This window comes from Cupressus sempervirens, chromosome 3, assembly GCF_028749045.1.
Source record: "Cupressus sempervirens isolate cs-2001-9-10 chromosome 3, ASM2874904v1, whole genome shotgun sequence".
NCBI lineage: Eukaryota > Viridiplantae > Streptophyta > Pinopsida > Cupressales > Cupressaceae > Cupressus > Cupressus sempervirens.
In genome coordinates this window covers 378910556-378982644 of record NC_143120.1, presented here as the reverse complement: position 1 = coordinate 378982644, position 72089 = coordinate 378910556, and the positions used below count along the sequence as shown (strand labels likewise).

Here is a 72089-nt window from a genome sequence, read left to right as displayed (position 1 = left end):
GTATTTGCAGTGTCTTACAAACACATGCTTTTTTCTTCGAGCAAATCAAGCACATACAAAAATGATAAGAAACTATCAGTAAACAGTCCCATCATCTAGGATAGATGAAGTCCATACTTTTATTAACAAAAGATGATCAATCCATTGCTTCAAGGATAGATTTCATGAAACTCATCTATACAATTATGAAACAAGATGTTTTGGAAGCTGGTCAAATGGATAACCATGCTAGACAATCAAGAGGTAAATTAAAAAATGAATAAAATGCATTGTAAGCATGTAACTATGAAAATAAGTTTTCTATGAAGCTAACTTCATTTGTGAGTGAGCTATCTGAATTCAGAACCTCCACAAAAGAGTTTTTTGCATGCTTCCATTTGGCTTACTTAAACATTGTACATAGTTTGTTTCTTAGTCATGTAAATTGCTTAATTCATGAACAACCTAGGAAACCTTCCTTTACAATTTATAAGAAAACTTACTAAAAAGATATAAAACAAAAATTAGAAACTTGCCCCCAAATAAAAATTGAGATTGCTAAGAATTAAGTTTGATTTTTAGAAAATTTTAGTATTAGATTTTTTTATAAATGGATCATCAAAAAATCAATACGAAAATTAAAAATCGATGAGGTCTTACAACATTTCCATCAAAAGAACAATTTCTAAGAGCAAAACTCCCACAATAAGCCTATCGACTTAATCGGAAGATATGTTTACAAGCATTGTAAATTTTTAACAAATGTAGAGGATAAGAATTGCTAAGGTGCAAGATATTATAAAGGTTTTAATTTTATACATTTTGGAAATCGCCTATTTAGCTTTTCTTTGTACAAAAATATTAGGCTAATTAAATAAATATTATAATAATTTTTTATTTTAAATTATTTATCTTACAATTTTACATATATTAAAATAAAAAATAATTTTTCAAGTAGACTTAAATAAAGATATATGAATTCATAACATTAACTATAATAATCTCAAAATTAATGATTTTAGAAAACATTTTAAATGTTATGCAATTGCAAAGCCTTGATTTCAAGTTATTTGAAGAAAAATGCAAAAAAAAGTTTACATAGCTATGTTATCAATTATTCACGGAGATTCATAAAGTAACTTAAACAACTTATCATCAAATCAAAATTGATAAATACATCAAAATGAGAAAACTAATTAAGTAAAAGCAACCAAATGTAGATTATTTAGTTTCTTAAACTAAAACTAACTGATTTTATGCTTTGAAAATAAGGCAACCAAGCACCAAAGAAATTTAAAATTCTTATCTTTTGCTTGATTATCAGAATCTTCAAAACTCTTTATTTATCTCTCTTCGATTGCAAAATATTCTTATAATCCACTATAGGTTGGGGAGTCTATAATAACATGATCAAAGATCTATGACATCAAATTAGAGCCTATATTTTATTACATCACAATTTAATTCTATTTTTTTGGAATAAGTTATTGATTTGCTACCATAGATCCATCCCCCACACCAACTTTGAGGATTTCAATGAACTAGTTTGTTAGGATGTATAATTTCAATAGTTATTTAAACAAATATATCAATTGATGGAACTTATCTATTCTAAGAAGATTTCATAAAAATGTTAGTATTAATTATATATTTTCTTTTAAATAACCAATTGGATTAAAGGTACATAGAATACTTGCATTAGTTATAGGTTGCAGTTTCAACATTTGAAGTTGTAGTTGGTTTTGTTGCTACAAACATATACACAAATCTTGTAATTAATACTATCTACTTTCACTTTTGTGGTTAAAAAAATATTGATCTTTGGGATTGTTGTAAATTCGTCTAATTTATTTTTCTATTTTTCTCTACTTCAAGTTTGTCAATAACCAGTATGAAAAAAATGATGAGAAAAAAGATTTTTTAAGGAATTTGTTTTTAAACTTTAATTTTTGTTAATAAAAAATGATTCTATGAATAGCATGCTCCATTCCAAAACTCCTACATTTAGACATATGGGAAAAATGTTAGATAATGTTTCAAGCCTGAATTTGCATCTGTTATATGCTACCGCACATCATAGATACCAATGTATCTAGCTTCAATTGCCCCTTAAAATGTTTTTTAAAAAAATCATTGAGGGGGTGTAGTCACTAAAAAGTTTAATAATTATTAAATCAATCCTTGAATTTAGCTTAATGTAATAGAGGTATAAAAACTTTTTATCAAATTGTTTTTTAAAAATGTGAAAAAAAACTTCAAGAAAATTTGGCTGTAGCCAATGAGAAAAATAAAAATTATTTTATTAAATAAATGAGTTAAAATTTTAGGTTAAAATTTTATGTCACAAATTTCAAGATACAAATAGGCAAGAGCCTACAACACACCGGTAACTTGTGAGCCTCTCATGTGGGAGGTCTTGGGTTCAAATTTACTTAACACATAAAAATAATTAATTGCAACAAATAACAATAATTAATCTAGGCTTCAGTCATTTACCGATTAAAAAAATAAAAATAAAATATTTCAAGATGCAAATTAATTGAATAGAGGCATGTGAAAGCATTAGTCTTTAGTTATTAAGTTAGGAACTAGCAAGTTGAGTTTTCTTTTCAAATATTTCATAAATATCTCAATTATAAAAGTTGAAGATTTTCCTTAGACATATGCTTGTTTACTTAAACCCTCCATTACTCTTTACTCAAATAACTTAAAATTTTAACAAAAAAATCAACAAATTATATGTTTTAATTTATTACAAAGATTAAGATATTTGATCGCTTAAAAAATTGCCTGAACAATGACAATGCCACAAGAAAAGATTATCCAGTTCTTCATAAAGGCATCTATTGATGAGAGTCTATTTCTCTCCCCACTTCTCGAGGATTGAATAGATAAATCTTAGAAAATTAATATTCTTTGCATGTAACAATCTAGCTTTTCTATCTCCTTGGAACATATTATTAGTCATTACTTGTTATTTGGATTTGTGTGGATATTGATATATTTTAATGGTTGATGTGAATTTATTCTAATTTTTCAAAATCACTTATTTATTTAAATCTTATATTAGATAAGCTATTAAATTAATCACTTCTTGTTTAATCCTCTAATTGATTATAATTTGAAAGTTTCTTATCTACATGAAAACATATCTATCCTTAAAAAGTATTATTTAAGGTTGACCAAAAATAGATTTTTCCAAATAAAATTTGTCATGAGATTATGCAAATTAGAATGATGTCTTTTTATTGGGAACTTAATAAAGAGAAAATAAATAGGATTCCTATCATAGAAAAGTGAGAGATTAAACTGGAAAATAATTCTTTTTTAAAAATGGAAAATACGCTTATTGAATGAGAAAAGGTGGATTATACTAGAAAGAAACCATAAACAAAAAAATATCTCTTCTCTACTGAGAAAGCCCATTAGGAAATTGAAAAAAAGGTGTATGACGAAGAGAAAGGGACACAAGGTTTTCAAAGATTTTTGCAAAGGATTGTAGAATTTTATTATGAAATCTTTTTTAGCACGCACATACTTTTCAATCAATTTTTGGCTCACACCAAGTTTCTTTCTATTCTTATAAAACGATGGATTTGTGATAATATTTTCCCAAAAATTACAAACAAAGGCTACAATTGTAATGAGAAGTGCAATATTTTCCCAGGAATTACAAGCATAAGTTACCTTGTAATGAGAAGTCCACGATACTATACAAAACCACTCTATGGTAATGTAATTTGGACAACTAGAAATAATCTCCATTACACTGTGTCTCTACAACTTTAATTCTCTTACTTTTATTTAGCCAAACTTTTGATTGGATTGATATTTTTTTATCATAAGAAGTTGATCTATTCTTGTAGTTTCGGGCCCATTTTTCTTGAAAAACATTACCATTCTAGAAAAAATCACAAGCAAACAAATCACCAAAAAATAATATACAAAATTTCAAATCATTTTACTTACTATTAAAGCAATAAGAAATCATTTTAACTAACAAAGGAATATAGATACAAGATAATCTCACTACAAGCCATATCAACCAATTGTGGTCAATTGCCACATTTCATAGATATACACTCTAATAATTTGAGCTAGTAACCAAAGGTTAGCAGGGTATGTACCTTTATAGAAAATGGATTACACTTTTTGAGAGACTTGTGTCAAGATTACATGAGTGAAGGCTACATTAAGGCATCAAAACCCGAAAACATGCTTGGTCAAGACTTTAATTAAAAGGATTGGTTCAACACATAAATGCAAATTGATTCCATTATCTTAAAGAACTGTTAAATCTATTGGATTTCAATTCTTATACCCGCACTCTCAAGCCTGATAAAGGATACCAAATAATTTGCAAATTGTTTGAATAATCAAAATAATCTTATGATGTGCTCTTAAGTGACAAAGCAACTGAGAAACATAGTGTGGGCGTTCTTAAACAACTAGCCAATTTATTCATGTCCCCTTAATCTTAGGGGTTTGCTCACACTAAAATGGCTATAAATATAAGAGACCATTTATACCACATTCAAAAATAGATTTAATTAGGGCACTGTAGAATCTCATTATCTAAATTTACTATGAAACTATGAAAATAACATTTATATCATTAATCTCTTCTCAAGATAGGTTGAGCTAACAAAAGAAAAAAATATAAATTTAAAATATGTAGATCTTGCAATGAAAGAAATATAGAAGTGTAGTAAATGACAAGGATTTCTTGCCTCTGAATTCTTGGAATCACTCCCTTCTATATTAATCTCTCACACCTTTTGGCTAGGAGGGTTTGTACTGCGGCTTCTTCTAGTGTAGTAGTTTTTACTGTGGGTTACAACTTTAGGGTTTGAAAATTTGCATTGAAGAGACCACAATCATCATGGCTTAATTAAAATTTATGAGCCAACATTGAAGATGAGTTTAGAAACTTTATTTTCTAAAAATGTGATGAACAAAAACTAACATCTATGCAATTCAACCTATTCACAATAAGCAAAAAGTAAATGAGAGCTTTACTACAAACAAATGAACATTGTGGCATGATCTAGGAATATGCCATTGGTTTATGAAGTTGTTGCCTAGTTATAAACAAATGCAAATATGTGTCCTACGAAAAATCCTCCAATGAATATGCATCCTATGGAAAATCCTCCAATCAAAAATGTCGTAAATCATGATTACACGTTAAAGAATCTCCACTAGAAAAGTTCTAGTATTCCTTAAAAAACAAATAGAAAAGAGTACCACAAAAAATTGAAACAACCAATGACAAATTAGAAATTTGTTGATAAAAAAATCACTTTAATACAAATATTGTATTTAAGACTATAGTTTTAATATGTTTTGCACAACTTTCGAGAACAAACTAATACTAAAATGACAACCTAAAACTATTGTCTCCTAAGGATGGAGACGAATAAAAACAAATGAATGTGTAAGTTTAACATGTGCTACAATATAAACTTAGTTCAATTCTATAAAATATAATTTAAAAACTTCATTCTACCAATCATCTTAAAGAATCTTTAAAGGTTTTTAATTATTTATGAAGTTAAAATTTTTGATATATTTATTAAAATTGAAAATGTCTATTTATTTAGAATGTTATTGGTCATTGTAGAAAATTGCAAGGAAAAAAATATTTTTTAAATTAATAACAGTGTACTAATGTTCTAACACACAATCTAAAAAATCTACACTAGTCCATTCTCATTAATCAATCATTTCTATATTATTTATTTAATTACAAGTTTAAGATTTCAACTATTTTTCAAAAATTTAATAAATTATAATGTATTTTAGTTATGTATTTTGTATAAATATAAATTATTGTTTTTAATAAATGAATTAATATTTTAAAATTAATAATAATATCAAATTATTTATATAATTATATTTTATACCACATTATATGAAAAAGATAATTGATAATTATGTTTTTAGTATATTCATATTTAAAATATAATTTATTTAAGATACTATATGTTATAGATTTTAAACATATTTAATTCTAAGTAAATAGGAACTAAATATTTTAATTAATGGTAAAAAACAATCTTTCAATTATCTAATACTTTTTCAATTTCTGTTTGCAAATTATATGCATTTTTTTATCATTAAAAATAGCAAGAGGTCGTTGGCCCAAATTATATATGTTACTTTTAGCTAACAAATATTGTAATAAATAGAGAGATCAATTTTCACAATCCATTGAAATTATTGGTATGATTTCTAGATTAGATTGTGTTTAATTTTTAATCAAGAATAAATCATACCAGTAAATATTGCGATTTTTTTTGAATAAAAGGGGTAAAATTTTTATTGAAGATCAGAAAACAACATTACAAAAATAGCAAGGGACTGAGGTCCCAAGTCAAAGCTAAAGCAATAGACCATCAACATCAACTGTCGCCATTCTCAGCCTTATCATCATCAAGAATATTCATTAAATCAAGGCAGATCTCCTCGGGAACCAATTCCCACTCCTCAATTCTCCAACCCTCAGCATGCTCTAAAGCCCATTTTGCTAAACAATCAGCTGCCCTATTCCATTCTCTTGGGATATGGACAAATGTCACCATTTCCATCAAAGAGCTTACCCGTAAAATTTGTTGCACCACCCTATCCAACTACCAACTAATATTAGCCACTTTTCGCTCAATAAGCAAATTGATCAAAACCTACAAATTAGATTCACAAACTATTCTCTGCCACCCCAAAGCATGAGCTCTCTCAAGAGCAACCAAAATAGCCAACCCTTCCACCAGGTTGATGGTCTGTATTCCTTCATATATCGAAAAGAGGAAGATCACTAAGCCTAGGGAATCCCTACCTATCCCACTAGTACCAACCGAACCTAGATCACCCTTTGAAGAACCATCAATATTGATCTTCAAAACGCCATAAGGAGGAAGTTGCCATTTGCCATTTCTATCAATTCTTTATTTCTCCCAACACCTTCTCTTAGCACTAGACAAGGCCAACGAAGAGCCCATAATCCCCAATCTCTCCACCAACTCGATATCCCTTTTCCCCAAAGGGAATTCCACTTCGCATTTGGCTCCCACTATCTCTTGAACCATACCCAAAAACCTCTGCCAAATTTGTTGCACTGGTCTCTTTTCTCCTCAAAAAATCCTTCGATTACATTCTAGCCAAATCTGCCACAATAAGAAGATAGGTCCCACAAACCATACCTCCTGCAAAAAGGGTGCCTCAAAAGGAGGTCAACCCATCCCCTGCCAAAACTCAATCAAAGAAGAAGCATGAACATAAGGCGTTGACCAGACATCCCACCAAAAATGCCAAAGTTGTAGGGCAAAGGAGCAATGAAAGAACAAATGGGAAGGATCCTTCTCACTAGCCCCACACATAACACAAATAGAAGAACTGAGGAAACCTCTCTTCCGAAAATTATCCCAAGTCAAACACTTACTCCAGGCCAACATCCAAGCAAAACAATTACATTTTGACCAAGAAAGCTTGTTCCATACCTTCTTCCACCACTAAGTTTTAGGCCCAACCAACTTCTGAAACAATAACCTATTATAGCCCGAGGCTACAGTATAGATCCCCTTAGGATTGGAGGACCAGGCAAGCACATCATCTTCCCGAAGAGAGCAACATCTTCTACTAGAAAGGATGTTCTACAACATAGCACATTCCTCCTGCAAACCTACAACTGGCCACTCATCTGGGGTCTTCCAACTAGCCAACACCAACTGACCACAAGGGACAAAAGATTTAAAGTTGCTCACCTATGACCAACCAGCCTCTAGGAATCTCTGACAGAGAGTCACTAAGTTGGGAAACTAAGAGATAATAGGAGGAAAACCATCCCAAGAATCAGAGCAGAATTGGACCTCCGACCCCCTCTTATATATCTAGAATAATCCATCCTTAATAAGCACAACCCCTTTCTTAAGAGTATCCCATATTGCATATCCCTTACCAACAAGGGGATACGTAGAAATTTCAAGTTGAGGAATCCCTAGAAAATACTTCTGGGAGAGAACCTTGGCCCAGCTCTTACCCCGCTCATTACACCACCTCTAGTATAGTTTAGCAGCCAAAGCCTCCCTAGTCACAACCGACTGCCTCAGTCCTAATCCACCATATTGTTTTGGGCTACAGACCACATCCCATCTTACCAAACTCCATTTGGAAGACTCCAAGCAACCCATCCATAAAAATTATCTCACTACAGAATCAAGATCTTTAAGGAAGCCCAAAGGGGCAACCTGGAGCATGCATCTATAAATGGACAAAGCCTACACAACTGACTTAATCAACTAGACCCGACCAACAAAAGAAAGCCAACGATGAGTCCAATGATTAAATTTAACCCAAAACTTATCCAAAATTATCTACCAAGACTCCTTGGGAGGTCTCCTCATTGAGATGGGAATACCAAGATAAGTCAAAGGGAGGTTGCTAATTTGAAATCTTAGAGTACAAGCAATCCTTTGCTGAATACGGCTTGGAGTGTTAAAAAAGATGGAAGATTTTCCTTCATTAATCTGCTGCCCAGAAGCAACCAGGTAAGCATCCAAGACCCTTTGCAAATTAGAGGCCTCTCTCATTGTAGCCATCCCCATCAAAGCAGTATCATCCACAAATTACAAATGAGTCTGCGCAGGTAAGGTGCCACCCCATCTCCAACCTTGAATGAAACCATCCTCCACATTCCATTTAATCCATCTCCCCAAGCCTTCGGCCAAAAGAATAAACAAATAAGGGGAAAGAGGATCTCCCTGACAAAGCCCCCTTGAAGCTCCAAAGAGCTCATAATGGCTCCCATTAATAAGCACCGAAAAGGAAACTAAAGTTACACAGCTCCAAACCCACTGAATCCATTCTTCCGCAAAGCCAACAACAATTAAAATCTGCCAAAGGAAGGACCATCTCACTCTATCATAAGCCTTGGCCATGTCTAGCTTGATAAACATCGCTTTTTCATTTGAGTTAGCCATAGAATGGATGACCTCAATTGCAATTACAATCTCATCCAAAATTTTCCTACCCACAACAAAACCACTTTGCTCTTCAGAGATCAAATCTACAAGCCCCTTCTTCAACCTGTCCACAATAATTTTAGCAATAATTTTATAGATAACATTGTATAAAGAGATGGGCCAAAATTGGCTTAACTTATCAGCCCCCTCATTCTTGGGAATAAGAGCAAGAAATGTAGCATTTAGAGCCCTTAACATCTGCCTATTATGTTGAGACGCATGAACCACTGCCAGAAGATTAAGTTTGATGATATCCCAAAATTCTTGAAAAACCTCAATTAGGAAGCCATTTAGACCTAGTGCTTTTCCTTTCTTCATATTAAACACAACCCCTTCAAGCTCTTCAAGCATGACATCCCTCATGAGCCATTGATTCAAATCTCTAGACACAAGAGAAGGGATACAAGAAAGAATTTGCGCTTCCTCAAGAGAACCCCCTTGCGAGTCCTCTCAAAAGAGAGATTCAAAGTACTGCACCGCCTCCCTAGACATTTTTGAAAAGGAAGAAAGATGGTCTCCCCTATCATTCACTAGTCTAGAGATAGAGTTATCATGGCACCTAGCTTTCATAGAGTTGAAGAAGAAAGTTGTGCTTTTGTACCCTTCCTGAAGCCACTCAATTCATGCCTTTTGTTTCCAATACAATTCCTCTCGTAGTTCCCACTCTTCCAACAATTTGATAGCCCAAGCCTCATCTTGAAGCAATTCAACTGTTAGCCCATCCTCCCTTATCCTTCTTGTGACACTATCCAGATCTGCCTTGACCAATGCCTTTTCATGGAAGACATTCCCATAGTGCAAACAATTCTACCATTTGAGCTCAAATTTAACATATTGAAGTAGCTTAGCAAAGACGTACATTGAAGTGCCATAGGCTGGTCTACCTTTCTTCCACCACTCAGAGACCAAGTCATACAAAGATGAGTCCCATAACCACATAATCTGGAACCTAAAATTAGGTTTTCGAAGCACCTGAGCTAACTTGAACCTCTCCAATCCAAGATTTCTGAGCAAGAAGTCCACATTCCTCCAACCCAGTAACAAGAGACCAAAAATTGATCTAACCTTTCTGCAATACCAAACTCTCCAACCTGTCAGTTGTTCTAGGAGAACTGACCATTGCTGAGTTTGATATCCATAAGATTCAGGGCATTGATGTTGTCTTGAAACAGCAGTGCAGAAGGATCCAATCTTCTCGTTCTGTCGCGCTTCTCAGCTAACTCACAAATAGCATTGAAATCTCCAACCAATATCCAAGGATGAAAAGACAACATGCTACAGATCAACCTTATGTGAGACTACAAGACTTGTTTACCCTAAAGATCAGTAGGAGCATAAATATTGGAAAATAATATAACATCCCCTATCTCTAGGCAAGTAGCAATCATAAACATAAAGGTTTTAGAAGAAATCCATCAAAGAGGTTAGATTTTTTGAGGATTCCATAAACATGCCAAACCCCCAAAAGCTCCTAGAGCTCCAATGCACTGACACTCCCCACTTCTCCACAGCCTAGGCATCAAACCTTGCATACTCTCAATAGATAACTTAGTTTCCTGTAAAAAAACAACATCAAGACCTTGTCTTCTAACTAACTCATGAACCACTTTTTGTCTAGGGTAGCTGTTCAAGCCCCGTACATTCCATGATAAAACAATCATTTCAAGGGGCCTGAAAAAATAGAATCTAGAGGTTTAACTGCCTCAGACTCCACCAAATTTTCAACAGCTAATTTAATCTTTTCCATATCCTTTTTCCTGCTAGGTTTAGCAAATTTCTCTGCCCCACCCTTCTTGATGTCTTTCTGCAAAATTCCCAATTTGGGAGGAGGTTTAGTCTTCGCTGCCAAGCCTGATCCACTATTCTGCCCAATAGACGAGGAATCAAACTCCAGCTATAGTAACAATGGCCAAGGGTTCTTGCACTTCAAAAATCGTCCTTTGCTGATCCGCTACCAGTTGCCAACAATCATCCCCAAGTGGTTCCATTGAAGAATCAAGAACTGGATCCTCTTAAGTTAGGCCCACCGGCCCTTAATCCAAATTGAGTAAACCTGGGTTAACTTCCTGCTGGCTAAGCTCATCCAAAATCTCAAATCTATTGAAGGTATTGTCATCTTGCCTTTCTTTAAAAGGCCTCTTTTGACCCCTCTTCCGATTGTGAGCCTTGACTGGAGCAAATCCATCAGAAGTACTTACCTCATCAGGAGAAGTACACTTCCCTTTATCTGTCTCAAGAGGGTTGCTCACAAGTTGTGAAGGTTGGGATTCCATAGGCATGTTTCTTGGGCATCGCCTCTGTAAATGACCATATTCTCGACACAACCGACAACAAAATGGAAGAGTTTCATAGTCCAAATGCTGCACCTAAGAATAAGAACCCGCACACATCTCTATTGCATTTGGTAAAGGCCTACTTAGATCGATTTCAACACAAATGCATGCAAAAGTCATTACCTTTTTGCCCAAGGTCTGGGATGAAGTCCCTATAGGATTTCCAAGCACTGAGGCCAAAAGGTGCAGCACATCCTCTCAACAGCATTCCACCGAGAATCTCGGCAAGCAAACCCACATCAGGACACAATTTGGAAGCTCCTCTACAGGATTGAAACCAACATGCCATGGTTTGATAAACAAACCGACCTTATTATGGAAATAAGGGCCACCCTCAAATACCCGGTTGTGATCTGCTATGCAATTAAAAGTAACCATGAAATAGCTATTTGCCAACAAAATTATCTCCATTTCCCCTTCTGGCTCCCAAGCCCTCCGAGCCCAAACCTCCAAAAATTGCAAGGAGACCCTCATCCTCAAAAACTTACAATGTAAGGAATGTTGCGAATAATACTCCACATCTTTAGCAATTATTTCAACTCGAATAACCAGTTTTGGCCTCTCCTTGCACCTCTCGAGACATCCATTAGTCTTTATAATCCTTGAGGCATTCAATAACCCCAAATCAATAGTTCCAGATTTCGAAACAAACAAGTTCTTGTCAAAGGTCTTCATCCCTTGATTTGGAACCTTAGGGCCTAAAGCCACTTGAAAATCCAATTGGGGGCTACTCACAGCCATCCCACCCTTGGCATCCTCCATTTTTACTACTAAACAATGGGAAAAAGGGGTCTTCCCCCACCCTAAATCTACTCTCCTCCCAATTCCAAACCTCACCAGCAATCCACTCGTTCCACACAAAGGAGAACAAGCCAATGCCTCGGCCAAGCTGATCAACAAACCATAGTCTTTACTTTCCACACGCAGCATAGAATAAACAACAGTCGAAATACACCACCTGTGTGACTCAACGCTCAACAACTAAAAATCTGGCTTATTCCATGACCTAGTAGGAAGAGCCACCCACTCCACACCCTGCAACCACCAATCTCCCACCTCCACAGCACTAGGAATAACCAGACAGAGCTAGGGCATAAATGCCCTAGCTCGAGAAGCATCTTAGATGCCCGACGCTCGCCATTCAATCGCAGTTCCAAATAATATTGCAATATTTAAGACAACCAAATTAAAAATATTAACCTTTCATAAGAATTTCTAAAAACACTAGATTGAACATGAGATGTCCATTAAAAAATATTAAAATAAATATAATTGAGTTCAAACCTTGCTCAACTTTTAAATGACCTCTACACTTATCAATATATCATTTTGAAGATTTTTATTGATTTAATTTAATGTCAAAATTTATAAACTATAATATATAATATAATAGTATTCATTTCTCGCATAATAATAATAATTTATATAAATAAATTGTACAACTTCACTCAACTTTTACCCAAAACCCACCACACTAAAACATGAGCTTTGGCGCTTGCGCCCCTCATTATTATTATTATTTCTATAGAATAGTGTTAATTTTCATCTAATCCTCAAGAATTAAGAACTACACCAATAATGCCATCAATTCATTAGTCCATTTGGTTTGCGGAATTGTAGAAATTAGGGTTTCTACAAATCTTGGTTTTGCCAAATCAATGTTTTGCAAATCTTTATTCCTATTTTTGAAATTTTACTTGAACTTTTATTTCACTCAAAAAATGCATGTGAAGACACATTTTTACACTCCTCAAAAAACATAACCAAATTTTGATTTTCAATTCTTACTTGCTAGTAGGAAGTCAAAGATGCATGTGAAGACACATTTTTACACTCCTCAAAAAACATAACCAAATTTTGATTTTCAATTCTTACTTGCAAGTAGGAAGTCAAAAACCCTGATTTTGAGACAAAATTGAAAGCCCAATATTCTAATTCCATTTTGCCAATTTTGAAACGAACCCAACAAAAATTTTCAAATCCTGATTTTGAAAAAGCCAATTCGTGTCATAACCAAACGGACCCTTACCTATTAAACTAAAGTACACCCATTAATGTCACTAATCCATGACCCTTTATGAGCTTACACGCGGTATTTCGAAGCCATTGCATGGACCAACACCTGTCTGAGCGCGACATCTGAAGTGTGCATCATTAATGTGTTGTACAGGATTTTGCATGCGAGTAGAAGTAGCATGTGTCTGCACCTATTAACACTAGATATTTCTTATTCATCGTTTTCGGACCAGATTGACGAGGCCGGTAATGATCGGGAGAGCAAGCACCGGAGGAAACGCAAAATGTGAGGGATATATTTGTATTTCTACGTTTCGCTGTTTCAATGTTTGCTTTTTAAATTCAAACTCTTTCATTACGACTCAATTTAGCTGTTAACCCTACGTTGTCTTTTATCTGTTTAGCTGGAGGAAGCTCGTTCTGTTAACCCTTTCTTAAATGCCAACCCTTTTCTTATTACACTGGTGGATTTTGCTTTCTAAGTGGACGTCGTTTCACATGCTATATTCAATTAGGGACTTCATGTTTTAGTAATAGTGCATGTAATCGAGACATTTTTTTTGTGTGTAATCAGTGTTTACTATCGGTTTCAGTTTTGAGATGCTCTTCTGAAAAAAACTATAGTAAATGTGTGGATAATTTTTATTTCAAATTTAGGTTTATGTGATTTTATTTTTTCCAAGAATGAACACCAATTCAAACACATATTTTTGTGTGTTGTTAGGGTTATGGTCGTGCTGCTTATAATAGGAACCCTGAGCACTGCTGCCACAGCGGTCCCGAGTGGCAGGTAAGGATTTTCTTTGTGAATCTTTACTTAGGCTATGAAGTTTGACAGTATCTAAACAAATTCATCTCCTTTCCCATTTATAATTCGCAACATGCATTTATCCTATATTTTTTTGGCCCTGGCTTGGACTATAAATAACAGCATTTCAATCGTTTACTATTCACTGGATGAAAAAAATTGTTCCATTATGACTCATGAAGGAATTAAATTTCTTTTCATATATGTATACATGTATAATTTTGAGGGTTTTATGGGTGTGTTTGTATTTGTCACTATTTGTATGTGTATGCGAGGGGTATGTATGCGTTCGTATGCGTTCGTATGTATCTGTGTGTGTATGAAAGCCCTAGGCAGTTGTGTAATAAAAATAGAAGTAAAAGTAAAATGTGGAAGCTAAGGACAACTCCCATCCCCAGCCTCATTGTTATCTATTTCAAAGTAAAATACGTAGAGCCAGGTGCAATCATCAAATTGTCACATTTAATCTAAGTTGCTAGTTCGGATTCTGGTACAGATGCGGGTTTGTTCGGATTCGTTTCAGGTTCATCCCTACAAAAATATATGTGTTTTTTAAATATGTATGTTTTTGTAGATATATGCAACAACAAATAAGTTCATACATCACTATGCTAATAGTAAAGCAACGTAGCAAAATACACCACCATGTCTATGTTTAAGTTCAGTAGGATATTAATTGCATCATTTAGCCATACATACAACATGATAAACTTGCTTGGTCACATGCATGGAACATATTTCCATATCAAGGGTGCAGTTTGAGAATGAAAGGAATTGTCAAAAGATAAGTGCAGTTATAGTTATTTGAATTTTTATTTTGTATTGGTTGGAGGATTTCTAACCAGGATTTTTAAGCTTTGAATTCAAAGATATCATATCTATTTTAAAAGACATTCCTTTATAATTGTCAATTTCAATGTCACCTATTGTCAATTTGGATTTCATCTATAAGCAAGTTTTCATTTTCATTCACAAATGCATAAATGTCATGTAAGCAGTCTTTTTTGGTCTTTTTAGTGGCCTGAGTGGATTGAATAGAAAATTAGGCAAAAATAACACTTATAAAAAGTCTAAAAATTTATTAATAGAAAAGGAATATTCATCAAAAAAAAAAAAAGTCAAAAAAATGTATCGAGACCAAATTCAGTCTAGGTTTGATTGCTGGGCAGCAAATTCTTCAAAATTCGCTTGCGTCAAATTTGTTGCTCTGAAAGAGAATTTGACAAGGACCAGACTTTGTACAGAATCAAACCAGACTTTGAGGGTTGCTGGAGAGAATCTGGTAACTTAGCATTTTGTGTAACAAAACATGGAAGCTAAGTACAACATCCATATCCATCTCCATTTAGTGGAAACATAACATGAGCCTGTCGATAATGGGACTTGATTATCTGCTTAATCTGAGGTTTCATTTGAGTCATAAGTGGATGTGTAGTGTATAGTCTCTGCACAAATGTGTACAAAAATAGGCCAGTTTCCGACTACACCTTTTTGGCACACCCATCTAACACAAAGATGCAATTGCTAGTCTATATGTGCATAGACATGATAACATACATACATACATATGTACTTACTTACACTTACATACACACACACTTACATACATACATTTTATACACACGTATATGATATTATAATTTGAATACTTAGTACTGTCATCCCCTACTGTCCCCAATTTTTCTTCCTTTAGGAAACATCCTGGAAACATGCTCCTTGTTGTCCCCCACCCTCCCTCAAAACAACCTTTGCTAGAATCTTCCCCACTTGTGCAAATATGGAAGATTTGGAATTGTATTAGGGCATCCATCAATGCGTATATATGCTTGTATGTACCCTTTGACAAGATCCTTCCTGCCAGGCCATTCGGAAGCCAAATTCTGCAACCTTTCCTGGAATTTTGCCCACTTGTGCCAACATGGAAGCTTTGGAGCAGCGTATGGACAACCATCAAAGCGTGTACATGTGTGGGTATATTAAGCTGATATGCTAAATTTTGCTGCAGCTGTCACCAATAAACCTATCTCTCACTGCTGAAAACAACTTTCAGGCAGTTTGCAACATTCTTAACCTCATGCCCAAAGACCAATTTTAACTGGCATCCAATTTTTCTTTTAAGAGACTGCAAAAATTGTCTTTTGAGTGCAAGAATTTAGTAGCTCTAGAACTTCAATATTTTAAGATCTACCTATATAGCATGTGTGTGTTTATATTCAAGCAAATGCTCTTGGCAGGTGCACAGCTGAATTCAACAACCGTGCCAGCATCCTTGCTGCCTATGCCAAAATGAGAGCTTTGGAAGAAGTTATGGACACGCCTAGAAGTTGAGGGTCACCACTACCTGTCATGAATTTTTTTTATGATGGTTTGGTCATTTCAATGCCTTTCATTTAAGAAAAATATTTGTTGTCCAAAAATATTTAATTTTTGAATAATATAATATGACTTTTTTATATTAGCAAACATGCATGTAAACTGCTCGCAAATATGCGCGCACACACACACACATATATGTATGTATGTATGTATGTACTATGAATGTATGTATATGGACATGCATGTTGTATATATGTATATACTATGTACATGTGCATTCAATTTCATGCATACATACATATATAGATATGTACACATATATGTTAATATATATGCACATGTATATATAATGTGTTTGTATGCATGTGTGTTTATATAATATATTCAAGTAAATGCAATTGCCAGCTGTAATGTTAAATTCCCCAACATGTATATCTATATGTATATGTATATGGACATGCATGTTGTATATATGTATATATTTATATACTATATACATGGGCAATGTCTATACAGCCACGAAAATGCACTTCCATACGGAGGAGAGGACTTAGTTAATTTTTTAAAAAGTTAGAAAAAGCAATGTAAATGCATGTGCATTCAATTTCATGCATACATACATATATAGATATGTACATATATGTATGCACATGTATATGTCATGTCTGTGTGTGTATGTGTGTTTATATTCAAGCAAATGCAATTGCTAGCTGCAATGCTAAATTCCACAACCTTTGCCAGCACTCTCACTGCCTATGCTAAAATGATTGCGTTGGAATAAGGTGTGGACGTGCCTGGAATTTGACAGTCATCCCTACTTGTCATGTGAATTTTTTATGAGGGTTTGGTCAAAATGCCTTCCATTTTATGTTTGAAGAAAAATATTTATTGTCAAAATATATTTAGTTTATGAATAATATAATATAAATTCTTTTATATATTTAAATATTTATATCATCTATTATTTATGATCATGGTATAGTCTGCCTTTACACAGTATGGTATGGTATAGTTAGTACTATTACCCCTGCTACTGACTGACCTAGCCTCCTGCTGGCCACTAAGTTGGTTGTAATGTAAGCCACTTGTACTACACTGTATACAAGACCCTTTCTTTTCGTTTTCTCTTTCTTCCTTCTCCACTGAAAAAGATCACTGCAGAGACATAGATCATAAGGGCACATCAAGAGACAAAATATTTATTGACTCCTGAATACATACATACATATATAGTCATTTATTACATTATGTGCGTATATGTATGTGTACGCATATGTGTGTGTATGTATATGTATATGTGTGTATGTATGTATGTGTATGGATATGTATATGTGTGTATGTATGTATGTGTATGGATATGTATATATGTGTATGTATGTTTATGTATGTATGTATGTGTAGTATATATATATATATATATATATATATATATATTTGCATGTATACCATTTTTAACATAATGCCTCAAAGAAATGTTATCTTGATGTATGGAATGCCATAATTGTAGGGTAGGCACAAAATGGATATACATGCATGCATATCATGTTTAACAAAATGCCTTAAAGAAATGTGGTCTCATGGAATGCCATAATTGTAGTGTAGGCACAAAATGGGTATACATGTGCAAACATGCATGCACAATGCATATGACGTATTTCAAAAGGCTTAGAGAGAATGCATGCGTACATGTGTGTTGTTTAAGGGCCCGTTTGGTTGCTGGAATAGGAATAGGAAATTTGAAATATGTTTTCCATTTTCTATTATATGTGTATATATATGCATGTATACCATTTTGAACATGATGCCTCAAAGAACTGTGGTCTTGATGTATGGAAAGCCATAATCGTAGGGTAGGCACAAAATGGATATACATGTGTGTATATATGTATATGGGGATATATATGTTTGTCTATGTATGTGTATATATATGTATGTATGTATATATGTATGCATATATATATATATATATATATATATATGTATGTACGTGTATGTATATGTATATATGTATGTGTATGAATTTGTACATGTGCTATATATGTATGCATGTAATATGTAGGTACATGTACATATATGTATATATGTATGTGTATGTATTTGTATATGTATGTATTATATATGTGTATATATGTATATATGCATGCATGTACAATGCATATCATGTATTTCAAAAGCCCAAGAGGGAGAATGTGTGCATACATGAATGGGTGTTGTCAGCAAGGGCCCGTTTGGTTGCTGGAATAGGAATAGGAAATTAGAAAAATGTTTTCATTTTCTATTCCATGGGTGCACCTTAGTTGAGTTTGAATGGTTGCTGGAATAGGAATAGGAAATTAGAAAAATGTTTTCATTTTCTATTCCATGGGTGCACCTTAGTTGAGTTTGAAGTAAGTGATTGAAACATATGCACAAGAACATGACATCCAATTTTTCCCTAAAGTGGGACGCACACATAATGGTCTTCAGGTTTATGGCTTTGGAACTGTCAGCATCCATCTAGATTCTGTAAAACAACAAGTGCTTGCACAATTTGTAGATAGATGGGTGATTGCATCATTGGAGCAGCTAGTTGAGATGCCCCGTAATCGAACTGGAGGAAATCATTGATAAACCAAACTTATAGGGCCTGTTTGGCAATGGGAATACAAGTGGAATAGGCATATGTAAATTCTTAAAATTTTGAATTCTTTGTTTGGATGCACCAAATCAGAATTGGAATACGAAATGAAATAGGAATACGTATTCCAATTTTGGCCTAAAGATGAGGCTTTGCAATTCCACCCAATTAGGTGGAATTGGAATACATATTCATATTCCAGTTTTATTTATTTTAGAAAATATAAATTTTTGGGTCCGCTAATTCCCCATCAAATTTTGGCTGAACCAAACAGAGAATAGGAATATGTATCGCCATTTTCTATTCCAGAATAGCTATTCCTATTCCCACAGCCAAACGGACCCATAATGAAGAGGAAACTTGAAAATTTGAATGCTGAAATGAAAGCTATTGAGGATCACACACCTATGCCAGAGTTACAACACAATGTGGAGTTGATTTTAGATATGGTAGAGGCAGATATTCTGAAGTTTAATCAGAATTTAAGGCATGAGAGAGAGTCTGTAGCAATATACCAGAAGGAGAAGAAGCAACTTTAGAAAGAGACTGCATGGTAGAAACAACAGCTAGACAACATAGAGGATATTATGGGAGCACTGGATAGAATCCAGGAAAGTGTTGCGGTAGGTACTATGACATTGGAATCACTTGCAAGTGTCTTTGAGAATTTACAGTCCAAATATCATGAGGACTACAAGTTGTGCAATTTGTCATGTATTGCATCTGCATTTGATTTGCCATTGCTTATAAGAGTGTTTCAAGGTTGGGAACCACTTCAACATCCTTTGCATGGTTTAGAGGTAATGTCATTGTGGCAGAGGCTTCTGCAAGGGAATGAGCCTCATGATTATGGCATTTACACATAAGCAAAATTTGCTTCTTCAACTCTTTACACTCAACTCTTCACTGAAGTTATTCTTCCAGCAATGAGAATAGCTGCTACAAATATCTGGGAGCTAAGGGACCCTAAACCTATGCTACATTTTCTGGAGACATAGGAGAAGTTACTACTGGCTTCAGTACTTCGTAACATTCTAGATCATGTAGTGATGCCCAAATTAACAGCAGCAGTAGATACTTGGGATCCTTGTAGGGAGATTGTGCCAATACATGCATGGTTACATCCTTGGCTTCCATTGTTGGGCCAGCATATGGAGCCTTTATATCCAACCATTCATTATAAGTTGGGGAATGCACTTCATAACTGCCATACAATTGGAGCATCTGCATATGCAATTTTATCACCTTGGAAAACTGTATTTGATCCAGCTAGCTGGGAGCAGCTGATTGTTTGTTTAATTGTACCTAATCTGATGACAGTTCTACAGGAATTTGTAATCAACCCAGCTAATCAGCAACTAGACCAATTTAACTGGGTTATGGCTCGTTTCTTTTTAAAAATATCTGCTATGATATGTTTTTGTAAAATTTCTTGCGAACTCTGCTCATTTTTCTTGGTCTGCATTATTTTTGTGCAGGATCTTGAGGTAAGTCACTTAGCACGGGTTGAGTGAGTTTTATTGTTTTATTATTTGGATTCTGGAATATGTATGCAGCTGGATCAATTTTTCTGTTGTGCTAAGATGTAATAAGCACCTTAAAAAAGATGTCTGTATCTATACATACATACATAGACACACACACGTGTGTATGTATGTATATATACAAATATATATACACACATACATACAAATATATATACATATATGTGTGTATGTATGTATATATACAAATATATATACATATACATATGTATATATTCGTACATATATGTGTGTATGTATGTATTATATGTATGTATGTATGTATGCATGCATGTATGTATTTATATTAAATTTAATTAAAATAAGTTTCAAATCATATTTCTGAAATCCCCTAGCATTAATTAAAAATATAAAAGAAAAATGATACTCTACTTTCCTTCTAAAATTCAATCTTTATATGCATTGGTAAAAAAAGCAATCCGACTTCAATTTACATAAGCTTATCTATTCCATTTTCTCCACAACTTATGTAGAACAACGTTGAACTTGAAGATGAATTGAAAGTGTAGAGTTTTTTCTTATGAAGTTTAACAACACTTCAAGCAGAAGAGCAGAGCATCACTGAGATAAGTTAAAAAATGGACAAAATTATCCCCAATTCTAAAGAACGAAAGGAAAAAGGTGGGAAGATGAGGTTCCATGGGAAATATTACGTGGAATGCAGTGTTAACTCTTACAGTTTTAAACGGCAAGACTCTGCTAGCATGTTGAGATCTCTTGTTGTGTTTTTGGATCATTGTTAAACATTCTCAATTCTTTTTGAAGTCCATACAAAATTCCTGTTGTTCGATGTGTGTGTTCTTCTGAAGAGTTAAAATCTCTGCAAGAAGAGACTGCTTCATTTGAATTCTGCATTGATTGTTTTTTCTAAAGGAAGCTTTTGTTTAAATACTGGCAAAGTGAGCCTAACACCTTTATCATATTTTGCAGGTAACTTTACCCTCCTTATTCATGAACCCAGTCTAAGTGATGTAATGAATTGCTCACATCCTGGGTCGAGTCTTATTCCATTGTATTGTACAAGTTCTTTTACCTTCTGAATAAAAGTTTCCCAGTTGCATTTTTGCATCTTCGGAAGGAAATTGGTTGCATTGGTTTGCATTTATTTTGGTTTTCTGTCACATGAATTATTTGTACAATGGGTATGTATACTTTGTGTACTCTGGACCATTGGATTGAGTGTGCGTGCTTTTCATGATGCTTGCAGCTACATTCACCATCTTATTTGAAGCATTGCAGTTACTAGAACTTTGATGTGTAAATGCAAGGTCTGATCTGTGTGTTATCTGTATTTTGGATTTAAGCTCTCTATGACCAGTTTGGCTTACGTGTGCACACAATTTTGCCGCAAGCAGACGATTAGATGGGTTGATATACCATCCAATTTAACTGGTGGGGTGGGGGTGGTACAAATTTTGAAAAGTCTTGCAGATTCTCAAGTATCATGCGGCATGACTTTTTTTTTCTGTTTGTGATTGTTGCAAAATAACTGTAGTTTCTTTTTTTGTTGTAACCCGTGATAATAATTTCCGTGAGGCAATTTTTTTGGGTTATGTTTTGAAGTTGAAGTTTAAATTGAAATATATTTCTCTTTTCAACTTCATCTTTTTTGTTATCTGCCATGAACTGCTGGATTTAACAAAAGAAAGTCTGACAAAAATGATCTATATAAAATTACTAAGTTGCGGTTGATGATATTCTTCAGTCCTTATTATAAGGCTACAGACTAATTATTCAAACAAATTCTCGTATTAAGGCTATGGTGTTTGTTTGTCATCAATAAAACAAATTCTTTATATTTGTCTTATTATTTATGCCATGCAACTATAAAATTTCAAATTATTGAACTTGTTATTTCAAGAAAAACAAAGCCACGTGGATATGGCAATACCAATATAGGGTTTGTTTGAATTCTTGTATCTGTTTATGCATAATAAAGTTGCAATTCAATGACTTCACTTGTTTTGTTAATGTTCATCATCTAGGCATTATTATGGGAACAAATTCTGACGTGATAATTGAATTCACATGTTTTGTTAATGGTTATCATCTAGGCATTATGGGAACAAATTCTTTCAAGGTGAAACCCTACAATAAATTCACCCAGTTTAATAGTGTTATGCACATGACTTGCTCGAAAAGCTTAGTAGTGTTATATAATACATATATTGCTGCTTTATGGTTCTATGAACTGTTAGATATCTAATGCTTTCATTATTTATAGGCCAGCAATAATTTGGCTAATTTGGCCTTGGTAGCACATTATATTAATAGACATGATTAAGAGTCCATGAAGATTTCCAAGAGCACTCTCAAACAACTACATTTCATTTGTTTCATTTACGATTGTAACTACCTTTGGCAAATGCATGGTACTTATTTTAGGACTTTCTTTTCCAGTTTTGATATTTGATGTTTAGATTAAGTAGTAGGAACTTGATCAATGGCAAGCATGCTAAAGACAATTAGGAATTAGAGTGGTGTATCATCGAAGATCAGCTCCTGTTTGGATCATACATCGAAGGTGAGCTGCAAGTATGTAATGAAGTGTACAAATATTTTTGGTAGTCTTCCTACCACTTCTGTTAACCTATCATGCTTTGGAGGAAAGCTAATGTAAAAATGGCTGAACGCTAGGATACAATGTGGCTCTAGTGGTTTATGCCTAGGGCCATGATATTCTGATTTTTGAGATTGTTGAGTAGCTTCTTTTGATGCATGAAACTCTGGTCTTTTGAGGGCTCAAATGATTAGCTTCTTTAATGAGTCCATTTGTTACCCTATCCTGATTCAGTTAAGTTGCGTTAGATCAAGATGTTACAATACAATCAGGGTTGAATTCTATGTGCCTAGGACCACACTAGTACGATCCACAATGTATACGAGGTTATGGAGTAGCTGATTTGCTCGCGAAACTCATTTGGCAGGGGCTGAGATGCCTGAATTGGGTTGATTGGTTAGCTTGTGGAATACGTTATAACATCCTCTCAGATTATTAAAGAGGTTAACTCTGGGATAACTAAAGGGGATTATTAAAGAGGTTAACTAAAAGTCTAAATCTGATTATATTGAAGAGTATAAATGGAAGCATCTGTCAATGAAAATCATCAGGGATTATGGTCATTACTGAAGAAATATACATGTGAGTAGTAAATTGTATGAAGGGTGGCATCTTTGAACTTCTTCGTGGGAATTTCCTTATATAGGGAATCTTGTATATGCTTTAATAGTACTTTTATTTCTGTTCTGTTAAGGAAATTAGTTCAGATATAATACCTTCTGAATTTTATATTTTATTTACTGTGTTATATTTCCACTGACACGAGTTTTCTCTTTACAGATTTATATTAATATATTCACTGTGATATAGAGAAAATATAATCTAAAATTTACTTTTCAATAAAAACAGCCTTAGAATGTAGATCATTGCAGATGTACTAATATTGTGTGTTGTAAATATTTTTTCATATGCAGAGGTCTTAATATATTTATATAGAAAAGAGGAGTCGCGTCTCATGTGGGGCGTGATTCTACGTGGTTTTTATCCACGCAGGGCCATTTCCATATATTGGGCGTGCCCTTTCAATCATAACAAATGCACCGATCTTATTAAAGCAGTCGTTATTGTTACGATTTGTATTTTACACAGATGTATCGATACACATTGGGGGTTTGCCTCTAACGACTTTCAATCTCTATTGGCATCACCAATCACAGTTACGACAACTGCCATATGATCGGTGATGATGGACATCACCCGTTCATAAAACACGGTTGTTAATACTAATCGGCAATGCAATATAGTTAGTATCGGTATATAGTCTAATTGGATCTCTTTATAAGAAAACACGCTAGTATGAAGATTGGTGGTTTCATATGATTATTATTTATTAGACATTATCAACAATTTAGTGTATATATGTGTATATTGAACACCTTGTACGGGAACGCAAATTTTTTCTTGAAAGTTTAAATGACATTAAGTTAACAATGTTGAAGTAAAAAATCTAAACATTGAAAATTACACTTATCTAATTACAATATAGATTTCAACGGTTCTTTCATTTTGTCATGTTTAAGAAGTTTCAAGTCTTTTAAGTACAATGTACATAATTATAAGTGAATCACATGTACATGATTTTAGATTTTAGAATAACGTACATAAGATCATTTGATATGATAAATTACATCTAGATAACATCATCCAGTTCATATGTTGTAGGGTATACAATAATAAATGTGAGTACATTATAAGTAAATCACATGTACATGATTTTAGATTTTAGAATAACGTACATAAGATCATTTGATATGATAAATTACATCTAGATAACATCATCCAGTTCATATGTTGTAGGGTATACAATAATAAATGTGAGTACATCAAAATGCCATGCAAGATCTTGTGGAATCTCAAATAAAAGACAGATACATCAAATGAGTAGAAGTCTCCATGATGTCTCAATTTGTGGGGAAACACAATGGTAAGAAGTCACCACTTCTTGACTTCATGGCCACCTAATCAAGGACCACTCTCATAGTGTAGCTCAATTTGTGGGGGACCACAATGGTAAGAAGTCACCACTTCTTGACTTCGTGGCCACCTAATTAGGGACCACTGATAGTGCAGGGAAGATAACGATTGATCCGCAAAGATAATCAAATCATAAATCAATCCTAGGCAAGGAATCTTGATAGCTAGATCTAGCTTAAGGGTATACAAACTAGTGATGAAGAAAGATTACTAGAGTCTAAAAGACAAACAAAACCAATCTCACATATCAAAGTCAACATCCAGAGACTAAGTACAAGACAAGTATCAAAATCAAAGAAATACATTCATTGAAAGAACGTCCAATTCCAAACCAAGTGCCAAATGTCAAAAGCACAATGACAAACTATTCTCATCATTAGCCTACATAAGCACTCAAGGCATGGGTGAGACAATATTTTCAACTTCTTTTTAATTCATCTCAAGACATGATTAAGGCAAGACTTTAATTATGATTTTATCACTTGTTACTCAACTTACAATGGGTAACCTTGATATTGACCACTTCGAGTCCCAAACCCCTATTGTAAGCCACTCTCATAGACGCGCACTTAGAAGATCACAAACCACAATTGTTTGAAACTACAAAAACAACAAAAGGTCAAATTTGGTTCTATGATAGGCAATTCAAAAATAATATTGGTTCTCAAACCTAAATCATCATAAATGCACACAACAAAATAGATCTCATAAACATAAATCCCAGTTTGCAACATAAAGTATATCATGACATCTGGTCAAATAAATCATCATATAGAAATTCCAACATACGCCTTTAGTGTACATCTTAATTTGGCCAATAATCAATTCACAAAGAAAATCATCACAAAAAAGATATCCCAAGATTGCAAACAAAAACATAAAGGAACACATAAATTTCAATCACATGGTTTCAAAAAATAGTTTTTCAAAGTTTAATTTAAGTCATTGGATGTGTTTAATGGTAAAATTTGCTTACCAATGAAAATACTGCCTCCATTATTAAAAGAGAATATCATAACAATCTAATCAATGAATATTTTGTATATGAATAATACAAATACCTGACATAATATCTCATTGGAAAATAGATAATATTTCATCAAAACCAACTTCCTATGTTAACCTAAGTATAATCACACATAATTTAACTAATAATTTAAATCTAAGTATAATAATTACTAAATAATAATATCAAGTTAACATAAATATAATTTAAACAACAATAACATATAATCAAGCAAACATAACTAAATAGTAATAAAATAAAATTAAGAACCATGCGTAATATTTTAAAAAAAAGTAACGTAAATGAAAAAAGTGGGTGGTTCAACGAGAGGTGGAGTCCTAAGTTTACATTACCAACACTATATCACACATAATTTAATAACATAAATATAATTTAAACAACAATAACATATAATCAAGCAAACATAACTAAATAGTAATAAAATAAAATTAAGAACCATGCGTAATATTTAAAAAAAAAAGTAACGTAAATGAGAAAAGTGGGTGGTTCAACGAGAGGTGGAGTCCTAAGTTTACATTACCAACACTATATCACACATAATTTAACTAATAATTTAAATCTAAGTATAATAATTACTAAATAATAATATCAAGTTAACATAAATATAATTTAAACAACAATAACATATAATCAAGCAAACATAACTAAATACTAATAAAATAAAATTAAGAACCATGCTTAATATTTCAAAAAAAAGAGAAGTAACGTAAATGAGAAAAGTGGGTGGTTCAACGAGAGGTGGAGTCCATTTCCCCTTTCCCTATTGAGTAGGAACACGGTGTTCTAATTTATTATTTTAAGAATAGATAATCCACAAATGATATAAGGTAAAGTGCTTAAAACAAATGCATGCTCTTTTATTTTCCTTTTCAATAGCCCATTTAAGATATCCCTAAAATGAGGAGTTGATACAAAAAGAATAGAAAGAATGATTTAAAAGGCCACATTGATTTAGGTAAATATGTATAGAATTTTGAAACATAAAATAAATTTTTCTTCCGTATTATTTGTTCTTCTTTAATTTTAAATATAAAAAAGTGTCATAGAATAGCTTAATACTTGCCTCTTAATTTTAATTATATTTATAAATTTAATTATATTTATTATTAAATTTTAAATGAATTAATTTTAATTTGTTATAATTTTTAATTATAATATAATAATATTAATTTTTATTTATAATATAATACTATTTGTATAATTAAAAAATTGAAAAGAGTAGGAAAAAAAGTTGGAGGGAGAGGGCTCTACAACCCAATGATTGTAGAGCTCTCATTAATTTCCCTTGTACCACCAATTAATGATCTCAACTTCTCCAAGAGTTGAGAAAGCAAACCGCCTCAGGTAATTAATTTCAACGACATTTAATCACCATAATGCCAAGTCCCTTGCAAATTCAAGTGCCAACCATACCGTTTCTCTCAATCACTCCACTTCTTACAACTGTGATGTTGCTTGTCATGGAAAACACAAAGAGGCGCAACAAACTAGGTTGGGGGAGGAGTAGTCTTTTCCAAACAAGCACTTCAACGAATCCAACATGTCCCAGTTTATGCAAAGTTCATTAGAGATGACTTGAACTCGACCCTTCAACCTACCTGAAATGGAGATGGATGTAAGGATACTTCTTTACCCTACCTTGTTATTAAACCTAACAACCAAATGAAAATGGAGTTAAGGAAAATAATAGATTAAAGAACACTACTATATTCTTTGCCGCAATGGATCCTATTAATTTACCTTCAAGAAATTTCCTAAAAGATTGTTTTTAAAGAGTTTGGGGTCATAAGTTAGGGCACCACTTCTTCTGTCGAATGTTATAGAGAGGATTGTTTATTGTGATATTCTGCAACTTGAATCCCAAAAAGTTGTTGTAGATAAACAATTATGGAAAGTAGGTAATGCAGAATTTAGGGCATTGCCAGGGTTTATCGACTCATTCAACGATGAAGTTTTGGCCCTAGCCAGCCCAAGATGGATAACAATTAGCAATCTCCCCCCCCATGTTTGGAATTTCATTTCGCAACTACTTGAGCCTTTTGGTAAGGTCCTTAAGATTGATTGTTCTAATACCCTAATCCCCAATGCAGATATTAAAATTTTGGTTTTCATCTTGCCTGACATCGATGCCCCAGGAAAAATCTACATTGATGATGAAATTTCACTCGTTTGGTGCCATATTACTTACATGGAAGGGCTTGGTTCCTGTTATTTATGTAGAAGGGAAGGACATAAAATGAAGGCATATCTTCTTGTCAAAAAAAATTCCACGAACCATCCTTCTTTGGCTCCCCCTAGATCGCCTCCTAAACTCAAGTCTATTATCACCCAGGCCCCAAAAGATTCCACCCAAATCTCCCTTGATCCTCAGGCTTCTCAATGGTTGAAAGATATTGACATGCTTAGAGCCAATTTGGATGCATTGAAAGACTGGTTTGTTAAACCGTCAAATAGACCCCATATTATTGAAAATACAGACCTCCTTAGAGGACCTTTCAACTTTGCCAAAAGTCCAATCTTTCAACTTTGGGCTTGACCTAAATTCCCCTCTTGGCTTCTCTCGACCATTGAATGCTCAACAATTAGTCTTGCACTATCTAAAACATAGGGCAAAAAATGTTGTCAAGGACTCATCCTCCCCTATTGTGAAGCTTTTCTCCATTCCAACTTGGAGCAAAGAAGAGGTTGTATCACCTTTGTCAATTACCCCTAGTGTTGAGCGTGGACCAGAGAATCCAAAGAGTTTGGCTTGTGAAGTTCCTATTATCAATGAGATGGATTGCTTAATTGATTGGAAAGGCTTAATGACTATACTGTCATTGTTATCCCAGCCGCCTTTGAAACCCTATTTCCTGGTGAGAACAGGAATGTTATCTCTAAACTTGATGGTGGTGTGACATGCTCCTTCCAGCCTCCTTAAGGGGACAATTTCTTGTCAGAAGAGTTGTAGTCTATTGTCACTCCAGAGGTTGGATTGTGGAAATGCTCCAAAATAGAGGATAATGGGGAAGATGACACTTTTTTTTTCTATGCAAAAACAAGTAAAGATAAGAGAAAATCAAGGAAAAATGATCCTCACATCATGGATAATGGAGAAGTAGTTAGGAGGAAAAGGGGGAGGCCCCCCATTTGAGTGGAAATACTAAGGGCTTCAAGATGGCTAGAACTAAAATGTCAGGATGTTTCAAGGGGTTTCAAACCCTAATGGATACTGACAAATAATCATTCCTATGGACAAACTGAAACTAGCATCTTGGAATGTCAGAGGTCTAGAATCCTTTGACCAAAAGTATATTGTCAAGAGATTCCTAAAGTGGATGAAAAATATTGATGTCATCCTAATTCAAGAAGTCAAGGCGGTAGACTTTGCCCTTGAAATTGCTGTAAAATGCATATGGAAAGATGTTGCTACTTTCCTAACCAAGCATCCAAAAGGGAAGGGGGGTACTACCATACACAGAGGAAGAAAATTGGCAAGTGGGGGAACTCACCCTGCAAGAGAGCTTCATGGGTCTCTCTTAAGATTGACAATTGTGAGTTTGGCATCTACTTAGTCTATGCCCCTAATGAAAAATTACATAGAATTCAATGGCAATGGTTAACTTCTCTACCCAATATCCCATGGATGTTGCTAGTGATTTCAATATGGTGGAGAGACCTCAAGACAAGTTAGATGGCCTAAAATTTGAATGGATAGAAAATGAACAGCTCTTCTGGTTCTCTCTCAATAATCACAAGTTAGCCTCCTGACAATAATCACATCCTAGTCCTACCATGTTCTCTCTCTAATCATCACCCTATTTTGGTTGAGATCTTCAAACTTGGTTACCCCCAATCCAATTTCAAAGCTCCCAAGGCCTTTGTAATCAATGCCTCATTAGTGCAAGTCCAAGATGTCCTTGTAGCAACAAGATTGTATAATGGTACAACTCTAACATTTGCAAGCATGAGGACCCCATCATGAGATGGAACCAAACTATTAACACTAGGCAGAAATTGTTCAAAATTGTTGACAAAAAAAATCCAAGGATAGCAGAGCCTTGGAACTCTCCTTGGTTAACTCTTTTCAATCAGCTGAGGCCTCTCTTCAGAGTCAACCCTCCAACCCTCAAGTTGTTGAGACTAGCCTATAGTTCTATAGGGGTTATGCTAAGAAGCAGAAAGTGTTGCATTTTTTATGGCCTACAATTCTATACGGGGAGTTGTTGACCACCTGCCTTTTTTGTATGGTTCCATAAAAAAAACAGCTGAGAGTTGCAGGGAACAATTTGAACTAAACTATTCTATGCAACGATCTTCTCAGATTGTCATTGTAGCATGACCTAATGAAACTTCAAACCAAAAAAATTCAAGATACTATAAACTCTTTTTCTCCTCAGAAGATGTTGGGGATGATATGAAAAATGCAAGGGATAAGATTTAATCCATTATCCCTAAAAAAATTTCAGAACTGGATGCTTCCCCGCTGGAAGTTCCTATCTCTCTAGTTGAGATCCAAGATGCCATCTCCACTCTGATTAAAGAGAAAGCTCTAGGACCATATGGACTCCCAGTAGAATTCTTCAAGATAAACACAAAATTGATTAGCCACATCCTACAAGAACTATACCTATTTACTTTGGAGAAAGGATCTATGGGGCAGAACATCAATGTAGGTCTCATTAAGCTAATCCCTAAGGGAGGTGACAAAACTCTGATTAAAAATTGGAGAATGATTACACTCTTGAATGTGTCATTCAAAATCCTAGCTAAGATTTTGGCTTTTAGGATAGTTCTTATTCTCCCTAAGATTATTAGCCAAACACAGACAAGATTTATCGAAGGTAGATATATCCTAGAGAATCTTCTAACTTGTTGGGAAACCATGGACTAAGCCAAGTATTCAAGATAAGATATTGGGATGTTACTGATAGATATGAGAAGGCATACGACCGAATGGAATGGGGGTTTATTTTTTTGATGTTGAGAGCCCTTGGATTTCTAGAAGCTTTTGGCATTCTTTTGAAGGACGTTAATATTGTTATAGAGGTTAATGGTGTTAGAATAGATTGCTTTGAACTATCAAGATCTATTAGGAAAGGATGGCACTTAACCCAACATTATTTGTGATAGCTGCAGAATCTTTACACTGTCTACTTAGAGATAACTCTCTGTCCCCTAAGGCTTCAGGTCCCTCTCTACCAAATAGGGTTGAGATTTCTAATATCCAATTTGTGGATGATACTACCAATCTTTTCCACCTTGAAGAGTCCAATATGAATCACCTAATGACTAAACTAGACTTTTTACATGGAGCCTCAGGAAGTAAAATATCCATCTCTAAATCTATCCTGGTGGGGTGGAACTCAAATCCTCCTCCTTGGTACAACAAATATGGTATTAACTAGGGTGGACCAATCATGTTGTGAAATATCTAGGTATTCCATTTTCCATTAACCCCAATATTAATGACATGTAGAATTGGATTAGAGAGAAAATAAGTAATAAAATCGACAAATGGAATTCATTCTATTTATTTATGGCTAGAAGAATACAGGTTAATCAAAAAGTCCTCTTTTCTTACTCAATTTTCTTCTCCTTAGCTTGGCTCTTCAATGTTAGTCAATTTGAATTTTTCCAAAAGATCATTCAAGACTTCCTTTGGCCTAATGGAAAAGGAACATGTAAATCTCATGTTGTTAGGTGGGATAGGTGCACAAAAAGAAAAGAACTGGGTGGGCTTGGATTGAAGGACTTGAGAACATAAGGCATAGTCTTAGTAGTCAAATGGATTGCTAAAGAAACACAAGGAGATAAACCTTGGAAAATCCTTATCAGGCATAATCTTAGCAAAGGGCACCCATGTGAAGCTAAATTTTGGAGTAATTTGGATGCATTGGACCTCCTTGCTTTGGAATGCAAAATAGTGGTGGCGGGCTCCAATGTGTTCAAATCACTCTGGAAGAGTTGGGAAAAGGGGAGGCCTTTGCTTGGTACCATTCAGATATAAGAAATTGGGAACATCTAGTGTGGCAGTAGTTCCATTTGGTGAACCTGAAAAAAAAAACTCAAGCCTCTAGCCTTGCTACAAGGATGCTCAACCAAGAAATGGAATAAAGCTGGTATAAAGACCTTCAGATGGGAGTCTTTTGGACTATCAGGAATTAAAAACAAGATATTCACTACAGGAATCCCAAAGGAGAACCTTTTGTATGGTCAAGTGTGCTCTTGAAGCTTCAAGAGTCAAAATGGAATGTTGCTCCCCAGACTCTTGTACAATTCTCGTGAGATGGCCTAACTCTTCCCCCTTGCACTTGGTCAAGACCAAATATATTTACTCCATCCTTTCGTCCAATACTATCATCCTTGACCACCTAAGTACTTGTTGGAATCTTTATCTTACCCACGTCGATTGGCAAAAAATCCTTATCCATCTTTGGGCTCAACCTATTGAACCAAAAAATATCTACTTTCTTTGGAGAATGTTGCTGCACAAATTGCCTTTTAAAAATCCAGGAGGGGACACCAATATCTATTATGTCTTCTTGCAACCTGAATCTATGATACATGTTTTCTTTCAATGCTCCTTTGCCCACGATATTTGGAATCTATTTGGTTATGTTTTGGATCCTAATTTCTTTATTGATAATATTATTCATGGCAAAATTTGTTTTAGCAGCAAAAGTCTTAATGTGTTTTTTACTATCCTTTCTTCATTTATACTCTGGTCTCTTTGGAAGCTTAGGAATAATAACCTTTTTCAAGATAAAGATAGAAACCTTACTAAGTATCTGAGGAGACTCATATTTGCTGACATTGTTGTGTAGGTAATTGCTATATTCAAGCTTGAAGAGTACTAATTCCGATAGTTCATGGCAGAAGTTAAAGAGTTGTTGACTAAAAAAGACCTTCACTACAAATTTACCACCATAAAGAAAAAGGAAAGGAGCAACCTCTTGGATGAGTATAATGTTCCTTTATTGCAGCTAATCCAAAAGATCAAAGAGGGGGGTGCCTGGAAAAGACATTAATCAGAGAAAGATGCTCCACCTATGTTCTTTATGTCCTTTCCCTATGTGATTCACTACCTCAGCCTCCAGTGATGAAGAGGAGGAGGAATGATCTCCAAAATGATGTTCCAAACTTATGTTTTGTAGCTTTGTACTAGTTACTTGAACTCTTTGTGACAACCTAAAGGCTATTTTTTTTTCCTTATATATGGTTGGGTAGTTTAGTTCAGGTTGATGGTTTCTTTCGTACTAAGTGACATTCGGATCCTTGTAAAATTCTTTCTTTTTTTCCTGATATGCAATTGTAAAAATTAAAAATTAAATTTATTTTGATAAGTTAATTGTAATGATAATTATAAAATAAATATTAATTATAATGATAGTATACTAATATATTATTTCATTAAATATGTTCAATAATATTGTATGATATACAATTAAATTATTTAAAAACTATAATAGATGTTAAAAAATTTAATGTAAAAGTACAATTCAATAATACAATATGATATTATTTTAAAAAATGACTCAGCCTTGGATTTGTGAAGCTGGGAAAAAGAAACAAAGGTCAACATTGCCAAAACAATTGAAAACAAAAACAAAAGGGTATTTCAAAAAGAAAAAAATATGTGAATCCACTCTGCTTATCGAATAAATTTGAAGCCCTAAATCTAGACTCGGATGAATAGGAAATAGTTTTGATCTGCACAAATAAGGAAGATATCTACAAGTTGGTGATTGATTTGAATCAAGAAAGGAGATTAGAGAAGCAATAAGACTTCTTCGAGCTCACAAAATATGCTCGAAATAATCTTCATTCATATTCCAAACCCCAACAATCAGAGAGAACATTTTTTTTTGATATAGATAGCAACAAACAACAATAAAAAGGTGAAGGTAATTGGTTAGAGATCAAGATAATAAAAGCAAGAAAGAGAAAACCCTATCTTGAATAAACGACCATATCTACAACTTGATAGCAGGAATAAAGCAGGAGGCTCCAAAAAAAAGAGCTTCAAAATTTTGAAGCAAAAAAAAATACAAGCACCTAAGTTTACACAAACTAACTATACCTACAGTAAGAAGGGTTCTCCTCATATCTCCCAACTCTCATAACTATTGAAAGCAAATAACATCTCCATAGGCCCAAACCCTAAATTTGACAAGAAAACAATACCAATCATTAACCCTGTTCAACCCTCCATTTGAATTGCAGGAAATCCACTTCACTCTTAACTAAAAACCTAAAGAAAATGCCCTCATACAATCATTATTAGCAACAAACACTCTGAAAGATGGGAAGAATGTGAGAAACTAGGAGTCTTTGCTTATTGGAACGACCCTAGTTTCAAAAAAGTGGATTTTGTAAAATGGATAGACAACTTATGTGGTAAACAAGTAAGTACAACTTCTCTCTCCAATCATTTAATTTATTTACACTGCAAAAATATAAAAATTGGGGATAGTTTACTGTCATGATCTTTGTGTTTTTTCAAAGGATATAATGTAAATTTTTTGGAGTGGAGACCTAACTTCAATAGGAAAAATTTAAAGGACATTCCTCTACCTACTTGTGTAGAAATTAGAGAGATCCCTGTAGAACTGATAAATATCTTTACCCTACAAAAAATTGGATCTACAATAGGAGATTTCATAAGTCCTTAAACAAATTATGAATCTTCAAATGAGATTAAATTTCTAATCAATTTAAAGAAAAAATAACAACCAACAGATCTAATCAAGATTATAACCAACAGATCAATTTACAAATTAAAATATAAATTTTATGAAGAATACATATGAAAACTTATAACATTAGAAAGCAAAGAAGGAAGCTTTATCATCAAAAACAAAACCTTTGCCCTAGACCAGATATTTCCCAAGCTAACCACCTGGAAAAAAATAGAGGAAATGCCACTGAAGACCTCTCAACAAATAACAAAAAGAATTCTATCAGGAATTGTTAGAAAGAATGTGTCTAAACAAAGTAATACAAAGATATTAGAATTAGAAGAGGGAGAAATTAAGGAAGATATTAAGGAATCAAATATGGTGATAGAATTAAGGAAAAATAAGGAAAAGTTGAAAGTAACAACTCCAACTTAGATAATAAATGAGCTCGGACTAGAAGACAAAGTAAGAACAAGAACTGATGAAAATTAGGCAACAAGAAATTGGTTTGGAAAGAATATGGAATTGTGAACACTGTAGTATTGAAACTATGTAAAAGGAGGAAGTTAGAGATAACATAAGAGATCTTAAAATATTGGTCCATGAAAAACTCCTCAAAGAGAGTGATTTGCAAGATTAGATCCTCATCTTAGAAAAGACCCATACATTTCATTAGAAGATGGGAGATTCAAATATAGGAAGGCAACATGTCAAGGCAAAAAAAAGTTGGCTTGGATAAAAGGAAAAGAGAGAGTAAAAAGGAAAACTAGGAAACATAGTCAAAAGATAGTAAAAGAACAACCAACCAAAAGGAATTCTTGAAGAGATAATATTTAATGGTACTAAAAATATCTGGAACAATGAATTCATAAACAACTATGAACAAAATGCATCGAAAATATGATAATAGAGCAAGAAGTTGTAATTCCAACCATTGGGACACCTATTTCAGGATAGTCAGTCAAGGAATCAGAGAGAGAGAGAGAGAGAGAGAGAGAGAGAGAGAGAGCGAGAGAGAGAGAGAGAGAGAGAGAGAGAAGAAATACCACCAATAGGATCATAACGATGGAAAAAGATCAGAATTCAAAAAAGGGGTAAAATAAAATAGATACACAAGTTCTGGAAAACACCAAAAAATGGGAAGGATCCTTTTGAACCAAAAAGAAGAAGCCCATGTCTAATGAAGAAATTAGGACTAGAGATCACCAACAATTTGTATATCCCCATAGAATTTGAAACCTTTCTAAGAAAGCAAGAGGGAGAAGAGGAATATATCTTAGAAAGGAACTCAAAGGACCAGATTAGAAATAACTTTTGCCATTGGGAAGAATTTGGGATTATAGATTCACTCGAACTACGACAGGAGATCAAAAAGTAGAAATAGAGCATGAGAAAAAAATTTAAATTAAGGAACTAGATAACACCAAGAAGGACTTAATTGATCTCATAATTAAGGAATTAGAGAATGACGGGGAAGAAGAGACAAATGTGACAATAACAAACAACATCAACAATGCAAATGAATTCAGAGATAATCTAGGATTAAAACAACTACATGAAGGAACTTCATACCCAAGTTATGATAGACAATTAAAAAGGAGAGGTAGAAAAACCCTTATTGAACTAAGAGAAAAAATTGGTAAAAAGGAAGATCAAAGGAAAATTAATTAAATTATCAAGACTAGGAAGGGGAAGATCCTTCCCACAAAATAATCAAGATTACAACCTGGAATGTTAGGGGTCTAAATGCCCCTAACAAACAGTGTATGCTTAAATGCAATTTTAATCTTCTCAAATTAGAACTAATAATAATTCAAGAAACTCAAGTACATAATGAAGAGGGAAAAAGGTTGAGTAAACAATTGGGACTTTGGAAATTGGAATGGGTTGATTTAGAAGGAGCTTCAGGGGGATCGAGCATCATTTGGAATCCTAGAAAAATGGATTATACTAATATAAAAGCACACAAAAAATGGATGTGAGGGAAGATTAAAGGCTATAAAAATGATACACATTTTATCATAATTAATGTGTATGGATCAAACCAGCCATCAGATAAATAGAATGTATGGAAGGAGATAAGCATGTTCCTAATGAATAATTCTGCAAAGAATAATTGGATAGGAGGAAACTTCAATGTGATCTTAGATCTCTTAGAAAAAGATTTATCACAAGATCCATCCCAATCAATGAAGGAATTCAAAGAATGGTTTACACGAGAAAAATGTATTGACTTACCTCCATCAAATGAAATGTTCACATGGTATAACAAAAGGAAGGAGTCTGACCAAATTGCAAGAAAAAAATGGACAAATTTTTCCTAAAAGGAGATCTAAGTATTATCAATTATGCTCTCAAAACATAAATACTTCCAATAGTAGAATTAGACCATTTTCCAGTAAGACTTGAGATCCAAGTACAACAAAAACCAACAAGAAATCCTTTCAAATGTGAGAAGATGTGGTTTCTAAATGTAACATTCATGCAGAATATTGAGAATTGGTGGAAACAAATCAAGGTAGAGGGTTAAAAAATGTTCAGTTTTGTATCTAAATTAAAATTAATAAAAGAAAATACCCTAAAATGGATCAACAAAATTTTTAAAGAGAAATTAGATTTTTAAGAAGAACTTACAAATCTAGTAAGGAAGTAATAAAAATGGAATGGATAATATTAACTACAACAAAGAAAAAGATATATTATCAAAACAAGAAAATACCCTAGCAAACCAAGAAATATTCTAAAGGCAGAAATAAAGAGAAATATGGTTAGCCACTGGAGATCGTAATACTAAATTTTTTCACAATAGCATGTTAAATTAAAAAAATATTAACATAATATCGAAAACAATAAATAAAGATGAAATGTTAATAGAAAGTCTATTACAAATCTCAGAAAACTTTATAAAACACTTCTAAGATATCCTTAATAATTATGAAAGTGTGCACCTTTTAGCACAAAAGGAAATGTTAACTTCAATTCCTAAACTCATAACAAAAGAAGATAACAATATTCTAAACAAGGCTTTTACCTTAGAAGAAATTAAAATTGCTATGTTCAGCCTCAATCCAGATGGCTTCCAAGTCTTCTTCTTCCAAAAGTGTTGGAACATAATAGGGGAGGATTTATGGAGTGTTATTGAAGCTATAAGAAATTCGAGTTTAATCTTAGTAGAAATCAATAACACCTTTATATCTCTAATACCAAAGAAAAAGAAATTTGATAGTCCAAGGAGCTTTCACCTAATAGCTCTTTGCAATACTATTTCCAAAATACTAACAAAGGCATTAGCTAGGAGACTAAAAAAAGTTCTCCCAAAATTAATCTCAGAAGAAAAAACTGGTTTTATCCCAAATCATTTAATCCTGGATGGAATAATCACCATTCACAAATTGATCCACTTAGTACAATTGAGAAAAGAAGCCTGCATGTTGATGGAATTAGATATTTAAAAATCTTATGATAAAGTAGACCAGAGGTTTCTTCATAAATCACTAGAGGCCTTTGGTTTTTCTAAGCAACATATCAACCTTATCTTTAATTGTATTTCAAGCCCTAAAATTTCAATTTTAATTAATGGTACACCAGAAGGTTATTTCAACACTTCATGCAAAATTAGACAGGGAGATCCAATATCTTCTTTTATGTTCATCATAATGGAAAAAGTATTTGGAAGATCAATAAAAAAAAGCCCAGTCAGAATCCAAAATAGGAGTTTTAGTCACTAAAGGAGTACCTAAAATAACACATCAACAATTTGCAGACGATACAATTCTACCTAGCAAAAGTAACATAGAAGAAGTAAGAAATTTTAAACAAATAATAACTTACATGAAAGCATTACGTCAAGAATTCAACAAAGAAAAATCAGAAATTTTTTTAATGAACATGAAACTAGATATAGAAAAGGACATTTGTCAAATAATGGGTTAAAAAAAGGAACCTTTCCTTGCAGGTACCTAGGGATTAAAATGGAGGAAAACTCTAGATCGAACAAAATCTGGAAATTGATTCTCAAAAAAATAGATCAAAGAATAGAAAATTGGAAAGAAAAATGGTTAACAAAAGCAGGAAGAGTAACCAAAATAAAATCAGTACTAACAGTTATCCAAACATATCAAATGTAATGCTTACCTCTCCCAAAAGGAGTCCTGAATAAAATAAATACCAAATTAAGAAACTTTTTTTGGAAGGGAATGAAAGAAGAGAAAAAATAAGCATTGATAAAGTGGTAGAATATATGTAGACCGAAGGAACAAGGAGGTTTGGAAATAAAAAACTTGGAATGGAAAAATGAAGCCTTAGGAGTAAAAATGGTATGAAGGATGGACACAGATAAAAAAACAAATGGGCTTTGTAAGAATATGGCTTAGGCCATAATTCACCCAAGAACTAAAGAACTCAACACAAGCACACAGTAGACCAAAAATAGACAGAGTATGATTAGAATGATGATATTCATTCAATATGACAGCTTGAGAGTACACTAGGAGTGCCTATATATAAAGGCCTCAGGAGAGCTTCTAGAATGCATAGATATCAACATCATGATAAGTCATACAACCAGACACATGCCCACCAAATATGGGTTATCCTCCATTAAGCACGAAATTAAGTGTGATGATGTGAGGATAAGCCTACAATTGTGTAGCACACAAATCAGTGGTGTAGACAACATGTGCTAAATAAGGAGTACGGATAACTATGTTGTCAACATGACAACTCAGTGAATGATGTGAACTCCTATGTTGTAGACACCATGTGCATAATTAGAGTTGCGTACATCTATGAGAGTACACAAACTCCTAAGTGTCTCACCAAAATAAATAATAAAATAATGCATTAACCTAAGTAAACTTAAGTAAGTGTACAAAGTAAATACTTATTTACACCAACACCCCCCTTAAGTGCAACTTAGGGGAATGCCCTTAAGCTTACGAAATCTAAGATGATATGCAGAATGGGTCCCAACTACTAGGTCATGTTAAGTACCCATGTACATAATGATATGCAATCTCTCATAAAGCAGAGAAAGAGGGAAAACCTCATGGGAAAAACCCTCCTCCAAAAAGAGAGATAAATAGGGATGCATGGATGGATGGAGTAATCAAGACCCCCACATTACAACATACATCCAGTATATACATAAGAGAATGATGAGAAGAGGTAGAGAGACAAGATAGGCTCCCCCTCCTCAAAAGAAGAATGTCGAACAGTGACTGCTCCGATGAAGAAGCTGATCCAAGACTGCAGAATGGTGTTCCTGCCCTTAGGAAGAAATGCCAAGGGTACAAATGAGACGCTTTCGCTGTGTGTGGAAAGAATCCCAAGGACAAGTGATGTCTCTGAAACTTGCTCAACTGGCTGAAGAACCTACCTCAAAGAACTGTTTGCCTCTACAACTGATGAAGAACCCTGGTGCAACTGCTGATCATAAGTATCCACAATCACTTCAACCTGTGAGGATCGATCATGTAGAGAATGAACAAGAGAGTCAAATGAAACCCTCGTAACAACTGAAGAAGGTGATTCTGCATCAAGAAGAAGAGGCAGATCATCAATACTGTCTCCCAAATCTGTCACTGAACTTGTATCTGGAAGACTGAATGTACCCTATTGTATTGGACCTATAACTGTGGTGATGTATGCATGTGGACTGAACTGATGTAGTGACCTCTCACTACAATTGTTGATAGAACCTCACGTGTCTGAATCTATTGAAGCATTATCATTGGTGTCACTATCAGTTTCCACACTGTATGATGTGCAAAGAGGAGTAGAGGACAAGCTTGGTGAACTTTCCTCAAAGTATACATCCTTCTCCACAAAAATTTGATGTGTCTCTAGATCTAGAAGTCTATATGCCTTCACATTGTCTTCATAACCAATGAAAGTAAAAGGCTAAGGTGACTGTGCTTTGCAACCCCTAGAAGATATGTTTGCCCATACAGGACAACCAAAGACTCTGAAGTGTGTCACAATAGGTTTTCTGCTGCACCATGCCTCAAAAGGAGTTTTTCCATCTAAGGTTGGATGAGGAGAACGATTTAGAATGTGAGTGGCACTAGAGATTTCTTTGACTTCTAATGATGGATCTAGAGACTTGGCATGTATCATGTAACTTGCCATAGACTTAAGAGTTCGGATCCTCAAAGTTGCAACATCTGTCTTATGCGGACTAAATGTTGGCGGAGTCTGAAGATCAATGCCCTCGAGTCTGCAAAAGTCCATAAGTATTCTATTCACATACATGCTTTCATTGTCTATTTGGAGAACTTTGATGGCTTTCCTGGATTTTTGTTCTACATGAGTCTTGAAGGCTAGAAATTTGTCCAACACTTCATTCTTATTATGAAGAAAGTAAACCCAAGTGAACCTTGAAATGTCATCAACAAAGGTAAGTATGTAGCAATCCTGGCTGAATGCAAAAGGACCTGGTAATACCATGTGAACCATCTATAGAACACCTTGTGCTCTTGAAGACTTCGCTCTCCGTAACTTCCCCTCTGGATGCATATCCACTGAATCTGTTGAACATTCACCTTTGGAAAATTTGATTTGAGGTAGATCTTTGACCATTCTGTATGTGCAAAGTTGTTGAAGGTAGTGCTTGTCAAGATGACCATACCGCTCATGCCATAATTGCATATTTGAATTATATTGAGATAACAAGGCCTTTGAAGGAGACTTGGGCACAACATGGGATAAAGAGTACAACCTCTTGTTATGATTCACTTTCTCCACTACAACCAAGGAATCATCTTTAAGAGTGTGCACCATGACTGAGTCTAGAAGGAACTCAACTCTATGCCCATCTCCAAGGTGAGTGATTTGGTAGATTGATAGGAGATTTGAACTTAGGTTTGGAACATAGAGAACATCTTGAAACTCTCCATTTTCCATCTCCACGTTTCCTTTCCCTTCAACTTCCATTTTTCTATCGTCTCCCATGAAGATGTGTGCTACCTTGGACTACTTCATTGAAGAAAAATCCTCGTTTGAAGATAAGAGGCACCTGAGTCAAATATCCATTCCTCTGAAGATTGTGAATTTTCCATGAATGCTTGCCCTTTGCCCTTCGAATCTGAATAAGACCCTTTATCCTTATAAGCATTAGGCAATGGAACATTATGTCTCTCCATGATGTTGGTCAACTCATCAATCTTTTTGAGATAACACTCATGCTCTTCATGACTCGATTTCTTGCAATAAGCGCACTTCTTCTTCTCCTTATTGTTGTCCCCCTTCTTGTTGGAATTTGAGGAGTTGCCTTATTGATTGGATTGTGGTGTTGTCTTTTCTGCATCCTCTGATTTGTTCTTCCACTTCTTCTTACCCTTTCCTTTACTTGAAGATTGTGCAACTGAATGTTGAGAACCTTCATTGGCCACCAATGCTTTAGACTAAGGTGATTTGAGAATCCCCATTGATTTCAACTTCTTTCTTTATCATTCAACAATTTAGCATATTCATCAAAAGTGACTTTCTTATAGACAGACTCTAAGGTAGTCTTTGAGGTGTTAAAAGAAGATACAAATATGGAATACTCTGATGACAACTTGTTATGTATGAGATAGATCAATCTGTCATCTTTGATAGAACTCCCACAATCAGTAAGCTTTCTCCTTAGTTCATTCACCTTAATGATGAAATCCTAGATTGATTCATATGACTTAGGATCTAAGGAGACAAGCTCATCTTCTATTTTGAAAACATCCTCTTTAGACACTTTACCATAAAGGTTTTCAAGGGTATCTTAAGCTTCCTTGGATGTAGAACACTTCTTGATTTGATACATAATCTTATCCTCAACCCCCAAACATATATCACCTAGGGCTTTCCTATCCATTGCTACCCAAGCTGAAATATCACTTTCTAATGCCTTATCACCTGTTGGTTTAGAAAGAGTACCATATACATATTGTAAAACTCCATTATGCATTAAGTGATACCACATTTTTATTGACCATGTAGCATAGTTATGAGGAATTAACTCAGGAAACTTAAAGTTGCCCATAATGCAGAAAATGAAAGAAAAGTGCAGAAAAGAGAGAACACAACACCGAGAACACCCCCCCTTTTCACCAAATCAAGAAACCCCCCCCCCCCCCCCCCCCCCACCCAAAAAGAGATGCTTTGGGCACTTTATTAGTAGTGCAATTACAATGGACCACTTGACAATTTTGGCCTTTGTGAACTTCTGATTTTTCTTGTTACAACCTCTATATGGATTACAAATCTGGAACTTTACAATGTGCTACAATTCTAAAGCAATACAAAGCAAAAAAAGGTCCTATTGCTGAAAGTGACAATTTTATCCACACCTACAATCTGATAGAAGATCTAGAAAGTAGACAAAAAATAATGCACTTTCAAAAAAAAATGGAACCTATTTTTGACTCCAGATGTGCCTGTATGGAGTGTTTGAAGTTGCAAAATGCAAGATTATCCAGGTATAGTCATCAAAAAATGCAATTTCTAAATAATTCGTGCACCAAAACCAGAAAATAGCTGCACCACTAAAAAATTCTACCCAATTTCAAAAAAAATTGCACCTAATTTGGAGTCAAGATGTCTGAGTTTATACAAAAATCCCACATTCGTGGGTTGTGGAACATAAAGGCAAGTTAAATACCCCACCCTGTGGTTGCACTATAAAGAAGCCCACCGTGTTTTGGGCTTCATCACCAGTGGTTAGGGTAGGCACGCCGCCGGCTGTATTATATATGCCGAAAATTATGTGCTTGGCTGCTGCGGATTGAGATGGTCGCTTGATTTGGTTGATTTAATACAGTATGGCCCAATGTTGCAGAGGGTTACGACCCTTGCCCTTTGATTAATTAAAGCTGATTAATATTCAATTAATCCTTGCATTAACATCTAATTTTCAATTAATATTCAATTAACATCTAATTTTGACTTTAAAATACTAGTTGCATTGTATCTAAACAAGACCGCAAACCCTTTGCATGGAGAGTTCATTGCATATGAGATTTCCATGTGTGATAGTTGTGTGGGTTTAGAAGTACTAGACAAGAAGAAATCTTGGCCATTATTTTAAGAAAGTATTTTGAAGTTTTTTGATATGTTGATGTTATAACAAAAAAAAAAAGAAAAAATACCCCCCACAATGCAAAAAACCAAACCCCATCTTGCAGAATGAATGTGTATACAAGAATAGAACAAAAACACTTCAGTTGTGTATCACAATACTTGGTAAAAAACATCGATGAAATGACAGAGAATTTGGAAATTGCTCAAGAAGATCTTTCTAGATCAAAAAATGGAGCTATAATGACCAAGTTATGCCCCTAGAAGATTGAAGACATCATCTGACTTTGAGTGAAAAAAAAGTGCTAAACTATAAAAAAATTCAAAAAATACCTGCACCATCATCTCCATATTTGAATCATCTTTCTAGTGCTTCTTTTGGATTGAAAAAATATCCTTGTATGCTAGAGTTAGACCGAAAAGACCGCTAGGGCCTATGTAAGGCTTGAAAAATAAATTATTATTATAAAAAAAAAAACTGATCTCCTGGGTGGCTCTCTTGCTGAGTGTGGGCTGAGTGGAGGCAGGGTGGCAGGCTCCAGAGGTGGTGGCAGTGAGGTGAGGCGGTAGCTGAGTGGCAGTGGCGCAGGGGCGGAGGCCGCTACAACTAAGCTTGACTGCAACGGCTAAACAGACCACAGGTGACAAAAAAAATGTGTTTTTTGATATTTTTTTTGCAATTTTATTTTTATTTGTGTGCCTTGGATTATGTGTCAGAGGTCGTATGGCCTTGGTATGCAAAAAAAATATTTTCCTCCCCAGTCAACATTGTCCAAAATCAACAAATATTATATGAAAATGAGGGTTTTTATGCCTTCTTAATCCAACTATGAGATCTGTTTGGCCTCAAAGTGCTCTAAAAATCAAAGACACCCCTATTTTTATAGAAAATACCCAAAAAATAATAGATCTATTATGTCAAACCCTTGTTCTTCTTTTTCTCCAAACACTGAACAAGCTACAACAGATCCAACTCTGATACCATGAAGGATTTGAGCAATGCAAATCTACAAGACTCGAAGAATACCCGCATACAAGAACATGTCACTGAGAAGAAAAAGCAAAGAAGAGGCAAGGGTTTTGCTCTAAGAATATGCAAATTATATTATCAGATTGAAAAGAATATGAGATAATTACAAAAGATCAATCCTTATAGAAGGAGATCAAAAACCTAAAAGGGAAACCCTAAGAGGTAAATAACATTTAATAATTACTAATTAATTATTATATGAAAATGCAAAGTGCATAAAGTGAAATCTTAAGAAGGGAGTAAAGATAATTTAATAAATTAAATTAAATTTACGCTTTACTCTAATAGCAATTGTTGGAATGTAATTATAGATGGTGGTAGTAATGATAACCTAGTGGTTGAGGAGATGATTTAGAAACTTAGTTTTAAGAGAGTGAGTCATCCTTGTCCTTATAGGATTAGTTAGTAGCAAGATGAATATGCTTTAGACGTGAGGGAGAAGTGTCTTGTTAATTTTCAGTTTGGACAATATATTGATCAAGTGTTGTTGGATATTGTGGACATGAGTAATTGTCACATATTACTTGGTAGACCTTGGTAGTATGATCACAAGGTAGCACATGATTGTATCAATAATATGTTTACAATTAAGAAGGGTGGCTAGAAGTTCTCCCTGATTCCTTTTGTAGAATGCGGATCTTGGTAGGAGGAGCTTGATTTTTGATAGGTGAGTTGACTTAAAGGGTTCTCAAGGGGTAATAGATTAGCATGGAAAATAGACCAATGGTGCACTAAAAGAGAATGTGAAACACCAAGTATATAGTTTCTTGTAAAAGACTTGTAGAAATATAACAAAGGGAAGAGTGTACAAGTTGATGTGGTGGAGGAGATGTATGTGAAGAACTAGTTTGGGGTTACTGGGAGATGTTCTTCCTATTACTAAGAACATTCCTTTCATACCTGGGGTGTTTGATGTAGGAGCATCATGGGGTAGTTGGCAATCCTATATGTTGTTGATGCAAGAGCATCAAGCTTGGATTTTGTGGGTCTTATGTTATCTGTGATTGGGATTATGTTCAAGGAATATTGGTGGAACTTTTCCTATGAGCATATAAGGATTGAATGGATCGTGTTGGAGTTAGAGCTCTTTTGGTGGTTGTTGGTAACGTGTTCTTATTTTCTGGGCAAACATTGGAGATTATTTCTATGAGATCTAATATGTGGGAGTTATCTTGTGCACCGTTAGATATGGATCAATGGATGACATGTGTTCTTATGGCTAAGGCCGCATAATGTTATTTTATATTATAAGTTAGTTATGCATTGTAAACTTGGGGCCTATCTTAAGTATTGATTAATAATCAGTGGCTACAATAGTGTTAATTTTCACATGGTATCAGAGCACTATTGAGGGTAGAAGATTTTTGACATAGGAAAGAAATTAAGGGTTTATATAACCTAGATTGATCTCTTTAGATTTATTATTGTTTTAATCCCTTGAGATGGCTTCAACTGGCTTGAGAGATCAAGACAAATTAGATGGTGCCTCAAATTTTGGTGTCTAGAAGGCCAGAATTTCTTTATTGCTGGAAGAAAATGGTATCAAGGATTATGTTACTCATGTTGTGGCTATACCAACATATGCAACACAAGTTACAGCATATAAGAAGGACGATGCCAAGGCGAGGAGAATTATCCTTGATAGTGTCAAGGATCATATTTTTCCACATATCTCGGAACTAGATATGATGAAGAAGATGTGGGATACCATTTTGAATATGTACCAGAATGCTACCACCAACAGGAAGATGATTCTCAAAAAGAAGCTAAACAATACTCGGATGAACTAGGGAGAAGACGTTACAAGTTACCGCACTAGGATTAAACTTCTCAAGGATGAGTTAGCAGCTGTTGGAGATAGTCCCAGTGACGATGAGCTAATGAGAATAGCCCTAAATGGGTTTTCTAAAAATTGGAGTGTCTTTGTTCAAGTTATCAGTGGAAGAGATACCTTACCGAGTTGGGATAGACTATGGATTGATTACACTTAAGAGGACTAAGTCTTGTCAATGGGGCCAACAAGAGTCAAAAAAGTGGGGTAGAAAAGGAGAACGTTGCCCTAGCAGGGAAAGGGAAAGCAAAGAAGGGATCTAGCAAAGGATCAAATTCACAAAGTGTGAAGAAGAAGAAGAAGGACCTTTCTAAGGTCAAGTGCTTTGGATGTCACGAGTATGGTCAATATGTTAGTGACTTCCTAGAAAGGAAGAAGGCAACAAAGTAGGTGCCTAGTTTTCCATGTGCGAGATACCCTTCAAGGACAAAGGGTTACACTGATGTTGGATAGCGGAGCTACTTTGAATTCTATAAACTCATCCTTGGTAAAGCGAAGAAATCTTTCTATGGAAGCACACGCAGGCTTTTAGGTCAAGGTTTCCAGAGGGACCTTCCTGCCCTACGTGCACCTTGTTCTTCAGCTGAGCATCACAATGGTGAATCACACGGTGATGGAGGACTTTTTCATCGTGGACCTCGCTAACATGGAAGTCATTCTTGGCATACAGTGGATGGAGACCCTTGATGAGTACACTCAGAGTTTCAAATGGATGGACTTCACTTTTGTGGTTGATGAAAAGAAGGTCGTCCTCTAAAGGATGGCAAATGAAGGGCCAAAGGAAGTTTTCATGCATCAGATGGAGGCAATCTTGTGGCACGATGACATTGCATGGGCTGCGCATTGTTTTATCTTAGCAGAACCTTTAAAGGGGCATCGAATACCTCCACAGGATGATGAACTCTAGGATGTCTTAAGTAGGCATGAAAATTTTTCATGGATATTCTCCTAGCATACCACCCCACCAGCGATTTGAACACACAATCGAGTTGGAATCAGGGGCAAAACCAGTCATAACCACACCATACCCTCACCCCCAAGAAATTCAAGGATGAGATCAAACAAACGATTTAGGAATTGCTTGACAAAGGATGGATCCGTCCCAATTCTAGCCCGTTCACGTCATCTATGGTGTTCATCAAAAAGAAGGATGGAATGATGTGCATGTGTGTGGACTATCGCACGCTGAACAAAAGAATGATAAAGAACAGGTATCCCATCCCACAGATAGATGAGTTGTTGGATGAACTACATGGAGCAGTCTATTTTTCAAAAATAGATCTCTCTTCCGGATACCATCAAATCTAAATGAGGGAAGAAGATGTGGAGAAAATAGCTTTCTGCTGCCACTACAGATACTATGAGTTCCTAATCATGTCGTTCGGATTGACCAACACACCTGCTACATTTCAATCCTGCATGAACTGTATCTTCAGCAAATAGTTGCGTAAGTATCTATTGGTATTCTTTGATTATCTTCTTTTTTATAGCAAGACATGGGAGGAGCACATGAAGCATCTGAATGAAGTTTTGAGTATCATGGAGGAACAATCCATGTTCGCCAAGTAGTCCAAATGTGAGTTTGGTATGACAAAGATATTGTACTTGGGGTATGTTGTTAGTAGATATGGGGTTCAAGTACATTAGGAGAAGATTTAGGCTATCCTTGACTAGCCTTCCCCAAAATCACTCACAGATTTGTGAGGGTTCTTTGGATTGTGTAGTTACTATGGGAGATTTATCAAAGGTTTTTCTCAGTTCAGCACACCTTTAATAGATCTGACAAAGAAAAAGGCTTTTCAATGGAACGAAGAAGCACAACTCACCTTTGATAAGCTAAAAGAGGCCACGAGCACTTGCCTGGTTCTTGCACTGCCTGATTTCACCCAACCGTTCATTTTGGAATGTGATGCATTCGAGGAGGGCATTGGAGCAGTTCTGATGTAGGATAGACACCCCATCGCCTATGAGAGCAAGAAGCTTACACCAGTAGAATGCCTGTATTCCATTTATGATAAAGAAATGTTGGCCATCGTACATGCACTAACCAAGTTTTGATAGTATCTAGTAGGTGCCAAGTTCGTCGTCTGTATGGATCACAACAGTCTAAAATATTTCCTAGAGTAGTGAGACTTGAATGAACGACAAGAAAAATGGGTAAGCAAAGTTCAGTGTTTTGATTTTGACATTGAATATGTAAAAGGGAAGAACAATGTTTTTGTAGATGCTTTATCCAAAAAACCCACCATCTACTCGCTAGACCAGATCTCAGCGGACTGGAAAGCACAATTGTTAGTAGAATATTTTAAGAATACATTTTCTTGTGAAATAATGGATGGCTACACCCACGATGATCGGTATAGAGTGGTGGATGATATCATCTACTATAAAGAATGGATATACCTGGTGCCAGAATCCAAACTGAAGCAGAAGATTCTGAAGGAAGTACACAACTCACCTCTGGCTGGACACCTTGGCTTCCTTAAAACTTACAGAAGCATTCAGGAGATATTTTCATTGAAGGGATTGAAAGGGGATGTGTTGCAACATGTAAGAGAATGTATGGTTTTCCAACAGAACAAGTCTGAACACACTCTTCCCATCAGGTTGCTACAGCCTTTGCCTATTCTTGAACATAAGTGGGAAAGTATATCCATGGACTTCATAACAGGTCTTCCCAAGGTGAACGGAAGGGACTACATCTTCGTGGTGGTTGATAGATTGACAAAGTATGCTCACTTCTTTGTCATTCCCTCAGACCTTCAGGTTGCACAAGTCGTCGATCTATTTTTTAGAGAATTCTTTCACCTGCACGAGTTACCCCAAAACATCGTTAATAACCAGGATGGACAATTCATCAGTATTTTTTGGACATAATTGTTTCGAATGGTGGGGACAAAATTATCATCGAGCACGAGTTACCACCTGCAGAAAGATGACCAAACTGAGATTGTGAACAATGGCTCAAAGGCTACCTTCGAAACTACGTCTCAGCACAACAACACACGTGGGTCAAATGGATCCATCTCAGGGAGTATTGCTACAATAAAACATATCACATGTTTATTGGGATGGCGCCTTTCAAAGCTCTGTACAAGCACAAACCCCTCTCCTTCATTGACACAGTTATGGGTGATAGTCATCATCCAAGGGTGAAGGATTGGCTTCAGGAAGGGCAAGACATACTGAGGAGCTTGAAAGAAAACTTGCAACAGGCACAAAATTGACAGAAGGTGTACGTTGATAGACACTAGATAGAGAGAAGTTTTGAAGTAGGAGATCTGGTCTATCTCTGGCTTCAGCTATATCAATAGTCTTCATTAAAAGGAACAGATAAGGAGAAATTGAAGCCATGCTTTTATGGTCCCTATCACGTGATCCGTCACGTTGGTGAGGTAGCATATGAACTAGAACTTCCAGAGGGTAGCCGCATTCAAAATGTCTTCCATGTTTCCTATCTACAGGAGGCTATAGGCAAAAACTTCTTCGTCACTACCTACCTTCCACCTCTCAACGAGGAAGGGAAGCTCATTTTGGAACCTATTGAGATTCTCGAAGTGCATGAAAGGGTCTTACGGAACTGCATTGTGAAGGAATACTTGGTACGTTAGCGACACCTACTGTTGGACAACACAACATGGGAAGGCGAGCACATCCTCCAGCACTCGGCATTGCACTTGTTTGAGGACAAGCAAATTTTGGCACGGGAGGACTATAATGTCCCTGTTATAAAATAAATAATAATTTAATCTTTGTAACAGGTTGATTGATTTATTTTATCTCAGACCCATTCTTATTTTGTTTTCGTAGTTTATGTCGTCATCGACTAACTTTGTACACCCTCGAAAAGCTTTTCTCAATGGGTATTTAAGCATAGCTCGTAGGTAGTCTATAGGCATGCTTGGATTATATTTTCTTTGTACTACGAACTCTTGTTTAAGGTTCTCTGATGTTCACCATTTCGGAAGTGAAAGATCTTCCCTATTTGGCTTGTGCGGTTTCGGTGGGATTTAGCCCTCACCCTATTCCGTCGGTGCTCAACTCAGTCTGTATCTAGCAACTTGGAGTGCTCTTATTATTTCTAAATACTTATCAATTGGTGAATATTCTTCATACTTGTATGGGCATTATTTGGTGTTTGAAATTTACATTGTCTGTCATTGATTTAATAATATCAATTAGTGGTTTTGGTGTACGTCTCTCTCTCTCCATCCTCCCACCTACAAACCATGGTTACACAACCTACCCATTCGAACTAGACTTAATTCATTTTTTGTCCATCTAACCTAATGGCATTCACCTTTCAATCCATACGAACACCCACTATACAACATACGACTTCATATTTTATTCTGCCATACTGTACAAACCCCCTCACATTCCTGTCATACGACCTTTAGTTTCCACCGTACAGACATTAGTCTCAATGTATGACCAAACCCGATATGGGTATCTTACCATATGGCCATTAGCTCCAAGTGTACGATCAGACACTATACGAGTATCATACTTCTAGTCATCGTACACTACATCTTCCAGACTCATCGTATGGATGTTGTTTCTTGTTGTACGGTTACACTCAACCCTCCCAGTTTTCTCGCCTTCCTCACACATTACCAATTTGATTGTAGAATTGAAGTGATTAGTGTCCTAGTCTCCATTTATAGACCATACGGCCTCAATTCAGGAATTGGTGCATTGATTAAAGGGCTTATAGTAGGTATGATAAATTACACATTACCACAAAGAGGCCAAAGAAGGGTAGGAGGCTAAAAAGTCAATGGCATCCATAGTTCCTTTCTAATTTATCTTCCCAGTTGTATATACTTGGCCACCATATTAACAATTGCCTCATAATTGACAGGGCTATGTGGCTCTACCTTTTTTAAAGCTTTTGGCGGTCGGTTCCATCAATTCCTAAGCCCTACAATAGCTCTTTGTTGTGTAAAGTTTGGAAGTGTCTAGTAATCTCTATAAACCTTTGTTCTTTCTGCAAACACTTTCTTCCTGATTTCTAATTGCGGTTTCCCATAGGTTAGTCTAAACTAGTCTCTTAGAAGGTCATCAGGCTTGTGTGATTCAGCCCGTAGTGACAATGGTTTAGATTTCTCAAGATCTCTATAAGAATTTAACTACCTATCATAGTTAGTCTCATTGTGCATACAAGACAATAAAGCCCTGAGGTGAACATCTCCTATGTAAAGAAGAGGGTTCCACTCTATCTCGTGTGGAATTATGAAATTATGTAAATAAATTTCACACAACAAATTCTTCTGCCATGAAGGCAAAGTCTGATACACATTGTAGAAATCTTGAGCATTTTGTAAATTCACAATCAACATCCCTTATTGTCATTATTAGTTGAAATAATAGAAGTTGCTCCTTTAGATAAATGGAATACACCCTTGGTGGTGGCCTATAGGCCATTACCTGGTCAGCTAACTATAAAGCCTTATTCATTCATTGTTTCAGTTTCTCAAGTTGCTCTTTTAGTGACTCAATTTCCTCATCTTTGTCAAATATTACTTTTTGCATTTGGTCTCTTTCTTGCCTCTACAAGGCCTTTTGAAAAATGAAGTGATTATATAGACCAAATAATATAGATTGAATTGTAGATGAAGGGAATTCTTGAGCCATAGATTTCTTCTTTTGTTCCTTAACAACTTGCTAGAAGTAATGGGTATACCAGGAGGATTTATAAGGTATGATATAAATATTAGAAGATTGGTGTCGAAGTAGGTTGATAATTTTCAGGGGCTTTTTCTGAGACAATAGCAAGGTTCAACTCACACATTTCCCGATTTCCATGTGGCATTTCATTAATAGACTCATTTTCATTTGTTTCCACATCTTGGGGTTCTAATCATACAAAAGAGTCATCTAGAGTATTCTCAACCACTAATTTTGTATGAGATTTTGAGATTGAAGCATTTAGGTTTTCATTGGAAACTGGGGATACTTGACCTTGCATATGAGGGCTTCAACGTACAAGAACCTCTTTAACTTCTACTATTTTGTGGGCCTACTTTGGTTTAGGTGCTACTGGTGTAGATGCTATAGGAGTGGTTGTTGTAGGAACAAATCTTTTTCTCTTTGTCACTTTAACAGAAGGGTTTTGGGCTTCCTTTTCAAGGTTAAGGCTCTCTTTACCAACCTTATGCTTGCCTTTGTCTCTGAAGAGTTAGTTATATCACCCTCTGAAATAGGCTGAACAAGTTTATCAGGAGAGGGTAATGCTGGTTATTTTTCTATTTCAGCTAGATTCTGACTAGGCTCTACAATTTCTTCCTCATTCCCTAAGTTTTGTAGAACAGGGTTTGCTTGAGGCTATAAGGTTTTAAATTCAACAAATTTTGCTCATGATACAAGGGAGGAATCCCTAAGAGACCTTTCAACTAAAATTTTGATGAGGGCATGATAAGAAATAGAATTTGCATTTCCTTTCTGAGTTTCTTCAGTGCTAATACACAACATAATATAAAGGAAATTGGGGACATTAACTTGAATGTTATGTCTTACACAACTGAGCACCTTAAAATGGTGAGCGTGCAAGTTTGAAATCCTACCTTCACAGGTCAAATACCTGATGATATGGGTTTTCAATTCTAGATACAAAGCTAAGAGAGAGAATTTTTTAAACGCTTTAAAATTTCTAGTAGAGGGTCACCCGATTGAGAGAACTGCACCCACGATGACCAGGCATCATGTTCATTCAGATGCTCCCCATTAGCTGGTAGTCCCATGGCTTATGTTATCCACTCCTTAGTAGAAACTATTTTTAATCCCCATACTTTGTCTTCCCCTTCATCAAATGTCCTTAAACTCCATTGCTACTTTTTCATTAAACTCAATTAACTGTAGGAAGTAGCCAAGCAATCCACAGGCATTAAATCGGAAAATTGCTTCCATGTCCACAAGTAGAATACTATGAACAACTAGCTCATGTCTCAGCAACTATCCTCCCATATTCAAAATGCCTAACCTCAAATTTCTCTATTCTCACCACCCTGATAAGTTTTACCCCTTTAACACTTCTGCAAATACCCTCTTCTCAGAATTTCAAATTCATCTTTCTGAGAAATGTCGATACCACATTCTCTTAACAAGACTTCCTTATGTTTTTCATGTAAAATAATGATGCAATTAATTATGAAGGAAATCAAGGTTTAACTAGAAGTGTTCTCATAATAAATCATAGTCCTTTTCAGTCATGTTAAACACATGAGATCTTTCCCAAAATCGCAATGAAAATGTACAACATATACAAAAAGATTTTTAAAATTAACATCAGACTGCTGCCAAAGTACAACCTATAATGTGGACATGACAAGGTGATGTGGAGATGACATTTGGAAATTAATACACTTTCTCGGCCCCCACTAAATTTTGACAAGTGTCCACACTTAAAAATTTTGGCATAGGAATGAGAAACTAGCTTAAGCCTTATACGATACATTTAATGCAGTATTATATATAAATATCAAAATCAATGCACTAAAAATGAATAAAGAGTAAAAATGTTGTACCTAAAAATTTTAGGGTGTACTCCTGCATGTAAATTGATGAGGTGGCAGAGTTTGGTGACTGCAGAAAAGGTCTTGACGGTATGTTTTATTAAAAGCAGTAAAAATAGAATTTGTGGGTGATGTGGAGTGATAGATAAAGAAATGAGATGATTTGATATGAAGAAAAAGAAAAATGAATGAAAGAATAGACCTCAGATTAAATGAGGTTTTATTATGAGTGCTCATTGAAGGTTTGTCATGGTACGGCTGCAGGAACGGTGTCCATAGTAGTTGGTAAACTGTTTGGTTGGAACTACTATAGAAACTCATCTTTGGTGTATGGTTTATGATATAGATGCAACCTATGGCCATTTACAAGCAATTTGAACTGGACAGGATCAATGGTTGTTAGCTGGACTACTCCATTGTCAAATACATACTAAATTTCATAAGGCCCTAGCCACTAAGTCTGCAACTTCCCTGGATTCTCTTTGAAATGAGAATCATATAGGAGAGCCCAATCTCCCACTTGGAATTGTTTATTACTGATATGTGCATCATGCCATTTCTTTCACTACTGTTGAATGATATTTTTTCTTTCCAAAGTTGTCTTTCTCATTTCATCCAGTGAGTTCAAGTGGAGAATTCTCTCTTCTTGTGCTGCAGGAAGACTGATGTTCAATTCCAAAGCAGTTCGTAGTGTTTTATGTTCAAATTTAATAGGAAAAATTATTACTTTTCCATACACAATTTCAAATGGAGTGAATCTAGTTGTTGTCTTCCATGTAGTTCGGTATGCCCAAATAGCTTCAGTTAGCCTACTTCTCCAATCCTTCATGTGTATTTATATTGTCTTGGTCAGAATGGCCTCAATTTCTCTGTTGGTGACCTCTGCTTTCCCATTTTCCTTAGGGTGATAAGGACTAGATTTCTAGTGCCTTATGTTGTATGCTTTCATAATTTCAGTGATCAAGTTGATGTGAACTGGGCTCCTTGATCTATGACAAGTTATTTGGGAACTCCGTAGCATGTGAATATTTCCTCATATAAGAATTTAGATACTTTCTCATCTCTTGCATTTTTCGTTGCCCTGACTTTCACGCATTTAGTTAAATAATTTGTGTATACTAAGATGTAGGCTTTTCCATTTGATGGTGAGTCATTTGGACCTATGAAGTCCATACCCCACTTGTCAAAGGGTGTTACAACAATATGTGGATTGAGTGGCATCTCATCTGACTTGGTTGGTCGGCTCATCCTCTGGCATTTGTCACACTTGGTTGCATAATTTGTTGCATCCTTATGTAATGTTGGCCAATAATATCCAGTTGTAAGTACCTTCAAAGTTATTCTTTTTTCTACAAAATGGACTCCACATGGTTCGTCATGACAAGCATGTAGTATGTGATATATCTCATCCTCCCTAACACATCTCCTCATGATCTGATTTGGTCTAGTATAGAAGAGATTGTTATCTATCCATGAATAATGAAAACTTTTCTTTGTTAGCTTCCTCTTGTCTTTGTGAGAGATGTGTGGGGGCATTCTATTTACAACAAGATAGTTTGCTATGTCTGCATACCATGGTGTATGAGTTGCTATGTGGAAAAAATGTTCATTTGGAAAGCTATCTTCAGTTGGAGTCAGGTCTTCATTAACAATGTGCAGTCTAGACAAATAATTAGAAACTACGTTGGACTTGCCTTGCTTATCAACAATGGTAATATTAAACTCCTACAACAACAAGAGCCATCTTGCCAATCTACCAATTATAGTAGGTTTGTTCATTAAGTACTTTATAGCTGAATGGTCAGCATGAACAAAAATAGGATATCTAGTTACATAATGTTTGAACTTGGTCAATGCATAAACTACAACTAAAAGTTATTTCTCAGTTACTGTGTAGTTTAGTTCAGGACCATGGAGGCTTTTACTAATATAGTAGATTGCATTTTCAAGGTTAGCAGGTTTTTTTCCTAATACAACACCTACAACATACTCCGATGCATCAGCATGGATATGAAATAGAATTGACCAATCTAGTCCCTTTAGAACTGGTGTTGTGGTGAGGAGTTTCTTAAGCTGCAGGAAGGATTCATTACATGTGGGTGTCCAAACGAATTCAGTTTCTTTAGTCAACAGTGTATACAAAGGACTAGCTATTTTACTAAAATCTTTTATGAAATGCCTATAATAGCCAGCATGACCTAAAAAAGGCCTTATATCCTTTGGTTTTGTAGGTATGGGCAATGTTAGAATTATCTCTATCTTAGCTGGGTCCACTTGTATCCCTACAACTAATATAAAATGACCAAACATCACTCCTTCCTGCATGAGCATGAAACATTTCTCACTATTGAGTGATAGATTATGTTCTTTACATTAGACAAGAACCTTTTCAAGATTCATCAAGGCTTCTTCAATGGTGACTCCAAACGTTGTGAAATCATCCATGTATATTCCCATGCAGTCATGTGATATATCAACAAAAATGTTGATTATAGCTCTTCGAAATATCGCGGGAGCATTACACAGGCCATATGGGAAGACAAAATGTGCAAAAGTACCCCCTAGGCATGTAAATGTGGTTTTATCCTAATCTTTTGGAGCTATAATTATCTGATTATAACCACTATACCCATCAAGAAAAGAAAAATATTTCTTACCAGCTAGAGTGTCTAGAACTTGATTAATAAAGGGTAAAGGAAAGTGATCCTTCTTGGTTGCCTTATTCAATTCTCTATAATCTACACAAATTTTCCATTTCCCTCCCTTTTTAGGTACTATAACCAAAGGTAAGACCCATCTACTATTAGATATATGGTATATAAAACCATCATCAAGCAACTTTTGTAATTCAATTTTAACTATTTCTCTGAATGTTGGATTAATCCTCCTCTAGGGTTGATGGAGTGTCAGGCACCCTTCATTGATATATATTCTATGAGTACATAATGTAGGACTTAACCGTTTCATATCCCCATAGTCCCATGCAAAAGCCTTTTTCATGTTTTTGAAAAAGCTCTGTTAACTGTTTCATTTGTTTTGGAGGTAGTTTGTTATTGACATGGAGATTATGACTTTTTGACAACTCAACAGTAGTTGTGAGATCAACCATAGCAGCTTTAGAGGTTGGATTTGTATCTAGTTCACATGGTAAAAGTTGATGGATAATGTATGGCTCCTTGGGCATAAAAGAATTCTCATTACATTCCTCATATGTAGTTAGTTCCAACACAAAACTGTTAGATACATCCTTTTCTACCACACAAGTATTATTAAGAATACTTTGAATTACTGAATCCTCCTCCTGCAACTTTAGAAAGGACTATCTATGTAACATCATAAGCTAAGCTACAGAATTCAGTTCTTCCTCTTCATCTCCTAAATCTAGCCAAATAGGTTCTCCCAAGTTTGGTTGGGGTTTGGCAAGTGGATATAGCTCTAGCTTCCTTATGTTTTCACCATTTGAAATTTTTATACTGCCTGATTTGAAACTAATTTTAGCATCAGTGGTGGCTAACCAAGGTCTCCCTAATATGGCAAGATAGCCAGAAAGTTTGACTTTGGGTGATAAGATAAGAAAATTAGTAGGGTATTCCCATGAATCTAAAGTCACTATCACATCTTCTATGAGACCATCTAGAGTGACAGTTGAACTATCTGCAAGTTGTAACACTGTGGGTGTTGTTCTTAAGCTTTCCATACATAACCTATGTATTGTATCTTTACTCATCACATCTATTGCTACTCCTAGATCAACTAAAGCATTTTTCACAACCTATCCATTTATGATCAGGTTAACTACTGGACTACCAAGATCTGAATACTTTGGTATCAATACCTTTCCTAACATGATATCTACTAATTGCTCAACAACGTGGATTGTTTGAGGATCTTTCTTCTTATGCCCTGGCTTTTTAGGGCATGATTCCTTAATAGCCTTTCCATAAAGAGGGACATCCTTGATAGCTTGAAACAGAGGAATTTGGATGTGCATGTTTCAATAATGTCAAATGTCTCTTCCTCTTGGGATATAGATTTCTCTTTATTTAGCCTATGTGGAAAGGGAGGATTCACGATGGTATGGTCAATAGTCCTACTAGGTACATCAATTGTTTGGTTGGTATTTGACAATGTAACTTCTTGAAGGGGTGTTAGAGGAGTGTCTACAACTTTTGTGATAATAGGGTATTCTGATGTAGGCAAAGTTATACCCGATCTTAAATGGATATCAGATACCCCTAGTGAATATGTAGGGCACTATTGAGTATCAGTAGTGTACATTTGTTGTTGTTGTTGCTTGTTTTTTAGATTTGGCTGAGGCTGAGCAGGCAATTGGGTCGGCTTAGGATTAGCATTATCTGATGTAGGAGGTGGCATTATTGCAGGTTGTTGGACTGGAGGCTATAGTTGTGGGTTACCAGGATTTTGGTTAGGCCATTGTAGAGGCCCCCTCCATTGGTTATTAGGCTACCAATTTCCTTGCAATGGTTGCCATTGATTCTGTTGATTCTGCCATTGGTTATTTTGCTAGTTTTGCCACTAGTTAGGCCACTAGTTGTTTTGTTGGTTTTTCCAGGAAGGTTGGGAGTATTGAGAAGGATTCTAATAGTGTTGGTGTTGCCATTGACTATTGTAAGGATTTAAAAATTGTAAAGGATCTTGAGGCATGTACCTTGTCTTGAAGCCCATGGTCAACATTAAGCAATGAAGAACACTTGATTGTTGTCCCCATCTATCTTCATGTACTCTGTTGGCAATTGTTGATTCTCCAGGTTCGCTACCAGTTTACATGAGCAATCTTGCTTCTATTTGTGGTAGTGAGGACAACACTTCACCAATTGTGATTCAGCTTCTACATGCTTCTTCTTTGCAGTCATTGTGTCAAGATGTGTAGCAACATCATTTATGATGTCCTACTTGAAATCTGAGAGTAGATTAGATATCTCAAGCTTTGAAATACCCTGACCGATCCCTTTAGCGGTTATGGACCAGTATCCTCTACCTTTCTTCATAGTTGATCTTGAGTAGTTAAGATAGATTTTCTTGAGGTCATCCCAAAAGGATTGATATAAATCACTACCAGCCATCAAGTCTAGTGCTTCTAGACAATTATCTTTTACCCCTCTCAAGAAGACTAGTTTCTATGAATCCTTCACCAGTACATGTTGGGAGTTCTTTTGCAGTGAATACAAGAAATGTGAAACATAGTCTTTCAATGTTTCATCCTCCTTTTGTGATATTCTAAAGATGTCATCTCCTCTTGGATCATTCTCCTTGCAATACTCTTTGTATTTCTCCAGAAACAAAGTTTGCATTTCATCCCAGGTACCTGCTGCATTGGCTCCTAAACACATGAACCATCATAAGGTTGATTCTTTCAGTGTTGTTGGAAACAACTTGAGCTTATGGGCATTAGTGTTATAGTGAAAGCTACAACAGAGTATGTCAAACCCAAACAAGAAAGTATCAAGATCCTCAATTACAAGGCCATAAAACTTTGGAAGAGCAATTGCGAGTATATTTTTTAGATTAGCATTAGTTATGAGGCTTGGGAGAGGAAATGGAAAAGTAGGTTGTGTCATTACTAGAGGTATTTGATTATGGGGTTGATGTTGAAAAGGAGCGTTGGTTATGAAATTGTTAACAATAGGTGGATTTGGACCAGAACTATCAATAAACCTGGCCAAATTTTAGTAAAAGGCTGAAGATTGCTTGTATCCAAGGTTTCTACTCTAGAGGAAGATCCTGCAAGAAAATCAAGGTTTGCGTCCTCAAAAGGCAGCTCAACTTCTTCTTCAATTTCTTCATCCAAATTAACAGACTCCCTTGGAAGAAATTTGCCATATTCATCTCATTGTCTTCCTCTTTGATGCATGTAATTGAATTCTTCACACTTGTGAAGAAACTTTTAGGACTGCAAATTTCTTAAAAAACTTAACTAAAAGAAACTATGACCCAAAAAGATGTTCCTAGCTCGACACCATCTCGGCAACGGTACCAAAAATGTATAGTTTCATAATAAATGAAGATAATCACACCATTGTCTCTCTCAAGGATACTATATCTATTATGAAGACTACCTATTCTATCATGAAATACACTTGAATTGTCAACCCAGGGACGTAGGACTTGAAATGGGTCAACACAATATGTGCACTAAGTTCCTTAAAGAGTCTTAACACCTATGTTGCAGGAAAGTAAAATACATGAAAAGAATCTATACTACTATTACAAAATAGTAAACATGCTTGGGTCAACAACAAATAATTGTAGAAAGCTTTGGAAAATGAACCTAAACTAGTTAACAACTCAAAACATCCACCATGATCATTTTCTGCAAGTGTTGCAGAAACTTTCACAGTAACAATGTTGCAGGACTAATATAGTAAATCTGTCTTGAAAATAGGAAATTGCAAAGAATGAATCTACTCTACCTAAATCTATCCACCTCCCAAGTGGGCCCCCTTGGTTGGTTTCAAATAACTATGAACACAACAAGTATTCCAAAATCACTCTTTCATTAAAATCCTTCTTTGATTACATCAACTGAATAATTCATGAAGAATAGACAAAGAGTAACTTTTGAATCTTAAACCAACATTGTCTATTTTCTCATTAGCTTACTAAGATGATCCAAATCCATTATATAGAGGATTGGATACTTATTATAAACATGACATAAAATTCTTGAACAAACATCGCTAGAAAAGAAGGCAAAAGATCAACCATGACATAGTACATTTATTACTAAGCAATAGAATAACAACTTGCGGGAAATATAGCAATTTGTGTCTCCTAGATTTTTTGGAAGAATAACTCCTCTGCAGGTACGACTTATCCATAGGAACTAAACTATGTTGTCCTTGCCATGATCGGTCTCCATCATCCTCTTCCTTTAATGTAGTAATCACCACCCTTTGCGTCGCTCTTCATTTTCCTGAAAGTTAGAACCATCTAGAACATATATGCAAGATAAAATTCCTACTCTTATTCAAATATTAGAACATAGCTTAAGATATTTATATGAAATACTGTATTCTATGTATAATATTAAGCAAAGTATGTCATACACACTACCCATAGGTTTAGTAAGTTCTAGTTGTCTCTATGAAAACTATTTACAAGATATTTACACAAATGTATTTTTTTGACAAAGCAAAAAGAGTAAGTCCAAACTATGAAAACTCTATCAAAATTAAGACATTAACATGCCTCGTCAATTCTCATTCTTGTTCTTTATGTGGACGACTTGTTTCTTACAAGTTCACTAGGGCTCATAGAAGACTACAAGAAGGACCTTGCAGAAGAGTTTGAGATGAAGGATTTGGGAGTTGTTCAGCTACAATACATACCTATAGAGGAGTAGGTAGTAGACATTCTGACTAAGATATTAGGAAGGCGAAATTCATCTTCTTCAGAGATAAGTTGGGTGTCATGCAAAACAACTTCCTCGCCTTGAGGGAGTGTTATTTTTAGGTAGCTTGGATAGTTGTTCGTCCATAGGTGATTAATTGGCAAATAATTGTTAGAGTTACGACAAATATTTGTTAATTAATTAACTCCTTCTAGAAGCCACTAGTAACCTATTAGTTAGGTTATTTTAATCAAGAAGCAACTAGAAACTTCTTGGTTAGGTTGTCTTGATCAAGAACCAACTAGAAACCTCTTGGTTAAGTAGTATAAAAGGGGGTCAAGGGAGGCATTTGGAGAACAAAATATAATAGAGGAACACAAGTTGTAGAAGCATTTTTAGTGTTGGCAAATGAGTTTGCAGTGATAGCAAATAGTCTTAAAATGTTAGCAAGGATGCAGTGATAGTGTTGGGGATAGCAGTGGGGAATATCAGCAGGAGAATTTAGGAGGTTGTTTGAATTCTGCCAATAAGAGGGAATTTTGTATCTCTTGATTTTCTGAAGTTAATATATTTTCCATTTGCAAAATTGGTTTTCCCTTAAGGGTTTTTCTAGGGACAATTTGTCCAAAAATATTGTGTTCTTTGTGTTGTGAATTTCTTTCTGTTCCATAATTAGTGACTGCAATATTATTAATCAGAGTGAAATTATATTGGTTAAGTATATTATTATTTTAATGCTCTAACACTATTAACTAATTGCTTATACATACTGCCTTTTAATATTAATATACTTCATTGGAGATACAATGAACTATTATATATTAGTATACATATAATTATTAATATTAATATACTATTTAACTACAAATTAACTCCTCAACAAATATTAATTATTATTATCTATTATTAATATTAAGTAACTAATCATTATACAAATTAAGAATTACCCTATTTAATAGTATATTCTAATATACTAGTAATAATATACCAATTTGAGTGTGCTTAGTTGGGAAAGGGACTATTTAGTTTCAGAGGGAGAATGGAAAGATAATTCCAGTTCATGATGTGTTACATGTGCCAAGCTTAGGTATGAATTTGACTTATGTATTTGTTCTTCAGGATAGTGGGTATAATGTACTCTTTAGAGGGACACATGTGTTGATTAAGCATAAGGATTGGAAATCACCCATAGCTATTGGAGTTAGGAGTGGTTGTCTTTACAGGTTGCAGTTTGACACTCCTAAGGCACTCATGAGAAGTTGTAATCCTAGAGATCTTGGAGAGCTATGGCATATGAGGATGGGCCATATTCATCATGTAGCACTCAAATTGCTTCTTGAGACAATGATAGGTGTTCCAGAGGTGAGCACAGAGCATGATGATGTATGTAAATGATGTGTGTTGGGGAAGTTTGCAAAAGCATCTTTTCCAAGGAGTGACACTAGATCTGAAGGTTTATCACTATATTATATACAAATATTATTACTATTATATTATATATATTTAGAGGTTGATTAATTATTTTCCAATTAATCACATATGGGCGAACAACTGTCCAAGCTACCTAAAACTAGCATTTCTTTTGTTAAAGTGATTGTGTTTTTATTATGTAGTACTTTTGTAAATTGAATATTTAGCTCTGAAGGATATTCATCTTCATAGTGAACCATTTCCAACCTTTTATTTATCAAGAGTGAGTCAAGACTAAATTTAATAATGCCACTTAGCCCATTTCCCCCTTAATTGGATAAATTGGGCCTCTTATTGTGATATGGATTTTGTGGTAAATATTATCATTTATAAAATTAAAATAAAATTATTTATTTAATGCAGTCATTGGGAATGAAAGAATCACTCAAAATTTTGTTTCATACCACTATAATCTCTTGTTTCCTTATGCATTTGTGAGCATTAAAGTGTGCTTAGTGGAGCATGTAGACCATCTCTCTCTTTTGATTATGTCAGTTCATTGTTGCAAGGGGGAAACTAGTTTATGAGGTGAATAGTAAGATCATTCAAAAGGTGGTAGTGATATTGGAAAGGAAGAGAGATCGACTAGAATGGAGGGGACATTTACTAGGTGCTCTCCTTTAAGAATTGTACCATCAATTTATGGTTAAATGATTCCAAGTGTATTTATTAATGAGTTTTTTAGTATTGTTTGAGTTAGAAGCCTCAACCAGGTATACCATTATCTCATGTTAATATCTTTGGACTCATTGCATTTTATTGTATCACAATGTTTCCTCTTTCTTTGTACCATACTCATTGATATACGTGTCTGTGATAATAATCTACTATTTGGTTGCTATTTTTCATGCCTACTAAAACCATAGAGTACCAACCAATGAGTTACTTTAGCTTGGTTTTAATGGGCATCATCCTTCCCTGTGATGGTTGTCGAGCTCTCACCTATTTATGGCAATATTTTGTTTTTATTATTTATTTCCCTTATACACATGCATGTGTGGATGTAAAGGGCAACTTATGTTGCTACTTCTCAACATGGGCTATGGTCATGTTTCCAACCACATTTTTCTTTGTTGTTGTTCCAAACTATTTGGGAGTACTGCCAATTAAAGTAGAAAGAAATTATATTATATATGTTTCTCTCTTACTCACAAAAGGGATTTGTTCTTTTTTTATATACATTTGAAAAACCATTGGGATAAGCTACCATCTAAATGGCAACCAACATTTTGGATGCTTGATCAAACTAGTGGTTTGTAAAACTATGGCTTCTTTCTCTTTCCTTAACCTTGTCAGTTTCTCAAATTGTTATTCAAATTCCCATGAATCTTGTCCACTCAATGCTGGGAAATCTAACTTAATGTGGCTAATAGATGGGTTTGATCCTTTGAGAATCAAATATCCTTGCTCTTCAAGCTCTGCAATACCTAGGTGTGCACACCTTCACAATAACAATTCACAATGCTTCAATACTTCTTTGTGCAGGCTTTATGGATGATACTCTTGAGATGGAAAGTAATTCTTATGGAAAAATAAAAAATAAAAAAATGAATTCTTAGAATGCTTTTATGGATGGTTGGAAATATGAATGAGAATAGATAAATGACATGCATATAAATTAGGCAAAGAGCCACACAAGTTTTGGTGATTCTTTTCCTAGTTTATCTGCATGTCATTTATCTACTCTCATTCATATTTCCAATCAAGAACAAGATAATATCACCAATAAAGGAGAAAATGGAGAATATATTCTAATAAGACAAGCCAATATGATAAGTATAAGTTAGACACTTGCTCTTAAAGCGAATTTGGTTTAGAACTTTTATCGTCAAAATAAACACGTTAAATTTAGACAATATCATGAAATTTTAATGATAATAAATGACATGTTTTTGGTTGTTTAAAACTTTTCCTAATGTACTATTTGATGTTAAAATTAAAGTTAATAGGAGTTCAATTTTGATTATGAAGCATGCTTCTCTTTGTTCTAACAACTTGATCATAGCCACGTTTAATTTTTAGGTTATATTCACAAGGAAGTATCAAGAGAAAAGTTATAAATTCGAAAATTAAAAACATGTACTAAAATTGATAAAATTAATAAGAGATATTTGTGTAAGGGTTACACCAAGGATGCCTATCCATCTCTAATCTTTAGTGCCCAATTGATATCAGTTTTTATATATGTTTATGTTTATGTTTATTATTTAGAAAAAAAAAAGTTAATATGTTAAATTATAAATATTTGATAGAATTTATTAAATAATATTTTAATTATGTTGATTATAAATAATATTGTAATTAAATGTTAAATACAAGTATAAATTTGAGCAAAAGATCAAAGGTAAAATCATTTTATTTTTATATAGATTAAAGAAAACAAAAAATAAAAATAAGTCAAGGTCATTAATATGATATTTAAATGATCTTTCAACATAGTTTTAATTATAAGACTAAACACAAGATTTATTTGTATAGATAATTTTATGAAAGTTTATAAAAGATATCAAATGATATAAATCTTTTTTGTCATTTTATAAAAAATACATATTAAACTTTAAATAATGTTGATGTAGTTTATATCTTATAGGTACCAATCAATGTATTCAACTATCTCAATTAAATATTAAAAATATATAAATTCTTCAATATTTAGTACATTTAAGTGAATTTTTATGTATAATTTTTTTTTTGAAAGATGGTAGGATGTAGGGTTCTATAGGAAATCATCTTAAATTACACCTCCCATCAAGTCACTCTCAAAATATGTTTTTAAAAAAAAAGTTATTTTTTAAATAAGAATTTTGAACAATTATGATCCAATTCTGGTCCAGTTATGGGCAAACAAAGAATTAAATCCTTATACAATTTCTATCTATGAACTTTTTTGCATATGGTCCCAACAAATAAGTGCAATTATCAGGCAAAGAAAACGTAGTAAAAACTAATTTTCAACCTTCTAAGTCTTACAACACTTACACTTTGTTCCTTCGTCACACACTGTACTTATTGATTGTGCATCACTGGCCCAACCAAAGAACCCACACCCATCATGTCCCTGTGATAAGAAATATTCATTAGTTATTAGTACAATAATTAATCATTCATTACACTAATTCTTAACAAAATTAATTGTATTAACAACCCTTTTCTTATCTGAGCAACACCAAAATTTACTCCCAGGATTTATTCATGTGTTCAAGGTCTCTAACAAACATGGGCTAGCACCACATCCACATGTTGGCACATTCATTAAAGCCATCAACCTTGCAACATTAAAAATATATTTGTTATATGAAAATACATGCTCCAAAGCATCAAATATATTGGAATCAATATTAGATGGTTTTTAGAATGTGACCCAAAATAGGTTAGCTAAAATACATAACCCATACACAAAAATTAGATTGCAACATTCACAATTGAAGGAAGATACTTTGTCAATTTGAATATCACTACCAGTGTCAAATCTATTGACTAATTGTCTTTATACCACAAAGGATAAACCAAATAAACACATCATGCAATACTAAAAGTGTTTTCTACAAACATCTCCTAGAGTAGCCAATCACCAAGTTTACACAACTTCACGATGAATCTTTATAATCAACATTCATCTGTTGTGCATAAAATGTTCTAATAATCAATATACAAGTCTAATCCCCAATATTTAGGGTGCGAAAAAATTATCATTTTAGAGTAACATAACTACATGATATAATTGGTAAGATTATTACTTTTGAATGCTTTCTTATTCAAGATATGCTTGCAACCATATATTACAATGGAAATAGTGTTTGTTGGTGTTAGATCACTAGATTAGCATCCCACATACAGTTTTGATCGTATGGTTCTTTTTATAGAGAGAAAATTTGTGGTATTTAAAAGTTCATTTCAAAACATTCTCTACTAATTCATTTACCATATGTTTTGAGGATGGATGCACATTCGTATTTATCTAAACATTTGATGCCCTCTGTCTATTATCACTACTTATTTGAAGACAACCAAATCTTGAAATCAAGTATACATTAGAAGCATTAGATATACAGTTGTGATATATATTGAAGCATATTCTCATTAATATTGATATTAAGAATTCTGCAAATTAATTTATATTCATATTACATTGATATTAAGATATGTTTTAGAAGAAATTATAAAGACATTATGATCAACATATTATATAAAAAGTTAAAAACAACATACCTCTAAATCTGATCAAACTTTAAGTAGGTCACTGAATTCAGAAGCAAGAATCTCTACATACAAATTAACACCTCTTAGAAAGGGACTGGGTCAATATCAATATTATGTCCAATCAAGAATGTCGTGAATGTGTTATTTTACAGTTGTAATATATATAGAAATTGAATTCAATAATGAGCCCATCTTAGTTGTAAGGTACTTGTACTCATTCTAAGAATTGGTTGAAGTGTCACCCAACCATGAACAATGACCATAAAATCTCATGTAATTGAGCTCAAAATCACCCTACAAACAATTATGCCTATGGTTCAAAGTGTTGTGGTGTAATAGTGATGGGAACTTGTCAAGGGTTATCTTAAGTGTGAATTTTGTTCACCGCAATAAGGCAGTTTGTAAGTCTAGTTCCCATATCCGAATCTAAAATAAAGTTTGGGTTGTATAGAGTGTGAATTATGTTTATAAATCTTAAGGACATGATTCTCATTGATTCCACCTAGATTTTAAGTTAGCCTGTAACCTTGCCCAAGATAGAGCATTGGGGATGCTTACAAAAATTACTATAAGGTAAAGAATGAGAGTAAACTGGCAAAGGGTACTTCTACATGATTAAGAATTATTTTAGCATAGATTACTGAAATAAACAACCATTATTTTAGCATAGATTACTGAAATAAACAACCAATATGAGAACTTGCAAAATAAATATCAACCATTAGCAAATGATATAAGAAATGTCAGTTTTGACAAGGTATCCACTATGTGACACAAAAGATTTGGAAATGTAGAGAAAGTTCTTAATGAATTTTGGGATGCCTCCAAGAAGAACTTGGTTAGTCTCTTGAAGCACCAAAAATTAGGGTAGATTGGAAGATAAATTGCAGCAGATGAGGCTCAAGGGATCTTATAAAAAAATTATTGTAGGATTGGAGAAGACATTGGAAAAGTATGAAGGCTTTTTGGTTGATATGTAAGTAGAGAAGAATTTTTCAACTTTGTGAAGAAGGAAGTACATGGAAAACATGAAGCATGCTATCAGGGAGACCATACATGGGCCTACATGGTTGGGGGGGGAAGATGATGCTATTGCAATGTTGGAGGAATAGTATTACTTTCATTGACAAAGTCAAATGCAAAAAGGGATTGTTAATGGTTTCAAGAATGTAATGTTCCTACCTCAGAAGTTAACATGTCCCATATGAACCCTAAAATATCCATATCAACCCAGAACTGTTCATATGTATTTACTATAAGAAAAATCATACATAACTACCATATTTAAAGAAAGGAGTCATACACAACCATATTTTGAAGCAATCATATTTAAAGTTGATTAAAAATGTATGCAAAGCACAGATTAAGCAAGGAAACTATAGTTTAAGCCAATAATAATCATGTGAGACTATTATAAGGCATGTTATGAAGCAGCCATATTTAGAGGTGATTGTAATTCAAAATAGTTTTAACAAAGATTCTAGAGTCCTCCATACCTAAGTAGTATGTATTTGACTCTCCATTTCAATCATTTTCAAAACACCTTTTTCTCTTTTAGCTTGAACTAAAAATGTATCTTATACCTTTATCATTAAATCTTCACTAATCCTAGGAATGACTGAGGGCATCATATATTTTCTTTCCAACAGATTCAAAATCCTCTTTGTCCACTTTGATGATGTAAGGCTTTAGCATTCCCTAATGGATATTATTCATGGCTTCACAAATGGTATTCATCAAACCAGCCATGCTTGCCTTCTTCCTCTTTCCCTTCCTTTATGAGGATGGTGATATTCTTTGTCTAGAAGTTGTACTTGATCGGTTGCATTAAACAAAGTCATCATCCAAATAACCATCAAGATCAACTAGCATATTATAATTCCCATCATTATCAAGATTGAGGGCCTCATCCATAATGTGCCCTTCTTCCATCTCTTAAGCTTTGGCAGTTGTAGTACCTTCTACTATGTCATTTCCTACAATGAAGGCTAACTCATTGTAGTTTTGGAATGACTACTTTTTATACACTTTTGCATTTTTGAGTTATTTCCTCTACAAGTTGGCAAAATGATTGAAATGGTTATTTGTCTTTCAATACTAACTTTATAATATAAAGTTATAGTTCAATAAAATAAATATTAAATACCATTTTACCTTCAAAATCTCATTCCAAACACTATCTTCAGCATCCACACATTGTGTGCCTTCATTCCAAGCAAAACTGCTTGTATTTATCAAATCTTTCATTACTCTAAATCCCACCTTCTAAGTTTTGAGTTTATTCTTAAAATTGTGCTTGATTAGATTTTGCTTTAGTTCTTCATTGAACCACCTCTCAATGGAGGTCCAAGTTTCTTTTCTTAATCTACTTTTCAATTGAGTTGGACTTGCTCTAGGGGAAACTTAGGGAACTTGTGCTTTGTATCTCTAGTCCATAGTACCCTATTCAAAGAACAAAGTACATAGTGACTTGCATTTCTTGAGCTATGTTAATGAACATAACAAAAAGGGGTCAAAATTACTCAAGCATATATTGTTGACTTGCATTTCTTACCTCTAACTTACAATAGTAATATATTGGAGAAATTAATTTCATCAATAAATTTAAATTTTGAAAATTTGATGGATATTTTGGAATGAACAAAAAGAGACAAATAAAGAGAATTATCTTCCAACTTTTAGTAAGAAGATTTGGCATGCAACAGAAAGTTTGCATCCTGTAAGTTGAAAAGAAGAATGTCTTGTGGGATAATAAATAGATCCAGTTTGTATAGTTTGTAAAGGGCTAATCTGTTATACCTTTATCACCAAAGTTCTTGAAGGTTAGTGCTAGTAAATAGTCAAGTATACATTCATGAATTGCATTAATATTTTTTGAACTTGATCTTTAGGGGACAAACTTTGATGTGAAATTTTATTTCAACATTGCTTTGTTCATCTTTTACCTTCTTCTACTACAAATATATTTGTAGGCTAGGCTTTCTTACCACAAAATGTGGCACCAATGATGTTAATGCTTAATATCTTTTGAGTAGAAATTTCCATGTGAGATAACAGTTACCTAATTATCCCACTTGATAGTTAATATTTAATGGATATGTAGTGTATTTTATTTTCATGGAGAGTCATGTGAGGTGATTATCTATATTTATATTGATATTAAAACATTTGCGATAGTTCAATACTAGTATTTTTCACTAAACAATATATACAACTCCTGGTCATTCGTACAACTAACAAAGATACCCTCATAGTGCAATGACATTATTTCACGAGCAATGATTTTGCCAATGGTGGAGTGTGTTGCATAGACAAATTTGACAAAGTGCCTATTGAGAAATAGGTATTTGGTGCATATTATTTCAATCAACATTCAATAGTAATACTATGTAGTATCTGTAAGTTATGGACAATGATTCTAAAGCTCTCCTGGAAGTCATGACACAACAAAGTGTATATGTTGCAAAGGCAGGATTGGTAGCTAGTTTATCAACTCAATGACATATTTATTCTTCTAATAACTATCTCAAAAAATCTCAATGACAAATGTATGTGTAAGGGTTTGTAAATATCTTGCATATTAACCTTTTGGTATTTTGTAGTACAATAACATGGCTTCAAAATGAATTTGATTTTATACTAAATGGTTTAGTCTAGAAAGTTAATTGATGCCCTAGTGGGTTGTTACAGTGATTTTTCATGGTTTTCACAATATATTGGATTGTTATTTTAGTTATTTGCATCTAGTGATCTCCAAGTGACAAGATTGATCAAAGGAGAATTAAAAGGGATAAATTGTTCCCTCTAATGTACATGTTTAGACAATCTATAGGTGATTGGAATTCTAATTTTGGGTACACAGTTAAATTGTTAGTGGAATGACAATCAAGGTACATGTTTGTTTGATGATGCCTTGTAAGACTATGATCATATTTGGTTACTAAGGCTTTGATTGACAATGACAATGTGTCATTATGACTATAAGATATAAGGACAAAAGATAAAAGATAAAAGATGTCAGACCCTCATTGTTTGTAGAGATAAAAGATGATTTTTTTGTCCTTTATCATCCTCTTTAATTTCAACTTCAGAAGGAATTTTTTCCTTTATCATAATGTAGTTGTGCAAGATGCAACATGCTAAGACAATCTTAGTTTGTGCCATGATTTGATAAGATGTTGCATGGCTCAAGGTAGGAAAATGTTGCTTTAGAATGCCAAATGTATGCTCTTTTATATTATGGATTGAGGAATGTTGGTGATTAAATAATTCTCGTGGGGAGTTAATCAAATTTAACTACAAAACTCCTTTAGATGGTAGTGTGTACACCAATAAGGGGTGAGAAGTCTAGGTACATTTAGATATCCCACATCAACCAAATAAAATTTACCTACACAAATGCACAAAATGTATATTGTTATAACGGTGACACGTCTCTCGTAAAATTCACTACGTAAACATTTACAAGATGATCCCACATATCGGAGGGAGCTACCAATGGATCTGATCTCAACAGAACAGAAGCAAGAACATGACTATCTACTATAGACCCTTCCCAACCATTAAGAATGTATTGGAACTTATAATCAAAGGAAAACACATCCATAAAATTATGTGACAAGTTTCCTTTTCAATCACGATATGTATCTTGTATGTCCACATCAATAGTACTTGGTGTATGGGTTCCATCTATTTCTCCCAAATAATCCTATAGATTGTGAATTAGTAGTCAAATTTGTATTAGTATGATTTATATCAAGATAAAAAAAGATGTACCAATAGGAGAGTTAC

General features: G+C 34.5%; 1 long non-coding RNA gene across 6 annotated transcripts; it reads left to right on the top strand.

Moving 5' to 3' along the window:
• The first annotated feature begins 13281 nt into the window (after positions 1-13281).
• On the top strand, positions 13282-33409 carry LOC149566584 (uncharacterized). Of its 6 annotated transcripts, none has more exons than XR_016362226.1 (3): positions 13282-13631; positions 14070-14135; positions 16388-16655. It is a non-coding gene; the product is annotated as an uncharacterized LOC149566584 (long non-coding RNA). The 6 variants fall into 6 exon arrangements; XR_016362228.1 differs by lacking the exon at positions 16388-16655 and adding an exon at positions 21838-22233 and having other exon boundaries at positions 13293-13631; XR_016362231.1 differs by lacking the exon at positions 16388-16655 and adding an exon at positions 32998-33409 and having other exon boundaries at positions 13296-13631.
• Positions 33410-72089: the final 38680 nt, after the last annotated feature.